Source organism: Eumetopias jubatus, unplaced genomic scaffold (assembly GCF_037043125.1).
Source record: "Eumetopias jubatus isolate StellerSeaLion01/CBP00866 unplaced genomic scaffold, mEumJub1_p1.0 scaffold_10, whole genome shotgun sequence".
NCBI classification, from domain to species: Eukaryota; Metazoa; Chordata; class Mammalia; order Carnivora; family Otariidae; genus Eumetopias; species Eumetopias jubatus.
In genome coordinates, this window is record NW_028274816.1 from 71,218,883 (window position 1) to 71,290,971 (window position 72,089).

General features: G+C 41.0%; 1 protein-coding gene and 1 non-coding gene across 2 annotated transcripts; both read left to right on the forward strand.

Moving 5' to 3' along the window:
- The first annotated feature begins 9,101 nt into the window (after window positions 1-9,101).
- TEKT3 (tektin 3) lies at window positions 9,102-45,068 on the forward strand. The gene is made up of 7 exons (XM_028089069.2): window positions 9,102-9,686; window positions 12,217-12,300; window positions 26,831-26,901; window positions 30,944-31,087; window positions 33,592-33,814; window positions 37,122-37,276; window positions 44,852-45,068. The coding sequence occupies exons 1-7, from the start codon at window positions 9,108-9,110 to the stop codon at window positions 45,066-45,068; spliced, it is 1,473 nt and encodes a 490-aa protein (XP_027944870.1). The 5' UTR covers window positions 9,102-9,107.
- LOC114197881 (U6 spliceosomal RNA) lies at window positions 32,666-32,769 on the forward strand. The gene has a single exon (XR_003606977.1). It is a non-coding gene; the product is annotated as a U6 spliceosomal RNA (small nuclear RNA).
- Window positions 45,069-72,089: the final 27,021 nt, after the last annotated feature.

The window sequence follows — 72,089 nt, forward strand, 5'->3', positions numbered from 1 at the left end:
GGTCAGGGTCCCAGCCGTCAAGGGCGGTAGGTGGGGGGGCTGCCACCCTTCCCGCTCACCGCCCCTTCCCCGCCCCTCGCCCGTAGCCGCTGCAGGTGAGTGGTCTGGTCGGCTCCTGCCTGCCGCTGGGACGACCCCTACCGCGTCCCCTTCCCCAGTAAGGCCCCAACGTCTGACCTCAGAATTCGGGGTGAAGTCGTGGAAACCCTGGAATTCCTCTCCCCAATCTGCCCTTCCCTGCTCCCACCCTTCAGAATAGAAACCCTACAGACCCACTGGTACCCGCTACCCGACCCCCCACCCCATGCCTTTGTAACTGACATTTCTGATGCTTTTCAAGGATTGAGAGGTTATTTCCAAATGCGGAATCAGCAAAGGGGAGTCCGACCCCCCGACCCTGTGCTCCCTGGTGTAATTTCTTATACCAGTTAGCAGTGCTGTGCTCTTCCCCGGTAGCGCTGTGTCCGGCTTCGTCCGCCGGGTTTTCAAGTGCCGTCAAGGGGAGGGCAGTCCAACCACCTGGCTGCTCAGAGAGTTTCCGAGACTCTGAGCAGGGCCGGTGTTCTCTCAAGGCCTGTGGCCATTTCTGTTCCGCTCTGACTCTGAAGCTCTTAACTTGTGTTTTGACCTTTTAGACCAAGCCCCTTTATGTTTTCTCCCTGGTTGCTTATGATGGTGTAGATAAATATTTTAGGAATGGGTAATATTAGTTGTTTGGCCACCGTGAAAAAAGCAAGCAAATTGTTTCACTAATGGGCAAAGTGTTTCGAGGTTTCTGATAAAATATTCTACTCTTTTCTTTTTGAAGTGAAATATTTTACTCAATAAGTAGAGGGTTCAAGCATCCATGCACTCATGCCTCCCTTCAAACAAACAAGCTTGGATGAGACCTCCCTCCTATGTACCCCTTGGGAATCCCATTCCCCTTCTGGTTTCCCAGCTGTACCTATCTACCAGAATTTAGTGTTTACTTACATTCCGTATATTTGTGTACCTTTTCTACTTGTGTATTTGTCGAAAAACGAACATATAGTGTTATTTTTAAAGTTTATATAATGTTATCGTGCTCTAGGTCACTCATTTTAACTGCTGTGTGATAATGCTTGTATGAACTTACCACAAATGATGTATGCCTACTCTTGTTGATAGACTTTTAGACTGTTTCCTTTTAAAAATTGCTAGAAACATTCTTGTACATTCTTGGGTACATACTTGACTTTCTCTAGGTCTATCAAAAAGTTGAATTGCTGAGTCATGGGGAATGTGCTTTTTCAACTTTGCTAGATACTGCCACATAGCTCTCCAAGGTATATTAATTTATATTTCCACTCTCAGAGAAGAGAGTTCCGTATTGAACATTTTTTTAAAGAAAGAGATTAACTTTTCCTGCATTCGCATTTAATATATGCATAAAGAGAAATTGCTTGTGTTGAAATCTGATATAATTTTTAAAAAATCTGCTGCCCATTAATGTAGTGGGAGCAGGGTTTTATTTTTGCCCCAGTTTGAAACTGTGAGTAGTTAGATGGATATGACTAAAGGAGCTAAGGGGCATTGTATGTGATCATTTCAAGCCTGTCCTTGGCACCGTGTGAAGCAAGTCATGGAAATCTGTACTTGTCATGTCTTCTGCAGAAAATGATCCACAGGTTTTTATACCTTAAAATATTTATGATTTTAGAGCCTTGCCTAAATATGCTAATAAAATATGTTTATCCAACTTGAGGTCATCTTTGGGATTGTAAGTGGAGCTTCCCAGTACCTACAGTCTTTGTGTTATTGATTATATTTTTAGCATGTTAATATTTATAGAAGACAATTATAGCATTTTCTTCCCAGTAGGTAAATAACTATTGACTTCACATTAAATAAATACAGTCAAACACTGTATTTGACTTCAATTCTTAAAATGTTTTTTGGTCATGCCTAAAAGTATAATAAAAAAACGATTGCATAATTTAGGGTATGAATTTTTCCACAGCTATTTTCAGTCATTTTTCCAAAGAATTTGTTGCAAACAGGAGACATTTATAGCATCAGTTAATGATCTTAGTATGTGCTGCACGAGCCCTGTTAAGATGTGACTGAGTTAGAATTTAGAGAATGATTTAAATGTTGTAAAAGGCACTTCATCAAATAAACCATAGGCTTTAAAAAAAAACTCCTCCTTAAAATTTGAACAAACCCATTTAGGCATGAAGTTTTCTTTGAGGAAAGATTTTAAACTATAGATTCAATTCTTTTAACTACCATAGGGCTATTCATATGATCAATTTCTTCTTTAGTCAGTTTTGGGTATTTGTGTTTTTAAAGTATTTTGTACATTTCACCTCTGTTGTCAAATTTCTTGGCATAAAGTTGTTAGTAACATTGCTTTATTAACTGTCTAATGTTTGCGGGGTCTGTGTCAATATCTCTTTTTCATTACAGATATTAGTAATTTGTCTCCTCTCTTTTTATCTTGATCAGTTTGGTGAGAGATCTACCAATTTTATTGTTAGAGTTTCACTGCCTTTTTCCCCCCCGTTTGTCCATTTTCTATTTCATTGACTTTTCTCTTTTTATTATTTCTTTCCTTCTACTTTGGCCTTACTTTGCTTCCCTTACTTTATTAAGAATGAAGTGGAGATCATTGATTTTATTTTATCTTTAATTTTTTAAAAGATTTTATTTATTTATTTGAGAGAGAGCAGAGAGAGAGCACGAGTGGGGGTGGTGGGGCAGAGGGAGAGGGAGAAGCAGACTCCCCCCAGAGCAGGGAGCCCAATGTGGGGCTCAATCCCAGGACCCCGGGATCATGACCTGAGCTGAAGGCAGACGCTTCACAGACTGAGCCACCCAGGTGCCCTGAGATAATTGATTTTAGCTAATTTTTATTTTCTGTATAAGCATTGAAAGCTATATACTTCTGCCTAAACACTATTTTAGCTGCATCTCACAATTTTGATATGCTCTGTTTTTATTCTCCTTCAGTTCCAAATATTTTCTAATTTCCCATGTGACTTCTTCATTGACCTAGAGGATATTTAGAAGTGTGTTGTTTAGGGGTGCCTGGGTGGCTCAGTCAGTTGAGCATTCTACTCTTGATGTCCACTCAGGTCTTGATCTCAGGGTCATGAGTTAAAGCCTCTCATTGGACTCCATGCTGGGCGTGGAGCCTGCTTAGAAAAAAAAAAGTGTGTTGTTTAATTTCCTACTATTTGAGAATTTCCCAAATATCTTTCTATTATTGATTTCTAATTTAGTTCAATGTGGTCAGGGAACATATTCTGTATCATTTAAGTATTTTATGTTTATTGAGAACTTGTTTAAGGGTCAGTATATGGTCTACCTTGGTGAATATTCTCTGTGTAGTTGGAAATTGTATGTAATTGCTGTTTAAAAATATTTTTCTTTCAGTTTTATTGAGATAAATTGACACATAACACTGTGTAAGTTTAAGGTATACAGCATAATGTCTTTACATATATTGTGAAATGGGTACCGCAATAAGTTTAGTTAACATCTGTCATCTCATATAGATACAAAAGAATCTGCTATTTTGAGTGGTGTGTTCTATAGATGTAAATTAGGTCCTATATTGTTCAAATAGCCTATTTATTAACCAATTTTCTATTTGTTCTAACAATTACTGACAGGGGAATGTTGAAATATCTGCTATAGCTGTGGATCTATTTCTCATTTTAGTTCTGCCAGTTTTTGCTTTATGTGTTTAAAATTCTACTGGTGGTTACATAGACCTTGAAGATTATTATGTCTCCTTGATTAATCCTTTTATCCTTATTTCTCTCTTTATTTGTGATAGTATTTATTGTCCTGAAGTCTGCTTGGTTTGTTATTAATATAGCCACTTCAATATTCTTTTGATTTGTATTTACATGGTGTACCATTTTCCATACTTTTATTTTTAACTTATCTATGTTTTATATTTAAAATGGGTTTTTTTGAGACAGCATGTAGTTCAATATTGCTTTATAAAAACCAGCTTAAGAACCTGTGCTTTCTAATTTGACTGTTTAAACCATTTATTATAAATATAATTAACAATGTGTTTGGTTTGTGTCTACCATCTTGCTACTTGCTTCCTCTGTCTTACTTTTGTCTCTTTTCTCTTGGATTAAATATGTGTCTTTGTCAGTCTTCTATTCCCCCTTAGCTGATTAGCTTTAATTCTGTTTTATTTCTTTTTTAGAAGATGTTCCGGGTCAGTGGTTCAAAATAATTTTGGTCTCAGGACCCCTTTGTACTCAAACAACCTCATGTTGAGGATCTCAAAGAGCTTTAGTTTATGTGGATTGCATCCATTAATATTTATTATATTAGAAATTAAAATTGAACAGTTAAAAATATCAATTCTTTTAAAAATAAGCATTACAATCCATTATATAGTAACATAAATAAAATGTTTTATTAAAAAGCTATGTTCTTAAAACAAAAAATATCTAGTGAGAAGAGTAGCTTCATTTTACATATGTGGTAAAGTTCTTTGATTTCTGTCTTAGCAGCTGGGTTCTCCTATCTGCTGTATTTAGTCTATTGTGATATCACATATCATGTCACCTCTGGAAAACTCCATTGTAAATCTGTGAGAGAATTAGAGTGAAAAAGGAAAATAGCACCTGAGCATTTACTGTGAAAATAATTTTGACCTTGTCACCCCTGAGAAAGTTTAGTACAAGTCTGTGGGTTCTGGGTCATATCTTGAGAACTGATGCTCTGAAGTTTACAATATGCATTTTTAAACTTGTTGCAGTATATGTTTAAACAGTATTATTCCATTTTAGTTATGACCCTTAGAATAATACATTTCCGTTTCAGCTCTCCAACATTTGTGCTATTATGACCACATAATTTACTTCTATTTTTACTATAAACTCCACAATAATTTTTTATTATTTCACTTTACACAACCGTCTTTTAAAGAAATCTAAAAATTAGAAAAGAGTATTTTTTATATTAGCACACATACCCTTTCTGGCACTTTATTTCTTTGTGTAGGTCCAAGTCTCCATCTGGTACAATTTCTTTTTGCCTGAAGAATTTCTTTTAACAATTCTTTTAGCGCAGTTCTGCTGCTGCTGAATAATCTTGGTTTTTATTTTTATGAAAAAATTTTATTCCACCTTCGTCTTTGAAGGATACTTTCACTGGATATACAATTCTGGGCTTACATTTTTCCCCCCAGCCATTTAAAGATGTTGTTTGATTGTCTTCTGGCATGCATAGATTTTTGACAAGAATTCTGCACTAATTCTTACCATTGTTCCTTTCTATGTAATATGTCTTTTTTCTCTTTATTGCTGATTTTCAGCAATTTGATTATGATGATCCTTGAGGTGATATTGGTGGTAGTGTGTGGGTATGGGTGTGTGCTTATCCTCTTGGAGTGTTTGGAGCTTCTTAGACCCAAGGATTTATAGTTTTCATCAAATTTGGAAAATATGCAGACATTATTCAAATATTTTATCTCCCTCTCCTTTCTATATGACACTCCAAATATGTGATGTTTGTTACTTGATATTGTGCCTATATTACTGAGGATTTTCTCCTTTTTTTTTTTTTTTTCAGTTAGAGAAAGTCTGTGCTTTGGTTTGTTTAGATTTTCACTCACTAATCGTTATTTCTCCAGTGTCTACTCTGCTGTTAATCCCATCTAGTGAAATTGTTCAAGTATATACTGTATAAGTATATGTTGTATGTTTTATTCCTATTTGGTTCTTTTTTAAAGATTCTGTTCTTGTTTTATGTTCATTATGTTCTTGTTTTCCTTTAAATACTTGTATATCGTTTGTTTGTTCTATCAAATCTTTCCTGTTGACTGATTTTTTTCCTAATTGTGTGTCACATTTTTTTCTGCCGCTTGGCATGTCTGGTAATTTTCACTGGATGCTGGATATTGTGATAGTACATATTTGAATGTCTTGATGTTGTCAGGCAATTAAATTACTTGTGGATTAATTGTATCTCTTTGTGCCTCTTTTTAAGCTTTGCTGGAATGAATCTTTAGTACTTTCACTCCAGAGATAGGTCAGCCTCATCTCTAATGTGTGACTTCTCTGGGGTCTCCACAGAATGCTCTAGGGGATCACCAACAACTCTCCACTCTGGGCTGAGTTCAAAATGTCTCCCCATCTTCTGTGAGCTCTAGAAATTGTTCAGCTGACAACCCTGCCATCATTCTTTGCCAAAGTTCATGCAGTGTCCCTTGATGTATGTGCATCCTGTTGCTTAGCAAAGACACAAGTGGACCCCTATATAGACTTCGGGAGCTCTTTTTCTACATAGCTTGCATTATTCTGGAATCCTACCTCACAACTTCCAGCTGTCTCAGCTTCCCAAAATTCTAATCTCCTCCTCAACTCACAAAGTTGCCAGGATCTGTTCAGTTTTCATCTGTTTTTCCCGTAATCTGGAAATTGCCTCCAGGCAGAATGCCAGGACAATCAGGGGGCTTGCCTTACTTGTTTCTCTTTTCTCAGAGATCAGAGTCTTGTGCTCCCTATTGTCCAAAACAGGTGTTTCATATATTTTGTCTAGTGGTGTTGTTTTTGTTTTTGTTTTTTTAAAGATTTTATTTATATATTTGACAGAGAGAGAGAGACAGCCAGAGAGGGAACACAAGCAGGCGGAGTGGGAGAGGGAGAAGCAGTCCTCCCACAGAGCAGGGAGCCTGATGCGGGGCTCGATCCCAGGGCCCTGGGATCATGGTCTGAGCCGAAGGCAGACGCTTAACGACGGAGCCACCCAGGCGCCCCTTGTCTAGTGTTTTAGATGTAAGAATCTAAGTCTAGTTTTTATTACTCTATCAGGGTTGGAATCAGAAGTCTATTTTGAAATTTTAAGTGTTTCTTAGGCCATGACACTCTCAGTTTCCTTGACCAATAATGACCCAGAATATAAGATGTTGCCATGCTACTGTCTTTTAATGAGTTTTCCTGAATGACTTATAAGATGGCTGGCTGGAGCTAGAACTTCCATTGTGTAATTGCATAGAATAGTGTGTCTTGTGTAGAATATTGTGTTTCCATGTGAAACTTACTGCCACACATGAGGACCTCTACATCTGTCAACTTTAAACAATGGAGCTTTATGCTTCAGATTCCAGATTTTAAATTATATCCCATCCCTCATTAAAAAACATATCATTGGAAAGTTTTGTAAACTATATTGAATTTCTCAATCCGTATGTCTCCTCTGGCTTATGAACCTCTGCATTTCACAAATCACCACTCATAGTAGATGACTCATGGTTTGAAAAACATGGGTTTAGATGCCTCAAGACTTCAACATAATAGGTGTTGGGTAAACATATGTGGTAATTCTACACTTGGAATTCCTTGGTTGAAGGACCAAGTAAGTCGCTAGCTTTTATTGTCAAGAATTAAGAAAATCCAAGTAAGAGTGGCCCAAAGCCCACTTGAGGTTTCTTGCTGAAAGAAAACTGACAAGATTATTTCTAGATTTGACCAGAGAAGACGTTAGAACTGAGAGTAGCCATGAGGACCCTAAGGCCTCAAGTTGCTTTGAATTTTCTTTTTTGAAAAACATTGTTTAACTTCCAAACTGAGGGGAAGAACTGCAAGTGATTATTAAGGTTTCTTTTTCACCACCATACTCATAAGCTTGGCCAGTACAAGGTATCTGGGCACTGAGGGAGGGAAGAATTAGGAAAAGGTCAGGGAGCTAGGGTTGTGTGGGCCACCACCATGGCATGGGCAGCTGTTTCATCACATGTGGAATGAGTGTGTTTCAATTTGACCACAATTCTACAAATAGATTATTTTGTGGTTTGGGGACCAAAGGCCTCAAGACATAGCTATTTAAATAATCATCGAATGGTTTCCTTTTTCCTGAGATGGTTATAGAATTGGATCTGATTTATTTTTCCTTTTCAGTAAATGGGTCCATAGCCATTAACCCCCAAACAGAATGATGTTTACATGCTGAAAAGTATGTCACTGGTTGTGGCATCTTGACTTTCTGGGCTAATAATAACCAAAAATTCTAGACAATAGAATACTTTTCAACCGGTAAAAAGAATGAAGTGAATCTATATGTTCTAACAGGGGGAGAGTCAGAAATAGTTTTAAAAATGTGTGTTCTAAATAATACATATAATGATTAAGATAATTCAATATTTGTATTTAAAAAGCTCTGTTCATATGTATAAATTGTATATAAGTATTTTTAAGGTAGCTTTAAAAATGATACATTTGTTGGTATATAATAGGAAAATCTGGAAAGAAACAACTATTAATGAACTATTCAATGTTCAAAGTGTTCCCTTTTGGGGGAGGGATGGATATTTATCTTTTATTTTATATACTCTTTTGAATAGTAGTTTAAAAAGCTCACATTTATTGAACATTTATTTTGAGCCCAGAACTGTGATAAGCATTCCAAATGCTTAGCATTGTCTTGCTTATCTTCATAACGCTCTAGAGTGTCTATATTGGAGGTACCTAGAGGTGGCAAGTTGCCAAGAGAAGGGAGCCAGGTATGTGCCTTGAGCTATGTTTGCATACCAAGCACACTGTTGTTATCCAGGTTTTGTGCTCATTTAGGATGACTTGGTAGGGGAAATGCTGCCAAGTAACATCTTGCTGTTAATACCTCTCATAATAATCCAGAGAAGTAAGTACTATTATTATTCCCAATTTGGAGATGAGGAAATTGAGGCACGGATAGCTTAAGTAATTTGCCCAGTGCCTCACAGCTAGTAAATAGCAGAGTGAAGATTTGAGTCCCTGTTGAAATGCATACTTTAGGCTCTTAATTTGGATTTGTTACAAGATAATAATAACTTAAATTTAAATCATAATTTAAAAAAATTTCAGAAATTCAAGGGGCCAATCCAAAAAAAGAGTAGTTTTTAGTATATTCTAGAAACAGAGATGGGAAAAAAATATTTTTGGAACATATTATCACTGGTAAGGGTGGATGTCAAATTAGAACAAATACCTGATATGTTAGGGAGTACTGCTACTAAAAGTCAAATGTGGCTTTTATTTGTAAATTTTCACCAAAGATTAATTTATGTGACTGTCTGTTTTTACATCCTCCCCCCCTTTTAAACAGGAGAGATTTACAAATAGTGTTTGAGCATCATGGAGCCTTTAGGTTCTACGTTAACGGCAACTTATGCCCACCCTAGACCAACACCAACCAACTTTCTACCAGCCATCAGTACTATGGCATCAAGCTATAGGGACCGCTTCCCCCACTACAATTTAACCCATACCTTGAGCCTTCCTTGGAGACCAAGTACATACTACAAAGTAGCCTCCAACTTGCCGACCTTGGGTCCGTACTGCACCAGATCTCAGAAGGTGTGCGAGAGTACCATGCTTCCCTTTGTTTCCAATAGAACCACTCTCTTCACAAGGTATACTCCTGATGATTGGTACAGGTCCAATTTAACCAACTATCGAGAATCCAACACTTCCCGACATAATTCAGAGAGACTAAGGGTAGATACATCTCGCCTGATTCAAGACAAATATCAGCAAACAAGAAAAACTCAAGCAGACTCCACCCAAAATTTGGGAGAACGAGTCAATGACATAGGATTTTGGAAATCTGAAATCACTCATGAGTTGGATGCAGTGATTGGAGAGACAAATGAACACACTGATGTTAAGAAAAAATTGGAGAGGGCTTTGATGGAGACAGAAGCCCCTCTTCAGGTAAATATAAGCCCTTATAATAAAAGACACTACATATATGTATGTTTATAATCCACTAGTTGAATTACTGTGGTCATTCTCTGTCAAATTACGCTTCACTTCACCTATAGAGGCCAACCTCCTATCAATCCGTCTATATCTACTTTTAGTAGTTGCTAAAACCATGACCAGTTTTACACATCCTACAGAACAACCTTTTAAGTAGAATGAATTCTGAATGCAAAGCAAAGGAGGTTAAGTAGAGAGACACCCTTAGGGTCCACGGTGTTTTATGGTAAGAATGCCATCTTCCCATTTATTAAAAAGGCTGCCTGGGCGTTGCTGTCCTTGGATTATTGTATATAATATTTGAAGGGAAAAAGTCCTATTCTTTTAATCTGTGTCATGAAATGCCTCCTGTGCATATGTTATGATTCCTTTTTAGGGCACAGTGAAATGATCAATGAGACCATCTTAGGAGATGGGGTGAGTTTGATTGAATAGAGAAATGGGCCTGAGGTTAAGCCAGTTGTTATGGTCATGGAGGCAGCATTTTAGTTTGTTGCTGGCCTCTGGCTACTGCTCACCCCACCCCCCCAACCCCGCCAAGTGTGTGATTGAGGGAGGGGGCTCCAACCCCATTCTACCCACCACCATTGAAAGAAGACATTCCGTAATTTGAAGATGCACAAATTACGGAAATCAGAAGGTGTATATATATTGATGAAGCAAACACCATTTTTTTCTTCATGTTTGTATGACTTACTTCCCATGTGATAAACATTTGCAGTAGGTCTTTATTATGACATCTATAGCAGAAGAGTTTAGAAAATTAAGGAGCTAGAAGTCTAGTGGGTTGAAGAGTTTGTTGGAGACCCCTGAACGTTGTTATTTCTTATTGCACACTCCCACCCTGTCCCCTCACCAAACACAAGCACACAAAAATACACACAACCTCCAGAAATCCTAAGAAAGGATTTCTCAAATGATGTCCTTTAAATTAACTTATCATTAGATGTTTTTTAGGATCGGAAGCCCTTCCATACTTTCTTTGTGCTCTGGCTCATTTTGAGGTTTCCTGGTCTATTCTGCACCCCACCTTACCCGCTCCACTTTAGAGTATCCTTAAAATGATAGCCACTTGCCCTCTGAATTTGCAGAGGACATGCAGTTTCTTCCTTTCAGTGAGATGGGTCTAATTTGTATTTTTTTCTGCAATTCTTGTCCAGATGTTCCTCTGTGTTCGAACATTTACTATCAGCACAGTGTAGGAAGGTCCTGATTAAAATTAGAATTAGTCACATAAACAGAAACATCTCAAAAGGGAAAATCCAGATGATCAACTAATATAAGAAAAAAAGTTAAAATTCCCTAATAAAAATGCAAATTAAATCAATGAAGTATCCATCTTTGGCCTATCATATTTGCAACAGTGGAAACTGATGACATCTAGAATTGGCCAAAGTGAAGAAGATGGATACCTTTCTATGTTGCAGGTAAGATGAATAGAATCCTACTAGACTTGGGTTAGTAGAAACTTACAAAAAGCAGATTAGTAATATACATGAAAATAATCAGAGTTCCCCTCAACCCATTAATTCATTTTCCCCTCAACCCATTAATTCATTTTCTAGTAAATGAATTTTACTAGAAATTTTACTAAAAAAATATACATTCATTCAAAGATTTTGTTCAACAATATGATGTCCACATTACACTGCACGTACTATTATATTTTATGCTGAAAACATTCACATTATACAGTCATTCCATGTCATGAAATAATCTTTGAAAAAAGTGTTTTAACATTTGCATAATGTTCTTTCATACATAATTTATTGTTAGCAATCCAAGCTGTTTTCCACCCGAGTCATTAGCATACTTTGTCTCAAAGAATATTTTATGAGCGGGGCTTACCATTTAATGTCAATCCTAAAAAGCATCATGTAAAATTGTAAGGACATTATAACCTCTGTTTTGTTATAAACAACAAAACTGTGATAGGAATATGGCCAAATCATTTTCTACTTTTCTATGTTTTTTCTCTTTAATGGATAAGGCACATTATTTTTGTAATTAGGAAAACAATAAATGGTACTTAAAATAATCACTTGGATTTTTGGCTACACAAATATTTTGGATTCTTTAAGGATAATAATTTGCTTCTTCCTCACTCATCTCAGTAGAAAATATTTGGAAATAATGTTTCAGGATATTATTTCTGTAGCAGAAATTAATGCTGAGTAATTTTCTCTGATGTTAATTTGTAGGAATCAAGTAGATGCCATATGCTTGATTTTGTCACCTTTCCAAATTAGAATTTTTTTCCAAATCGCTTTGAAGAGTGAGATCTACCTTTTAACTAGCAATAAGGATTTACTTAGTTGTTATGGTGGGTCTCATGCTAGATTTCCCGCAAAATGGCTTGAAAAGTTGGTAAGTTGGTATTGGGAGTATCTATTGACTTGTTTTAGAACCAAATCCTTAGAGCTGCTCATAGCTGATTTTAGTTACTTTGTATTAGTGCTTCCCATTGTTTGTGTATCTGTAGGTAGCCAGAGAATGTCTGTTTCATCGAGAGAAGAGAATGGGGATTGATCTAGTTCACGATGAAGTGGAAGCCGAACTGTTGACGGTAAGTATGGTCAATAGCAAGAAATGTAGTTGCAAACATGTGCTTAATGTGTAGAAACAAACAAAAATTATGTTATATGAAGCCATTTATAAATAAGTTATAGTATCAAATGTTATAGCATTTAGAAAAGATTTTTTTTTGGTTATAAAAGTAATGCATGTTTATTGAGGGAATTCAAAAGACACAGACTAGGATAAAGAAAGATAAAAATCATCTGAAGCTCAGTTGGACAGAAATCATGTTAATTTTGGAGAATTTCAGTTTATTCAGAGAATTTCAGAGAATTTCTTTTTATTGATCATACTTACACACCATCCAACTTAAAGACACACAAACATGTCTTCAAGATTAGAATTATACTGTATACATAATTTGAATAGTGCTTTTTTTGATGGATAAATGCTCAGTGATGTTTATTCTTAAATATGGTTGTAGGGAAGGCAGCACCATTCTTTTTAAAGACTTAATCTTTTTTAGAGCAGTTTTAGGTTCACAGCAAAACTGAGGGTAAGGCATAGAGATTTCCCATATAGCCCCTGCGAGGGTACCGCTTCCCCCATTACCAACAGCCCCCACCAGAGTGGTACATTTGTCACCATTGATGAACCTACATTGATACATCATTGTCATCCAAAGTCTGGAATACGGAATACCCTCAGGGTTCACTCTTGGTGGTGCGGATTTTATGGGTTTGGACAAAGGTATAATGACATATCCATCATTGTAGTATACAGAGTATTTTCACTTCCGTAAGAATCCTGTGTGTGCTGCCTATTCATCCTTCCCCTCTGAAAGTGCTTTATTCATTTAAGAATTGTGTTGGGGTAATCTTCCTATAGTATTAGATACACTTCTATGTGTGTATGTATGATATGCATGATTTTAATGGTTACACTGTGTTCCACAATGTGAAGGCGCTACCATTTAAAAAAAAAATCAGTTCTTTCTTTTTGTTTCTTTTTGAATAGTTAAGTTGTTTCCCTATCTCAGTCCCCCTTTGGTTTTCTTGCTATTATAATAACACAGCTGTGTACAAAAATATTATTATTGACAACTGTATGTGTTTCTGATTATTTCCTTAGAATACTTACCAAGAAATGTAATGGATGGGTCAAAAGGCAGACGCTTTTGGGAAGTTTTGCTATATAGCCAAATTGTCATCCAGAAGCTGATAGCCATATGTGCACTACTATGCTGATTCTCCTGCTAGGCTCCCTTCCATGTCCACCAATTAAATGTGACTTAGGTCTAAGTTCTGTGGCCTTCACTTGCCAGACTTACTCCCACAAGATCTGTGCCATTCCTTAGGATATCATCCACTACATGCTTTGGCCCTTCCTAATCTCTTTTTCAGGCCAGACACTCTATTGTGCATTAGTTCTGTGTCCCTAAGTCCCTGTCAAATGAACTTATGTTGGTAAGCCTGCTACCCTCCCCGCTTTTTTGGTTCATATTCACGAAGCCTGAAAGTGTACTTTCCTTCTACCCCGATGCTTTCCACCTTCCCCTTCCTACTGATGGTACCAAGGTTCTCCTGTTTGTCACTTGTGGCATGGCTTGCTGACTATCTTCACCCTTTGTAATCAGTTTCCGGCTTCTGTAAAATTGTTCCTCTCCTTTCCATTCTGTTCTCTCTTACCATTGTTCAAAACCATCCTTTCCTCCTTCAGAGCTGGTTAATGCGAAATCCCCCAATATCTTCCCTTTACTTGGATCTGTACTACCATTATCACCAGTGGTTCGAGCCGCTAAAAACTCTTCCTTGACTTCCTAATTTCTATGACGTTCCATTGTCTGGCTCTCACTCCTTCTCAGTCCCATTTCCTACTCTGACTTGCTGAATTTCTGCAGCAGGAAATCAATTCACTATCCTTGAACCAGCATGGCTGGGTCCCTCCTGTTTGCCTTTCTCTGATTGGTCCTTGGTAAAAAAAAAAAAAAAAAAAAAAATCCTTGGTAAGAAAGTAAATGTGATGAGCTAGCAACTTGGTCATCAGTAATATTATCCTCATAAATCATCAGGGTCCCTTTTAACATTGCATTAAATTATTTTTAGTGACCTATTGCATTATGGATGATAAGCAGAAGTTTTTTTTTTTTTAATTTGCTCTTTGCTTTCCTCTACTGTGTGATCCTCCGAAAGAAATATGCGTGGAAATAACAAATTCAGGAAAGTTTTGGCCACTACAAAGAGGCTATGCAACCTATTTTATAAAAGCCACAGTACCTATTGCTGCCACATGAGTGATTAGGAACAAGATCCTGAATCAAGTAGCTTTATGTGGATGGGTCGATGCTCTGCTCTTCTTCCTTCCCTACCTCTGATGAATCTCCCATCTTGAAATAATCTGTAATCTACTTTGTCATTCTAAAGGGGGAAGAATTTACCAGCAAATATCCTTTGGCCTCTTCTCACTGATCCTGAGATGTTTTGTATCAAGTAAATTATACATTGGTTCTAACAATTCTTAACTTCCTCAGAATATCTCTTGGTATTTACAAGAGTTTTTCTTTTTTTTAAACTTTACTACTTTTAGTGTATTATTCTAGCTCTCAAACCTGGCTGCACCTTAGAATCACTTGAAGAAGGTTTTCAAAACATCAACGACTGGGTCCCACACCCAGAAATTCTGATTCAAATCTGGAGTGGGGACTAGGCATTGGTATTAAAAATATTCCCCAGGTAATTTTAATGAACAGCCAGAGTTCAGAACCACTATAAAATATTGTTGATAGAATTAAAAATAGAGTTTCGGGCCAGGAGCAAGATGGCGGAGGAGTAGGAGACCTAGATTTCGTCTGGTCTCAGGAATTCAGCGGAATAGGGATCAAACCATTCTGAACACCTACGAACTCAACAGGAGATCGAAGAGGAGAGTAGCAACAACTCTCTGAACAGAGAAGCGACCACTTACTGGAAGGTAGGACGTGCGGAGAAGTGAATCCGAGGCGATATTCGGGAGGATAGACGGCGGGGGAGGGGGCCTCCGTCGGCCGCTTCTGGCAAGTGCTAGAGCCGCGGAGCACAAAATCGGACCTTTTAAAAGTTGGCTCGGCTGAGGGACGTCGCTGCAGTGGCTAAGCAGGGGGTGGAACCCTCGCGGGACAGTGTGGTCTCAGGACCCTAGGGGTCACAGAAAGACCGGGGGTGCCTGAGTGCGCCAGAGCTCCCAGGTATCGGAGCGGGGAAGCCGGCTGCAGAGACGGAGCCAAGGCGCGGGCTCTCAGCTCGGGGTGGCCATAAACTGTGATCAGTGACAGCCGGGCCACTGCTCCCCCAGCAGGGACCCAACAAGCGGCAGAGCCGGGGAGACTCCCCTTCCTCCCCCGGGAGGAGCGGCGCGGGAGCGCACCGCAGGGATCTGCTGGGTTTGGAGACTCCACACGGGGTCGGGTGCCAGACATAGAAACGCTCGGTCACAGGCCGGGTGAGCACGGAGTGCGGCCGGAGACCGGGGACATGGGAGTGAATGCTTTTCTCTGGGGGCGCACTGAGGAGCGGGGCCCCGAGTTCTCAGCTCCTCCGGGTGGAGATTGGGAGGCCACCATTTTTGCCCTGGTCCTCCAAGGCTGTGCCGAGAGCTGGCAGGGAACAAAAGCTCCTGAGGTCAAACCCGAGCAGCTTGCTTAGCCCGGACCGACAAGGGCGGGGCAATTCCGCCTCCGGCAAAGACATTTGGAAACCACAGCAACAGGCCCCTCCCCCAGAAGATCAGCACGAACAGCCAGCAAGCCAAGACCAAGTTTACTGATCAAGGAGAACGGGAGAACTCCAGCGCTAGGGGAATACTGCACATAGAATTCATGGCCTTTTTTTACCATGATTCATTAGTTCATCAAAGTTAATTTTTGTTAACTGGTTTTTTTTAATTTTTCTTTTTCCCTTTTTCAACCAACATCTTATCAATCCTTTTAAAAAAAAACATTTTTTATTTTTCATTTTTAGAATCATATTTTATCCCTCCATAGTAGTTACCCTTATTTTTGGCATATATATATATAAGTTGTTCTCTCTTTAAAATTTTGAGATACAGTTTCTTCTAACAGATCAAAATATACCCTAAATCACTAGTGTATGGCTTTGTTCTAGTCTCCTGCCTGATCACATTCTCTCCCTTTTTCCTTTTTTTTTTTTCTTAAATTTTCTTTCTTTTTTCAAACAACTTCTTATCAAGTCCTTTTATAAAATCTTTTATAATTTTCATCTTTACAGTCATCTTCCATCCCTTCATTGTATCAACCCTTATTTTGTACATATATGTCTTTCTTCCTTTAAAATTTTAGGAGGCACTTTTTTCTAACAGACCAAAATATGCCCAAAATCTAGTGTGTGGCACTGATCTATGCACTAGCCTGATCATATTTGATCATATTCTGCTTTTTTTGTATTGTTCTGTTTTTGTTTTTATCTTTTTTTCTTTTTTTTTTCTCTCTCTTTTTTCTTTCTTTCCCTTTCTTTTCCACTGGTTTCAGGTCTTTTCTGATTTGTATACAGTATATTTGCTGGGGACGTTGTAAACCTGTTAGCATTTGGTTCTCTCATTCATCTATTCTCCTCTGGACGAAATGACAAGACGAAAAAAATCACCTCAGCAAAAAGAACAAGAGGTAGTACCGTCAGCCAGGGACCTACTCAATATGGACATTAGTACGATGTCGACCTAGAGTTCAGACTCATGACTTTAAAGATAGTAGCTGGGCTTGAAAAAAGCATGGAAGTTATTAGAGAAACCCTTTCTGGAGAAATAAAAGAACTAAAATCTAACCAAGTCAAAATCAAAAAGGCTATTGATGAAGTGCAATAAAAAATGGGGGCACTAAATGCTAGGATAAATGAGGCAGAAGAGAGAATCAGCGATATAGAAGACCAAATGATGGAAAATAAAGAGGCTGAGAAAAAGAGAGAGAAACAACTACAGGATCACGAGGGCAGAATTCGAGAGATAAGCGATACAATAAGACGAAACAACATTAGAATAATTGGGATCCCAGAAGAAGAAGAAAGAGAGAGAGGGGGGCAGAAGGTATATTGGAGCAAATAATAGCAGAGAACTTCCCTAATGTGAGGAAGGAAACAGGCATCAAAATCCAGGAGGCACAGAGAACCCCTCTCAAAATCAATAATAATAGGTCAACACCCCGACATCTAATAGTAAAACTTACGAGTCTCAGAGACAAAGAGAAAATCCTGAAAGCAGCTCGGGAGAAGAGATATGTAACCTACAATGGTAGAAACATTAGATTGGCAACAGACCTATCCACAGAGACCTGGCAGGCCAGAAAGGACTGGCAAGATATCTTCAGAGCACTAAACGAGAAAAATATGCAGCCAAGAATACTATATCCAGCTAGGCTGTCATTGAAAATAGAAGGAGAGATTAAAAGCTTCCAGAACAAACAAAAACTAAAGGAATTTGCAAACACGAAAGCAGCCCTCCAAGAAATATTGAAAGGGGTCCTCTAAGCAAAGAGAGAGCCTAAAAGCAGCATAGATCAGAAAGGAACACAGACAATATACAGTAACAGTCACCTTACAGGCAATACAATGGCACTAAATTCATACCTTTCAATCGTTACCCTGAATGTAAATGGGCTAAATGCCCCAATCAAAAGATACAGCCTATCAGATCAGATAAAAAAACAAGACCCGTTGACATGCTATCTGCAAGAGACTCATTTTAGACCCAAAGACACCCCCACATTGAAAGTGAGGGGGTGGAAAACCATTTACCATGCTAATGGACACCAAAAGAAAGCTGGGGTGGCAATCCTTAGATCAGACAAATTAGATTTTAAAACAAAGACTGTAATAAGAGATGAGGAAGGACACTATATCCTACTTAAAGGGTCTATCCAACAAGAAGATCTAACAATAGTAAATATCTATGCCCCGAACATGGGAGCAGCCAATTATATAAGGCAATTAATAACAAAAGCAAAGAAACACATTGACAACAATACAATAATAGTGGGGGACTTTAACACCCCCCTGACTGAAATGGACAGATCATCTAAGCAAAAGATCAACAAGGAAATAAAGACTTTAAATGAAACACTGGACTAAATGGACTTCACAGACATATTCAGAACATTCCATCCCAAAGCAACGGAATACACATTCTTCTCTAGTGCCCATGGAACATTCTCCAGAATTGATCCCATCCTAGGTCACAAATCAGGTCTCAACCGGTACCAAAAGACTGGGATCATTCCCTGCATATTTTCAGACCACAATGCTTTGAAACTAGAACTCAATCACAAGAGGAAAGTCGGAAAGAACTCAAATACATGGAGGCTAAAGAGCATCCTACTAAAGAATGAATGGGTCAACCAGGAAATTAAAGAAGAATGAAAAAAATTCATGGAAACCAATGAAAATGAAAACACAACTGTTCAAAATCTTTGGGATACAGCAAAGGCAGTCCTGAGAGGAAAGTATATAGCAATACAAGCCTTTCTCAAGAAACAAGAAAGGTCTCCAATACACAACCTAACCCTACACCTAAAGGAGCTGGAGAAAGAACAGCAAATAAAGCCTAAACCCAGCAGGAGAAGAGAAATACTAGAGATCAGAGCAGATATCAATGAACTAGAAGCCAAAGGAACAGTAGAACAGATCAACGAAACTAGGAGCTGGTTCTTTGAAAGAATTAACAAGATTGATAAACCCCTGGCCAGACTGATCAAAAAGAAAAGAGAAATGACCCAAATCAACAAAATCATGAATGAAAGAGGAGAGATCACAACCAACACCAAAGTAATACAAACAATTATAAGAACATATTATGAGCACTCTATGCCAGCAAATTAGATAACCTGGAAGAAATGGGTGCATTCCTAGATGTGTATCAACTACCAAAATTGAACCAGGAAGAAATAGAAAAGCTGAATAGACCTATAACCACTAAGGAAATTGAAGCAGTCATCAAAAATCTCCCAACAAACAAAAGCCCAGGGCCAGATGGCTTCCTAGGGGAATTCTATCAGACATTTAAAGAAGAATTAATACCTATTCTCCTGAAACTGTTCCAAAAAATAGAAATGGAAGGAAAACTTCCGAACTCATTTTATGAGGCCAGCATTACCTTGATCCCAAAACCAGACAAAGACCCCATCAAAAAGGAGAATTACAGACCAATATCCTTGATGAACATGGATGCAAAAATTCTCACCAAAATACTAGCCAATAGGATCCAACAGTACATTAAAAGGATTCTTCACCACGACCAAGTGGGATTTATCCCTGGGCTGCAAGGCTGGTTCAACATCCGCAAATCAATCAACGTGATACAATACATTAACAAAAGAAAGAACAAGAATCATATGATCCTCTCAATAGATGCAGAAAAAGCATTTGACAAAGTACAGCATCCTTTCTTGATCAAAACTCTTCAGAGTATAGGGATAGAGGGTACATACCTCAATATCATAAAAGCCATCTATGAAGAACCTACAGCGAATATCATTCTCAATGGGGAAAGGCTGAGAGCTTTTCCCCTAAGGTCAGGAACGCGGCAGGGATGTCCACTCTCACCGCTGCTATTCAACATAGTCTTAGAAGTCCTAGCCACAGCAATCAGACAACAAAAAGAGATCAAAGGCATCCAAATCGGCAAAGAGGAAGTCAAACTCTCACTCTTTGCAGATGATATGATACTGTATGTGGAAAACCCAAAAGAGTCCACCCCAAAACTGCTAGAACTCATACAGGAATTCAGTCAAGTAGCAGGCTATAAAATCAATGCACAGAAATCAGTGGCATTCCTATACACCAACAACAAGACAGAAGAGAGACAAATCAAGGAGTCTATCCCATTCACAATTGCACCCCAAACCATAAGATACCTAGGAATAAATTTAACCAAAGAGGCAAAGGATCTGTACTCAGAAAACTATAAAATACTCAAGAAAGAAATTGAAGAAGACACAAAGAAATGGAAAAACGTTCCATGCTCATGGATTGGGAGAACCAACATTGTGAAGATGTCAATGCTGCCTAGAGCAATCTACACATTCAATGCAATCCCCATCAAAATACCATCCACTTTTTTCAAAGAAATGGAACAAATAATCCTACAATTTGTATGGAACCAGAAGAGACCCCGAATAGCCAGAGGAATCTTGAAAAAGACAAGCAAAGCTGGCGGCATCACAATTCCGGACTTCCAGCTCTATTACAAAGCTGTCATCATCAAGACAGTATGGTACTGGCACAAACACAGACACATAGATCAATGGAACAGAAGAGAGAGCCCAGAAATGGACCCTCAACTCTATGGTCAACTTATCTTTGACAAAGCAGGAAAGAATGTCCAATGGCAAAAAGACAGTCTCTTCAACAAATGGTGTTGGGAAAATTGGACAGCCACATGCAGAAGAATGAAACTGGACCATTTCCTTACACCACACACAAAAATAGACTCCAAATGGTTGAAAGACCTAAACGTGAGACAGGAGTCCATCCAAATCCTAAAGGAGAACACAGGTAGCAACCTCTTCGACCTCAGCCACAGCAACTTCTTCCTAGACACATCGCCAAAGGCACGGGAAGCCAGGGCAAAAATGAACTATTGGGATTTCATCAAGATAAAAAGCTTTTGCACAGCAAAAAAACAGTCCACAAAACCAAAAGACAACCGACAGAATGGGAGCAAATATTTGCAAATGACTTATCAGATAAAGGGCTAGTATCCAAAATCTATAAAGAACTTATCAAACTCAACACCCAAAGAACAAATAATCCCATCAAGAAATGGGCAGAAGATATGAACAGACATTTTTCCAAAGAAGACATCCAAATGGCCAACAGGCACATGAAAAAGTGCTCAACATCGCTCGGCATCAGGGAAATCCAAATCAAAACCTCCATGAGATACCACCTCACACCCGTCAGAATGGCTAAAATTACCAAGTCAGGGAACGACAGATGTTCGCAGGGATGTGGAGAAAGGGGAACCCTCCTACACTGTTGGTGGGAATGCAAGCTGGTGCAACCCCTCTGGAAAACAGTATGGAGGTTCCTCAAACAGTTGAAGTTAGAGCTACCGTTCGATCCAGCAATTGCACTACTGGGTATTTACCCCAAAGATACAAATGTAGGGATCCGAAGGGGTACGTGCACCCCAATGTTTATAGCAGCAATGTGCACAATAGCCAAACTGTGGAAAGAGCCAAGATGCCCATCGACAGATGAATGGATAAAGAAGAGGTGGTATATATACACAATGGAATATTATGCAGCCATCAAAAGGAATAAGATCTTGCCATTTGCAACGACGTGGATGGAACTGGAGGGTGTTATGCTAAGTGAAATAAGTCAATCAGAGAAAGACATGTATCATATGACCTCACTGATATGAGGAATCCTTAATCAGGAAACAAACTGAGGGTTGCTGGAGTGGTCGGGGGTCGAAGGGATGGGGTGGCTTGGTGATAGACATTGGGGAGGGTATGTGCTACGGTGAGCGCTGTGAGTTGTGTAAGACTGTTGAATCACAGATCTGTACTTCTGAAACAACGCAACATATTTTAAGAAAAAAGAAAAAGAAGAAGATAACAGGAGAGGAAGAATGAAGGGGAGTAAGTCAGAGGGGGAGAGGAACCATGAGAGAGGATGGACTCTGAAAAACAAACTGAGGGTTCTAGAGGGGAGGAGGGGTGGGGGATGGGTTAGCCTGGTGATGGGTATTAAAGAGGGCACATTCTGCATGGAGCACTGGGTTTTATGAACAAACAATGAATCATGGAACACTACATCAAAAACTAATGATGTAATATATGGTGATATACATAACAATAAAAAAATTAAAAAAAATATTGTTGATAGGAATTAGTGAAGACCTAAATGAGTGGACATATCATGTACATGTATTGGAAGACTTAAATAGTGTTAAGGTGGCTGTACTTCTCAACATGGACCATAGATTCAACAGAATCCTTGTCAAAATCCCAGTTGACTTCTTTGTAAAAACTGACAAGCTGATCCTGAAATTCACATGGAGATTCAAGGGATTCAGAATAGCCAAAATAATATTGAAAAAGGAGAAATTCAGAGGACCCACACTTCTTGACTTAAAAACTTACTACAAAGTTACAATACATGAGACAATAAAGATAAACATATAGATCAATGGAATAGAATTTGAGAATCCAGAAATAAACCCTCCCTTTTACAATCAATTCATCTTCAACAAGGGTGCCGAGATGATCACTGGGAAAGGAATACTCTCATGAACAAATGGTGATAGGACAGTTGGATATCTGTGTGCAAAAGACTGAAGTTGGACTTTGACATCACACCATATATAAAAAATTGAATAAAAGTGGATCAAAGACTTAAATGTAAGAGCCACAATTGTAAAACTCTTAGAAGAAAACATAGGTATAAATATTTGTGACATTGGAGTAGGCAACCCTTTCTTAAATCTGACACCAAAAGCACAAAGTACAGACAGCATAAGAAAAAAGGAATAAACTGATCATTACCAAATGACAAACTTGGATGCTTCAAAGAACATCATCAACAAAGTGAAAAGAAAATCCATAGAATGGAAGAAAATCTTCTCAAATCATATATCTGATAAGGGACTTGTGTCTATAATATATAAAAAACTCTTGAAATCAAAGCTAAAAAAACCCCAAATAACCCAACTCAAAAAGGCAAAGGATTTGGACAGAGAGTTCTCCAAAGTGAACATACACCTGGCTGATAAGGGCAGTAAAAAATGCTCATCAGTAGTTCTTCAGGGAAATGCAAATAAAACCACAATGAAGTACCACCTCACACCCCTTAGGATGGCTATGTTTAGAAACACAGATAATAGCAAGTGTTGGTGAGAATGTGCTGGTTGGGATGTAAATGATGCACCTGCTTTGGAAAATGGTTAAACATAGAGTAGCCATATGATTCAGTAGTTCCACTCCTATGCATCTGCCCAAGAGAAAAAAAAGTACATGCCTACACAAGAACTTGTACATGAATGTTCATAGCAGCATTATTCATAACAGCCATTTAGAAACAACACAAATGTCCTTCAGCTGATCGGTGATATGTAAAATGTGGTGTAGCCATACAATAGAATGTTATTTAGCCATAAAAAGTGCTAAAACATTCTACTACATGGATGATCCTTGAAAATTTATGCAAAGTGAAGAAGTCAGGCACAAAGGACGGCACATGGCAGGATTCCATTTCTGTGAAATGTCCAGATTAGGGAAATCTATAGAGACTGAGTAGATTAGTGGTAGCCTCAGAGAAACAGGCTGAGGGGATTGGAAACGGGGTGACAGTGAAAGGGTATGTTGTTTTTTGGGAGGTAATGAGGATGTTCTATAATTGGTTCTGGTGATGGTTACATAACTCTGAATATACTGAAAACCATTGAATTGTACAGTCAAATACATGAGCTCTATTGTACATGAATTATATCTCAATAAATCTATTTTTTAAACAACCACCACCACTGCTTTAGGGGTTTAGTATTTTCTAGACCAGTAGCAGAGGTTACTTTATCTCAAAATAACTAAATCTGCAGTTAAAGTAATGGTTTGTCAACTGAGGGGTGTCTTGATCATTGCCAATTAATTCAAGTAATGAGTCTATCCTTAGCTTACTCAAAGTAGTGATATTAGCATATCTTTTAACCAACACTGGTCTAATTTTTTTGAATAACTAAATAAACATTGGCAAAGAAAAGAAGTAGCCTTAAAAGGCCTGCTTTTGAAGAAGGTGGCCACATTGAAATATTTTCTCATGAACTCTGTTGACTTTTACATTCAATCAGTGATATTCACCAAATTCTTATAGAATGGCTTCTCTTGGGGGATTGATCAGGGTACCATCTTTTTGTCCTCCTAGACCAGGCTAACTCCTTGAACTTTTTAAAGCCATATGAACCTTGAGTACAGATTAATAGATAAATTAACAGTGGGAGACAATTCCAAAGGTAGGCATTCCCTATTTCCATGAACCCTTCTGCCCCCAACCATCTGACATCAGAGGACATTATTTAAATTCAAATATAGAAATTATTGTTGAAGAATATTTTTTATAATAAGGGTCTCATTAAATGCATTTTTTCCCCCATTAAAGTCCCAGACATTCCCACTACATGCATTGTGTATACATAGTGTAAAAGCTCACTAGGATTTTGGGTGTTAAGTAGTATTTTCTAAGCAGCATTCCATGCATCCTTTGGCAACACTTTAGCGAAATAGCTATACACACATCAAGCCACAGAGAAAGATGAAGACTGAACAACACTAAAAACAAAGACTGATACACAACCCACTGTGAGAATGTGTGAGAAACCTTTGCTACCTGTAAGGGCAGGGGGAACCTTGATGACAACATGAGGTGGGAAGTAATTTTCACTTATTCCATTAATTCAGAGGACCAAAGAAGGAGTCGGTAGGGTTATCACTGAAATGAATTCCAGGCATATTTAATATTTTTATGTGAAGCAATAAAAGAATAAGAAGACTATATAGTTGAGTAGTAATTGATATTGGAGTGGAGAAGGCCTTTAAAATCAAATGAACAAAGTGGAGATATTTAATAAATTTGACATCATAGAAATCATGTATGTCTAAATATCGAACTCACTATGCAAAAATAAAAGACAAGGGACAAACTGGTTAAAAATATGCATATATTATTATATTATATATCTATGCTTACATTTATGGCATTTATGATGGGAAAAGATCGAATTTTAAATAGAAGAATCCTTATAAATTAATAAGAAAAAAACAACAGAAAAAGCGCAGAAGCAGGTAATTCGTAAAAGAAGAAAATTGAATGATGAACAAATACATAGTTAAAATATCAACCTGCAGTTAACCCAGTAATGGGTATTAAAGAGGGCACGTATTGCATGGAGCCCTGGGTGTTATATGCAAACAATGAATCATGGAACACTACATCAAAAACTGATGATGTACGGTATGGTGACTCACATAACATAATAAAATAAAATTAAAAAACAAAAGAAAAAAATCAACCTGCAAATTTCACCAGGTTTGTTGTTTGGGGGAGGGGTCCTATCACGCTGACAGAAATGGAGAGGATTTGGTAGTGACCGCTTAGTAGGTGAGGAGAGGAAGCGTACTCTCATTTATTGTTGTAAATGGGTACAGCTTCTCGGAAGGGCAATTTGGCTGTATTTGTCAAAACCTTGAAAAAAGGCATACCCCTTTGGTGGTGTCTCAACATTTACTGAGGTTGTTCATCATGGTATAGTTCAATGTCGTGGGAAAATGTTCAAGTTTAGAATGAAAAGGTGGGGGGCACCTGGGTGGCTCAGTCGGTTTTAAACGTCCCACTCTTGATCTCAGTTCAGGTCATGATCTCAGGGTCATGAGATCGAGCCGACACGGGCTTGCACTCAGTAGGGAGTCTGCTTGAGATTCTCTTTCTTCCTTTCCCTCTGCCCCTGCCCCTGCTCTCTCTAAATACAGAAATAAAATCTTAAAAAAAAATAAAATGAAAAGGCAGGCCACAAAACAATACACATAGGGTGATCCCTCTGTGCTTGAAAAAGTGAAAACAGTGACCATGTGCACTTCTTAAATGTCTTCTCGGTGCTATTTTGAATTTCTAGACTTTCTAATGTGAATATGAATTTCAGAGGGCAGCGAGAAATGTTTATTTTTTTTTTAAGATTTTATTTATTCATTTGAGACACAGAGATCCAGAGCGAGAGAGCATGAGCAGGGAGAGAGGCAGAGGGAGGAGAAGCAGGCTTCCCGCTGAGCCAGGAGCCCGATGTGGGGCTCGATCCCAGGACCCTGGGATCATGACCTGAGCCGAAGGCAGACGCTTAACCATCTGAGCCACCCAGGCGTCCTGAGAAATGTTTACTTAATACGTCTCTGATATAACACATGCTGCGTAATAGCATATATATCCTCGAGGCATCAGAATGCCATGTGTGTGGTCAAGTAGGGCAGTGTACAGAGGTGTTTGTCTGAGTGTAGGAGCTGAGCTGCGGGGTACAGGCAATGGAGGGAGGGCTGGCCTCCCGGTGTGGAAGTCAAATTTCTATTTGGACCAAAGAGCTGGGTCTGTTGCGGTTATATGCACTGCCAGAGGGAGATCCCTTTTTGGCTGCCCCTTTCCCTCCCCAGTTTACTTTGTCTTGGAAGAATAGTTATTATAAAAGAAGCCTGCACTGAGTTCAACCTTGCACATCACCAGAATTTATTTACTAACTTATTGTTATATTGTTTTAGTTAAGGGCCAGAGATAAAAACAAAGACAAATCCTACAGTTTTACTCCTGTCCCAAATTGTTCCATAATATAATTTTCCTGTAGCCCTATAAAGGGGTGAACCTCAGTTTAATGTTTAGATTGCAGGACCATGAGGGCATAAAGGTAAATAAGTGGGTGTAAAAATTGTTTTCTTGTTTTAGTTGACAATTTTTTTTCCAGGAAGAGTTTTCCTTTGTTGATGTTTTGTTACATTGTTGACTTTGGATGTTATACCCAATGATGAAAACATTAATGTGTTTTTTTTTTCAATTGAGTAGGAAGTTGATATTATTCTGTGTTGTCAAGAAAGGATGAAGCTGCATTTGGATAAGGCCATTGCTCAACTTGCGTAAGATCTTTCACTCTATATACAATTTAAAATCTATCTCAAAACTATGCTTTCATGCCTCCCATTCAAATTTCTCTTAGCTTCTCATGTAAGGATTTCTTATATATGGATACACATGCACACACACACACACACACACGTGCACATATACATTTTTATTTGGAGGTTGAGATGAGTTCTTGGAGTGCTTGCTTTAAATTTGTAGCTAAAGAAATAATTTTGAGGGGCGCCTGGGTGGCTCAGTCAGTTAAGCATCAGGCTCTTGGTTTCAGCTCAGGTCATGATCTCAGGGTTATGAGATTGAGCCCTGTGTGGGGCTTTGTGCTCAGCATGGCGTCTGCTTGAGATTCCCTCCCCCTCTGCCTCTCCCCAAACTTACACATGCAGGCACGTGTACTCTCTCTCTCAAATATATAAATAAAATCTTAAAAAACTAATTTTGAGATGCTAAAGAAAGGATTTCTGCCCTACCTTGGAGTATGGCTAAGAGTTCTTTTAACTCAAAAGACTTTCATTCTTTGAGGAGAGATTGACTTGTATATATTCAGCCCAACAGCTGGATAAGTGATGAATTGTGGCTCACTTTCATGATTATTTCCATAGCTCCTTAAAGACTCAGCCTTCTCTGATTTCCCAGGGACCCTTGGTACCTGCTCCCCGGTGCTCTGGTTATACCATTGCAGCGCTGTAATCGTTCACCCATCCTACTCTCTCCCAGAATACAAATCCCTCTTTTGTTGGCAATAGTAGATAGTAGGTACTTAATATTTACGGTGGGGACTGCGGCGGGGGAGAATAATAATCAAAAGAAGGTCTTAAGCCATGATAACAGCCGTCAGCATAGAAAACACATTGGTTGAGCCTCTTTCCTAACATGACTAGAAAGATGAATGTTCATCTGATTATGGCCATGGAAAACAGCATCGAATATGTCACCCAAAGGAAAGGATGCTTCTGCTTATACTGACCTTGTCAGGGATAAGGTGTGAGACCCTGAAAAGAATACGTGTTATAGAGGTATCAGTTCTGCTTGTTTGTTTGCCCACTGTGCCCATCAGGATTGATGCGCCACAGGTTGGTGAAGTTTAGATGGCTGGCATCTCTTCCTTGCTGTGATTGGAAGTGTTCTTTAGTCTAGAAATGTTGAGGATGGATAGAAGATGAGTTAAGGATGACTTACTGCACATGGTTTGGTTAACTATACTGTTTACCTGAGCTATAAATACAAAGCAGTGCAGTTCTGATATTACTTTTTGGCTTCTGCTGCCTAGAAATCAGAGAACCACAGTTTAGCGTCGTTCACAGAACGGTGTCTGTTCTGTTTTCTTCGGGTCCAGTTCCCAATCCTATTTTCTTTTATAACCTAAAATCTGCAGCTCATCCTCCACGTTCTTCACTCTTCTTGCCCAGATTGTTCCACGGCTACATCTTCATATCAGTCTCTGCTACAAACCGCCTCATCTTCCCAGCCCTGTTCAGGTCTTTGCAGAAAGTTCTGGCTCCATGTATGACTTGTGTGGAACCTTTGTTGGTGATCCTTTAAAGACCTTGGTTTTCGTTTAATACGCAGTGGATAAAACGTCTACCTCATTTCCTGGGATGGTTTCTCCAGGGTTTATGGAATTCTTAACGTGGTCATTGGGCTTGGTGCAGTGGAGGCAATGGAAGGAGGGTTTCTCAACTCTATTTGCTTTGGAACACCCAACAAAGGCCTCAGTTTGGATCTCAGTTGAAAATGGAATGCACCAACATGGCAGCCAAGATTTTTCCCATCTTGGGCTATAAGACAGGTGGATGGGGTGCTGCCTCAAGCACCTTCCTTAAGGAGGTTCTGAGGTTAGGTCAGAGGTGGTCAAGGGTGTATCAGCCCAAGAGAGGAAGGGTGTGGGGCATCTTGGTCCCAGGCCTCAAATGAGAAAGGCCTTTAATCCCGGAGTTTCAACACAATAACCTGAGATGGGAGATTGAACACAGAAATATCAAGGGGAGGCAGCTCTCTCACTTTCATCTCTTGCACGTGTTTTAGAATTCACAAAAGTGTTTCAGGATCAAAATGCAGGTTACTGGCATGTTGCTACCCTCATTTCTGTTTCACACAAAAAGAAGAGCTCTGATAAGTCAAGTGACTTACCTAAAGGTACGAGATAAGCTAAGGGGAAGCTGCAGCTGGAATTAATCTATTCCATTCAAAGGAGGCTTTACCAAGTGGCTCCTGTACGCCAAGACCATTTTTTGATGCCAGGAACACCAAAATGATGATCATCTGGTTGTCTTGCTTTTTCAAATACTATCTCTATGCTAATGATCCCTCAATTTTTAGTTCCATCCCAGACCTCTCTCCCAAATTCCAACAACCTCCTTGGTATCTGCACTTGGATGTTGAATGGATGCTCAAGCTCAGTGTGTTGGCTGAACTTCTGCCTTCTTCCCAGCCTACTCTCCCACCTTTGTTGATGGAATTCTGCTATTCCAATTACTCAGCTTCACCTCTCCCCTACCCCTTCATGTTTAATATCCTAGGGGAGTCTCTTGGCTCTCTTTAAAACATACTGAGAATCTGAACACTAGTCACCTCCTTCACGGCTACCCCCTTGGTCCAAGCCACTACGGTCTCTCACCTGGGTAACTGTACCAATCTGTTAATGGGTCTCCCTGCCCCCTACAATCTGTTCTAAACCCAGCACCAAATGATCCTTCAAACTTGTAAGTCAGTGGTCTCTCATTTCACTTGGAGGAAAACTTGACTCCTTCCAATGTCCTCCAGTGAGGCCCTGAGTGATCTGCTTCTTCCTTCTGCAAGTCTTTGCTCAAACATTGCCTCCTCAAGGAGTCCTACTCTGACCATCTTATTTAAATCATCATTCGCATTCTTGTTTCCTTTTTTCTGCTTTGTTTTCTGCATTGTTCTAACAAACTACATGATTTGCTTATTCATTGGGGGTATTGCCTCTCTCCTCCCTCTAGAGTGTACGCTTGTTGGGTGCCTGGGTGGCTCAGTTGGTTAAGCGACTGCCTTCGGCTCAGGTCATGATCCTGGATCCTGGATCCATCCAGTCCCGCATCGGGCTCCCTGCTCAGCAGGGAGTCTGCTTCTCCCTCTGACACCCCCCCCTCTCATGTGCTCTCTCTCTCTCAAATAAATAAATAAAATCTTTAAAAAAAAATAGAATGTACGCTTCTTTAGAGAAGAGATGTTTGCTTTGTCCATTGATGCATTCAGGCTTGAACAGTGCCTGACAGGTAGTAGACACTCAGTAATTATTTGTTGAATCAACCACTACATGAGTAAAGACATGGCTCACCTGTCTCCCATGCCCACCCCATGGGTCTATCTCTTTGGTAGTGAGCTGCCAGGTCTCCTCTCTGTTTGGCAGGGCAGGGAGCACCATGTATCTCAGAGCCTCTTCCTTCCCAGGAGGGTGGCTACTGGAGCAGGTGAGCCTGGGGGCCCCCAATTCCTGATCTCCTTTCAATCACTCTGTCTCTGGCCCCAGAGCTCAATACTGATGCTTGGTTTCTACCTCCTGGCAAACTTCTTAGGCCTTATGTGACCGCAAACTGAGGTCACTTATGGAAGGAGGGAGTCTGTCTATAAATGTCTATACCCTATAGAACTTCTTGGGGAATTGCACTCAGGGAGTGGAGGAATTAGGGTATGGAAGAGGAAAAAGAAGAAGGAAATAGAGGCACAGATGTGGGCAGATTACTTTAAACCAGGGTCCTGTCTGGAGCAATGTTTGTGTTAGGAAGACAGATCCCAGCCCTGGGGCTCCAGATACCTGCCTTCTGTTTATCTATACCTTTTCTCCCCCAAGCCCCACCACACACCATGGGAGGGGAAGTGTGGACAGGGTTCTAATTACTCACTTGTATGAACATCTCCAGGGAAGGCTCCTTTTAATTGGGAAGCTGGACATTGTGTGAAAGAGGAGAGACCCAGATAGCAGTAGTGGCTGGGTCCCAGCACAGAAGAGCCAGTTACTCTTCCTCATATCAAATTGTTTCCTAAACCTGAAGCTCTATTTCCCCACTTGTGTTACAGAGCTAACAGAGCTTCCCAGCACGAGCTGGAGAAGGACCTGAGTGATAAACAGATGGCTTACCGAATTGACGATAAATGCCACCATCTGCGAAACACATCGGGTGGCGTCAGCTACTTTCGCGGCGTGGAGAGGGTTGATGCGACGTAAGTCAGGCATGAACCACTTCTATGATTTCGATGTCATTTAATTCATTCTTTCTCCCTTCAAAATGACGCAGCTTACAGGTTAAAATGGAAAACATGGGAAGATGTGGGGAAGATAAAACACACAACCTGCTTTGGACGAGTCTTCAGTAAGCATGCGTATTCCCGTCAGGCCTTGGCACTTGCCTCTTCTATTATTTTGTAAAAGAATATTTGTTGTTTACACTTATTGTCGTGAGCACTGAGTAGTGTATAGAATTGTCGAATCACTGTGTTGTACACCTGAAAGTAACAGGACATTGTAAGTCAACCATACCTCAAAAAGCTCAAAAAGAGCGATTTGTTGTTTGTATTTCTAACTATGAAAATAACAGCTACTTGAAGCAGAGAAACCTAGACAACACAGATGAGCATAAAGAAAATAAAGTGTTGCCAATGCGTTGGATGCCCTGGATTCTGCGGGGCACAAGCTGAAAAAGAACTTCACATTTTATTACCACTGCTTATTAAACTGGCTTCATCAATGGTTTCTTTGCCAGGTCCCTGGATGCAGTCTTGGGTTCATGGTGTTTTTCTAGCCATTCCCTTAAAAAAAAATCAGCCTGATAGATTGAGGTGAAATTCACCTACACCAAAATGCATTTGGTCTAAGCGTACATTTTGGTGAGTTTTGACAAATTTCTATGCCTATGTAACCATGACCACGGTTGAGATGAAGACTATTTTTGTCACCTCAAAGAGTTCCCTTGTTCTCCTTCCCATGCTTACGCCCCCTCCCCCTTTTAAAGTAACCCCCACATGGATTCTCTTTTGTGGGGCTGGTCACCCCCAAAGCAGCCCCATCTCTTAGCATTCCTGTAATAGAGCAGCATGTGCCAACTTTGATTTTTAGATTCTTCAGGTGTGAATCAGATTCAGACTCTATGTCCTATGTGGTCTGCTTGAAATGCCTCTTACTTGGTTTGAGGTGAGCAGGAATCATCTTCCTCTTTTCCTTCTGGGCCGGGGAGTGTGCTGTGATCAAGCCACACACACTGAGCACCTTGCCGTCCATCAAGGGCCTTCTCTATTTCCAGCATGAATTTTTAGCCAGCCTTCATGGAATGTCAGGGTATGGAGCATGTAGGGTGTTATTTTGGGTCGCTGTGGCCCGAGCTAACACCTCTAGTCAACAGTAAGAGTCTTATTTGATATCCCATTATATCAACAAGCAAAGAAATGCCACCTGTAAATCCACCATGCCCAATGTTAACTGTTAGCCCTTCTAATATTGTTCCACACATGTACATAGAGATTTATATTTTTAAAGAATGGCATTACACACATACTGTTTATATAGTCTGTCTGACTTTTCATTTCATGATGTATCAAAAACATTGTGAAAAAATTCTGCAACATAAGTTTGCATGCTATATGGATTACTTATTTAAATGTACCATAATTTACTCAGCTTTTTCTTTACTTTTGGACACTTAGACTGTTTTCAGTTTTTTAAGGGTAGTCATAAATATTGATGAAAATTAATATCCTCACGTATACACTTTTGGGTGCATTATTTCCTTACGTTGAATTTCTATATTGCTTGCTTTAGCACATACACTAACATTGGAATGATGCAGAGAAGATGAGCATGGGTCTTGGGCAAGGATGTCACACAAATTCACGAAGCACTCCTTATTTTTAGTCCTAGAGATGTAAAGTAGAGCTTCGTGACTATAGTTAATGATACTGAGTTGTATATTTTGAAAGTTATTAAGAGAGTAGAACGTAACAGTTTTGATTGAAGAAAAAATAACTATGTATGGTGATGGATGTTAACGAAATTTATTGTGACAATCAATTCGCAATGTAGACATGTATCAAATTATTATGTTGTTTACCTATCTGAAAATAATGCATGTTATATGCCAATTATATCTCAGTAAAAATTTCCATAAATGGAATTTCTGGGTTATACACATTTGATAGGGTCTTGGTGTATGTTGTCCTCTATCATGGTTCTACCAATTCAACATTCCTGCCTGCAGGATATGAGAGTAACCTTTAAAAACATGAAAATTCATGTTTCATTCACCAGAAAATTATCATTCTCTTCAGTCTTTGCTATTCTGATGAAGGGTTATTAGTAGGTTGCTGTTTTCCTTAGTACTCCTTTGATTACTCCTGAGGTTGGATATTTTCTCATATGCTTATCGGGCCAGTGAGACACATTTCTTATGAGCCCAAAATACCCATATCCTTCACCCATCCCCTGCTCCTGCCTCCCCTCCCTGCTGATTGGCAGAGGACTTAGTGTATGCTCTGGATTTACAGAAACTAAGCAGAAAAATAAGGAACAATTAAGAAAAGTTTTAAATAAGCTTTCCTCTGATGTTTATACTTTATGCAATAAACCAGGATTCAGTGATGGGGGTTTCCCCCTTTCACAAAACGAATGATCGCTTACAGTCTGTCTAGGCTGATTCATCATTGTCACCATTGTATGGTTCTACTTTTTTTTCCAGGGTCTCAGTGCCTGAGTCCTGGGCCAAATTTACAGATGACAATATCCTCCGTTCCCAAAGTGAACGAGCAGCCTCTGCCAAGCTAAGAGACGACATTCAAAACCTCTTGGTTGTGACTGCCAATGAGATGTGGAATCAGTTCAACAAAGTGAACTTGTCTTTCACCAATCGCATTGCTGAGACTGCAGATGCTAAAAATAAGATTCAGATTCACTTAGCAAAGGTAAATCAAGTGCCAGTGGTACCCCTTAGCCGACCTGGATAGATAGAGCAGGGGGCTCTGGGATCACAAATCTCTCACCACTCCTGGAGAGACGCCATAAGACGCATGAACTCCTGGCTATATAGACTAAGAAAACTTAAAAACAGTACAAAGCACACCATTTATTTTAGCCAGGTAGGCAGGTGTCAAAATGAAATTGGAATCCACTGGGGGGGGGGGGGGCGGTGGTTTGGAATACAAAGAATGCACTATGCACTGAAAGGTTCCTAGTATTTAATAGAAACAAAAATATTATGATTAAAGTTTCATGAATCACTGTATGTAACTAGGAAGTGAATTTATTATTAGAACATATGGTAGGAATGTTTTCTGTTAAATTATTTCAGGACCTTTCTCTGGAATACAAAACCAAATACAGGAAACTATTAGGTAGTTCAAAGTGTTTCTGATATTGAACTTTTTAAAGTGCTCTAGGCATAAGCATTTTACAATGACAATAAAATGAAGGATTTAAGCAGAATTTGAGTGTTTCAAGATAAACAAGGAGCTCTTTATTTAGCATTGGTCTTGGAGCTCGTATTATTTCTGTGGATTATGCTGCCTATAGGTTTTCATTTCTTATTTTAAGAACCTGACACAGTTGGCCATGTGTGCTGGAAGGCGGTATTATCCAATTGAGGGCGCCATGTTTTCTCAGACTGCAGCAATTTAACTCCCTTTCTCATGGTGTCTTCTTTGAGCAACAAATACTTATTGGACGACAGAGAGAAGGGCAGAGAGAAGTATAATATGCAGTTTTGGTCCCAGGAAGCTTATATTTGTGAAGATGTGCATACGTAGGACAAGCTCATGAACAATTAGTAACTACAATAGAAAATCACAGATCGCGGTTGCCAGATAACAGATGCAGAAAGTGTTGTTGGGGTTTGGAGAAAGAGGTGAACCTTCGGGGCGGGGGGACGACATCTCGAAAAAAGCCTCAGGAGGTAGCCAGTCAGAGGTTGAGTTCGGATCTATAAATGGAGGGCGTGTGTCCTGGGAGAGAAGCTTGCAAAGGCAGCCTGGAGCCAAGCTGTAGAGACATTGATGGGAAGGTATCCACTGGGCAGTACGAAGCTATTCTAAAGGCTTCTAGAAGGCTGACCTGATGGAGTCCCTTTGTTCAACAAATTTTTATTTACTTCTGCATTAGTTCCCTGGGGAACAACAAAAAAAACAACAAAAGTCATTTTTTTCCCCCCCACAATTCTGGAACCTAGAAGTCCAAGATCAAGGTGTCAGCAGGGTTGGTCTCCTCTGAGGTCTATCTCCTTGGCTTGAGACGGCCATCTCCCTTTGTCTTCACTTGCTCTTCCCTCCATGCGTGCCTGCGTCCTAATCTCCCCTTCTTCTTCTTCTTTTTTTTATAATATATACTTATATTTTACTAAATCTTTATGACAAGTATAACAATATATGAAACATAGGTATGTACCTGAATACCAGAAAATTTATACACATAAACCATTTAATAAATGTGCAAAATAGAGTCCACCCACAGCACATTAAAAACTAAAGCTATCAAAAGTTTAGTTGGTTTCCCAATAATTTATGTGGCGAAGCTAAACTTTTCTATAATCCTTATTATTTTACTTGCATTTCTAATCTCCCCTTCTTATAAGGACAGCAGTCCTATTGCACTAGGATGTACCCTAATGATCTCATTTTAGCATAATTACTTCTTTCAAAGGATCCATCTCCAAATACAGTCATATTCCAAGATACTGTGGGGGTGGTGTTTAGGACTTCAGCACAGAAACTTTCCTGGGGGTGGGCAGGAGGATAGCATTCAGGTTAGCACAGCTACATTGGAGGTACCGTGCTGGGCGCTTTGGGGTATGCACACATGAACAACACGCTGGCCCTGACATCTTGTATCTTAGAGTGAGACAAGACATGAAAGTAGAAAGGACCAGAAAGGTGCAGAAAGCACTCCTTGCAGCTGCAGATAAAACGTTAAGTAGTTTAGCAGAAGGAAGAGTTATTTCCACTGGGGAGAGACAGGGATGGCTTCAGGGGGCAGGGAACCCCTGAGGGTGGCTTCGGCGATAGGAACAGTGCAATGATCTTCAACAGATTGTTGAAGGCTTGGGAGGGAGGTCAAAGCTTAAGTGACAGATTTCAGGGCTCCTGGATTATGCAAGTGCTGAATCCATGAGGTTACAAATGACCATAGAATCCATGAGAGCTCTGCAGGGGAGAAAGGACGGAGCAGAGAAGTGGCTCAAGACAGAGCCTTGCACTGGGAAGTGGTGAGGAGCAGCTACAGAGAGAGGCAAGGAATTAGGAGAGCAGCTGGCCAGAGGAGACAAAACAGGGCAAGGGTTTCAAAGAGAGGGAGACATTGGGGAGGGTTATTGTTGACTTTGAGAGTACAGTTTCACGAGAGCCACTGGGTCCAGGAATATAGGGGCCTCCAGATGAGCTGGTCGGAGTGCAGGGCGTGAGCAGGACCGTTGTGGAATGCATGGAGCAGGGACCGCGGCGGGGTGGGGGGTGGGGGTTGGAGGGTACCAGCTGGAGAATGCCCAGGTGGGACTGGGTGAGAGCGTGGGGGTCAAGACACGAGGTTTTACAAGAATTTGGGTGACACTGGGGTGTGTCTCTAGGACACAGGAAGGTGGCTGAGGAAGGGGGGAGTGGTGGACCGATGTGGAGAATTGCAAGTGCAGAAGTCAAAGTCGTAGAAGAAAGAAGAATTGTCGGAGCATAGGAAAGGAGGCCAGGGAGGGATCTGGGTTTATGCAGGTTTTTTTCCTTTAGGAAAAAAAGAATATAAAATCAGGACTCCAAAACTGCCCAGTGCTTCTCCCTCGTAAGGGAGACACTCAGAGACTTGAACTTGGTTTGCTTCTTACGAGCAGGAAAACATCTCTATGACACTAGTAAGAAGGTAAAGAGGCAGGACATACTGATGTGAGGAGGGATGTAAGGGCCATTCAAACCTCATGGCCTCACTTTTTTTCAGAGTTACACACACATATGTGCTGGTAATTATTTAACAATTGGTGATCTGGGGGCTGTGTGTGGGAAGGAGGCTCCGATTTGTTGTATTTGCTCATTTCTGTGTGTAAATACTCTCCGCCTGGCAGATTTCACCTGGAGTTGGGAAGAGACACACACAGTCGGCTCTCCACAGATTCCCGGGGACAGGGCTGGGGTGGAGGGAGAAAGGCCCTCAGAGAAACCACCTCCCCACGGGAGAGGGCAAGGTGGGCCTCAGGCCTTAAATGCAAGAGGCCTCAAACATTTGCTTCTCTTCACACAGACCCTGCAGGAGATCTTCCAGACTGAAATGACCATAGAATCCATCAAGAAGGCCATCAAGGACAAGTCTGCCTTCCTGAAGGTGGCTCAGACCAGACTGGATGAGCGCACCAGGAGACCCAACATAGAGCTTTGTCGGGACATGGCTCAGCTACGGTGAGACGGAAGTGGGCCCTGGGCAGGAAGGACAAGCTCAGGGGCTCCTTGGGGCAACCCACCAGCCCCATGGCGGCTCCATGCTCTTTACCAAGGCGCTTCCTTCTGCTTTCACACCGGTCATATGGAAGAGCACAGTAAGAGTCATTGTGTAGGAGCCTTCTTCGGAAGTGTTAATAATTATTAATAATGGGCATAGAGTTTCGGTTGGGGAGGATGCATAAGTTCTGGAGATGGATGGTGGTGATAGACACACGACAGTTTGAAAGACCTTAATGCCACCAAAGTGTACACTGAAAAACAGTTGAGATGGTAAATTTTTTGTGTTATGTACATTTTACCACAATTTAAAAAAAAGGGAAATGATAACACCATATACGAAAAAAAAAGTGATATAAACGTGAAGCCTCATTCAGTGGGGCCAGTGCGGCCTCTGGGTTCCTCTGCGTTTCCCTGGGGTCTGGAGTTTCCAGAATTCCCTCTTAAAAGCAGCAGAGTGCATTGCTTGCTGTGTGGTTTTCAGCTCCTGGGACTCACCAGAATAGGGACTTGTGGTACCAGCTCCACTGACCCCTTTCTGTTTGTTCCCACCCATTTGTTCTCATTGGGCTTTCTGGGCACTTAATATCTACTCTCCCCATTAAGACCATCCTCATGGTTCCCTAGGACACCTTGAGGGTCACTTCAGTTTGTTCTGTTCTCAGTGGAAATCAAAAACAGCTGACCTTCATCAAGCACATCCCCACATAGACATGGCCATAAGACTCCCATGCTGCCATTCATCCACCCAACACTAGGCATCTTTTATTACGATGATGATTTTAACTTTGAACATTCCTTTTAGGATGGGCTCCTCAGGAATTGGGCAAAACTCCCCCCTCGGGCCCCCCCCCCCCCGCCCCCGACGTTCTGGCTTCATTTCCAATTTCCCAATACCTGTCAGCTTGTCTTTTCTTCCTGGATTTCTCCATGGCTTTTCTCAGGGCATGAAATGCTCTGTGCAGAAGCAAATCAAATTTATAGCAACTAGAGGAACAAGGGGGCTGCACTTGAACTCCAAATTCCTTTCTGGTGCCGTGGGGAAATGCCACTAGTCTCCGTCTCCTACCTGGTTCCATGATGGGATTCCCTCATCATCACAAAGGATTGATCCTAGGGATAAAGCAGCTTTGAGCCCTGCCAAGGAAGCAAGTGTGGATTTCTTGGAGCGTAAGGGAGATCCTTGTTGGGCCAACAACGATGAAGGCAAGAAAGATGGTGAAGTGGCAGGAGTAGAGTAGGCTGCCGTATATGGATCTCATTCTGTGCTGAGCCCCATCCTCAGCCCCTTACATGACCTCATTCATCATCTGCATTTCACAAATAAGGAAACTGAGGCAGAAGCGTGTTGCATGACGTGGTCGGTAGAGGCATGGTTTGGGTCCTTGCCTGCCTCACTGCAGAGCCCTATCCAACCAAACCAACCGTTTGCTTCTGCTTCCCCCATCTTTCACACGTATGGTGCTTTTATCATCCCCCTATCGTGCGCCCAGCCCCATCCAACCTCCTCAATGCCCTTATGGAGTGAGTCAGCCAAGCAGGTACTGTATCCCCATCTCCCTCTCACAGAGGATGAAACTGAGGGTCACAGAGGAGATCTTTACGGCAAAACGCCCTACCCATACAGCATGCATGTTGTCTGTGTTGGATTGCCAATGAACGAGCTGCACTTCTCCTTGTAGAGCTGTTGTCTGGGCCATAGCCATATGGGTGTGCACCCATGCTGGCTACACATTTCCCCAAGTGGGTTCCAGAGAACCCCTCTTCCTTCACAGCCCGTTCATTATTTAGGATTAGCTGTCCTCCACTCCAGAGGCCCGTCGGCGGTGTCCACGCGCTTCCGAAGAGCGTGCCAGTGAGTACGCGGCCATCTGGCCAGTTGGAATTAGATCACGAATTGTGGCTTTCTGCAAATCATATTAGGGGAAATTGAGCGAAGTTTTATTCTCTGCGTTTCTGCAGAGTCACCAGAAGTAGAGACGGGGATCCATCAATTGTTCAGACTGGCATTGGACAAGCCCGGGGCTGTTTTTTAAAATGGTTTTGAGCAGGGGTGGCTGGGTGGCTCGGTCGTTAAGTGTCTGCCTTCCGCTCGGGTCATGATCCCGGGGTCCTGGGATTGAGCCCAGCATCGGGCTCCCTGCTCGGCGGGAAGCCTGCTTCTCCCTCTCCCACTCCGCCTGCTTGTGTTCCTGCTCTCGCTGTGTCTCTCTCTGTCAAATAAATAAATAAAATCCTTAAAAAAAATAAAAGGGTTTTGAGTAATGGTCTAATTTGACATTGGAGTTATCAGACAATAGGCATTGAAGGCTGCTCCACAGAAGCCGACTTATTTTTACTTCTTTCCCCCCTTCGCAGCTACATGAATTTACTTTCCCTTTGCTTCCTATGGAATCCATACTATGTCCATTTCCTCTGCCCCCTTATTGACTTTAGGACAAAACCTACTTTTGTTTCCGTAAGGATTTCTTGTTCAAGTATTGTTGCCAAGAAGACCACGGGCTCAGGGGAGCGAGGACAGAGATAAACAGCAGTTTTCATTTCGAGACTTTTATTTTCATTTACAGTGTTCTGAACGGGTCCTTTCAAAAGCAATTCTAACCATTTTTGGCATTTTTGGTGGCAGGCCACACCAGGTTCTGCTTTGCTTCAATAATCTTGGCACATTTAGGGGGGAAAAAAACCCCAAACAACAACAACAACAACAAAAAAAAAAACCCAAAAATGACGGTAGCTTCATTTGTGTTTGAATGCAAAACGTTTTTTTTCCGTTCTGTAATTTCCCCCCAAAATGAGGGGTTTTAGCAGAACAGTTCTCTATGATCTGCCAAGAACAAGGAAGCCGAGGCAGAGATGTGGCCTTGATGGGTGAGAATGTGTTTCTAAGGGCACAAGGGGAGGGGAGCACAGGACCTCCCAGCCGTATTCACGCAGCAGCAGGAGGAAGGGTACTAGCAGTCTGCATTTTGTAGATCTTTTCCCTTTCCCCCAAAAACAGAAAAAAAAAAAAAAATCATTGATCTTTCAACATCTGTATTTTCAAAAGTTCTCTACCGGGATAAATTTTCCACTAGACTAGTGTTTGTCAGCTAGGAGTAAGGACTCATAGATCACTGTGCTCCGTTTCCTGCCTCTGGGCTCAGGGTTCCTTCTGAAGCCAGCGGAGTAGTGCAGGGGAAGGTGAGAGGCGGGTCCGGCGCGATTATACACAACCCTACTTCCATAAACCCCATCCCTGGTACCGTTGCGGCAACCACCCCAAGTACCTGTTTCTTTGCTAGTGATACTTTATACCCTGGGATCTTCCAAGAGACTTTCTTTTTAATCCACCTTGATCGAAGCAACAACAGAAATGGGCTTTTAGATCGGTTCTCCGATTTTGTGTTTACCAATCGGAGACCAAAGGAAACTTTAGGCACTTAGGTTTCAGTTCCTTCCCCTGCCCCATGGAAAGTCTTTCTGTTTTCTTAACAATGCAGCTTCTAAGATGAAGGGAAATGTATTGTGTGGATCTTCACAGCTTATTGTTGCTTCTGTGAGCCTTTTGTGAGCACCTTGCCCCTTTGGGGCTGCCTGCAGGTGTCTTGGGAGCAGGCCCCTCCGGGCTGGTATAGGTGGCCATGGCAGAGCAGATAAATTTGCCCTGTTGCCCTGTTGTGGTGTTGGTCTCTAAAGGCCAAAGAGAGTTTAAGTCCCTCAAAATTGTGTTTCCTTTTGGCAAAATATTTACCGCATTCTTTCTGGCTTTAAAAGTAGCATCTGTTCGTGATAGAAAAAAAATCAGAAAAAGGAAGTAAAAAATAAAACCCATCTTTATTCTTTGTGCCATCGAGGGATAACCGAGGTTAGCGTTTTTTTGTATTTGCCACCAGGCATGTTAACAAAATTGTGATCATGCTGCCTATGGGATTTTCTGTCCTGACTTTGTCTTTATTTTATTTTTTTAAAGATTATTTATTTGAGAAAGAGAGAGCGAGAGAGCATGGGCGCATGAGTGGGGGAGGGGAGGGGAGGGGAGGGCAGGGGCAGAGGGAGCCTGATGGGGGCTCCATCCCAGGACCCTGAGATCATGACCTGAGCTGAAGTCAGACGCTTAACTGACTGAGCCACCCAGGCGCCCCTGTCTTGACGTTTTCTTCTTTTAAAAAAGATTTTATTTATTTATTTGAGAGAGAGAGAGAGAATGAGAGACAGAGAGCCTGAGAGGGAGGAGGGTCAGAGGGAGAAGCAGACTCCCTGCTGAGCAGGGAGCCCGATGCCGGACTCGATCCTGGGACTCCAGGATCATCACTTGAGCCGAAGAAAGTCGCTTAACCGCTTAACCCCTATCTTGACTTTTCAAATCAACACCATATTGTGAGTTTCTTCCCCCACGGCAATTCTCTTTTTTTCTCAAGTGTTGCTTGCATTGCTTCCATCATGTGGCCAGAGCATAGGTTATCATTAGGTATGAATGCTGTTTCCTCTTGTTTTCTCAGACTACTACTCAACACAAGATAACACTGCAAAGAAATTATTCCTTTATTCTTCTATGTCACACGTTTCACCGTATTTTTCCCTGCAAGTTTTCTTGTTCAATTTCACAAGTAAGATTGAGATGCTTTCTGATGTTAAAATGAATTCAACGAATACAGATCTCTATGGGAGTCTGAAATGAGAACCCCCTTCCCTGCTCTCTTGTCTCCCCTCCACTCAGCCTGAACAGGGCTTCTGATTTGGTGCATCTCCTTAAAAATGTGCCGTTTGTCCTCTAGGAAGAAGAGAGCATGGAGGGTTTGGGGTAGAAAAATTGTTGCTTTGGTACCATCTTAATATTCTGTGAGAGCCCACTTCGTGCCGGGCACTACATGGGCCCCTCTGGTGGGGTTGCCCGATTTTGCAAATCGAAACTCAGGATGGCCAGTAAAATTTGAGTTTCAGCTAAACCATGAAGGGTTTTCAGTATAAATATATTCCAGATATTCAGAAAGACAGAAAGTAGAATGGTGACTGCCAGGGGCTCAGGGGTATGGGGAGTCGGTGTGTCATGAGGACCGAGTTTTAGTTTTGCAAGGTAAGGAGTTCCGTGCATGGACGGTGGTGATGGTTGCACATCAGTGTGAATGCAGGGAATGCTGCTGGAACTGTTCACCCAAAAATGGTTAAGACGGTAAATTCTCTGTTGTGTGTCTTTGATCACAATTAAAAAAATACTTACACTAAAACAATTGCACATGTATCTGAAATTCAAATTTAACTGGGCATCCTGTGTATCAACCTGGCCACTCTACACGGTGGGAATTACAAATAGAAATGGTCTTACCCAAGGGGGTCCTGGATGCTGAAGCCAACATCCCAGGTCTCTGCTTCTGTCCTTTGCTTGCAGGGAGTTGAGACGGTAGGGGCAGGAAATGGGACCCAGTTCCTTATTATGGCCAGTGAGACTCCTTATTTCCTTTTTAGTTTCCTGGATAACTGTGCGAAGCTTATAAACACATGTGGGCCGCGTGCCTGTGGGGAGGGCAGCTCATCAGTCCCCCAGCTCAGTTTCCTTGTCTGTGAAACAAGGAAGCTGGGCTTGATGACCTCTCACATTTATTTTCCAGCTGCAGAGTTCTGTGAAGCTAGACTGTTGCCTTGGTTTAATAATAATTTTAACATGGCCTGGATATTCTTCTGTGCTGGTGAAAACCCTTTCTATCCCTAAGGACACACATATCTTTATGTGGCCGCTGTTCTCTTTACATTACTGTATGTTTTATGTTTATTTATTTATTTTTTTAAGTAGGCTCTACACCCAACGTGGGGTTTGAACTCATGAGCCTGAGGTTGAGAGTCGCATGCTCTACTGAATGAGCAAGCCAGGCACCCCTGTATTACTATGTATTTTAATTAATTCCATGCACCTCCAGTCTGCTGATAAATGGATTCCCAAATAAAGAAGACCTTAATATTGAATCACTAGTTACAATTTGATAAATTTGAGTTGTGTTTTTAGCTGATCAGAGTTAGGCAGGGGAGCAGCATGGTCATTAAAAGCAGCTGATGGGTAGTTCCATGCAAAACTGTAAGGAGAGTTACCTACATTTCCTATACCTCAGTTTTGTCATCTGTAAAATGGGGATGATCACAGTATCTACTTCACGGTCTTGTTATGAGGATCAAATCGTCTGATCGTGTAAAGTACTTAGAATAATATATACATATACCTGATAGTATGCATGTAGTATATATGTAATAAAGTAGTTAATAAATGTGTTGCTATTATTATTATTGTCTTTTTATAAACTGTTCCCTAATTTTTTTCTTAAGTGACCACATAGTCATCTCTCCTCAATATAATTGGCCAAATCAGTGGGTAAAGGAGCCCCTGCTTAATTGCTCCCCAGGAAGAGAAAGACTTTCTAAATATAAACACAATGGAAGAAATCACAAAGAAAGAGAAAGATTTGGCTTACTGTAAAAAAACCTGAAATCTTACATATAATAAAAACATCATAACCAAAATTAAAAAGGCAAAAACGAATTAGGGAAAACATTTGCCAGAAGCAAAGCAGACCCAAAAAAAAAAAAAAAAATCAGTATGCCTAATATGGAAAGAGCTCTTTGCAAATGAGTCAGATAAACAATAATACCTCAGTAGAAAGGGAGCAAAGGAGAGAAGCAGTTCACAGAAGAAATGCAACAAGCAACAAGGCCAATAGACACCTAGGGGAAGTTTGCTAATAATCAGGGAAATGAAAATTCAGACAGTATTGACTAATATAATTTGAGGAGATGTTATAGGTTTTTCCAATGAAATGAATTTTTTTTGTCTTAATGAAAAAAATGTGTCTTTTTTTTTTTTAAATCATCACAGGGTAATTAGAACTATTAGAACTACAACCTGTTTCACCATTTATATAGCTGATTTCAAGCCTTATCCTGTTCTATTACGTTTTCGACAATTACAAATATATTTAGTCTGGAAGCTTGAGGCATTGCCTTGGGATGTTGCTGGGAGGCAGGGGCATTATAATTTCAGGAGTGTCCCATTAACTAACCCCTCCCACCGCTATTGTGCTGAATTCTAGCCACTGAGTAAACTTGGGTGTCCCCCTCTTCCTAACAATGAAAATAATTCCGCCGATAAAAATGTAAGAAAGTCCAGCTAAGCTTTGATTTTTCCCATTTTTACTATTTAAAAAAATGTCACATGTTTACAAGTTTTCCCTCTTTAAAAAATATCATAACTTAATGTGTGTGTGTGTATGAAAACTTGATGGTAAATTTGATGGTGTCCCTAAAGTGTGCTTAGTTTGCATTTTGGATTCTGGGTGTTGCAAATGGGAGTGGCGCTGGCCTGATTCTAGAACCACAAGGAAGCCCAGGAGTGCTTCCTCTGCATGTTTGTTCTGACATTGGGATGACCCGTGTGCCTCTGGGGGCTCCGTGTGCACTCAGCCCGGCAGCTTCCAGTAGGACTTCAATAACCCTGCAGGCCCTTAATTCAGCGCATAACCAGCCTGCAGAGTGTGACTTCTGCTAACCTAACCTGATGCTTCTTTCCTCATGCAGCCTTGTCAACGAGGTGGACGAGGTGGACAGCACCATCCAGACCTTGCAGCAGCGCCTGAGGGACGCGGAGGACACCCTGCAGTCGCTGGTCCACACCAAGGCCACCCTGGAGCATGACCTGGCTGTCAAAGCCAACTCCCTGTACATTGACCAAGAAAAATGCATGAGCATGCGCAAGACCTTCCCCAACACCCTCCGGCTGGAAGGCTTCTGTTAGGGGACCCCGCCAGGAGCCAGCGAAGTGGAACCACAGCCCTGTGGCAGCTAATTTAAACGGAGTGCTAATATCTCCACTTATTAAAGGATTGTGTTGATAGAAATGTAAACAGCGTCCTGTCTTGGAGAGTGTTTTGTTTACGTCCAAACCTTCATTTTCTACTATTTACTAGGCTTCTGAGCTATGGGAAGGATATAAAGAAATATAATCAATCTAATAGAGAAGGTAAAAAGATTATTTGTATTATTCTTGTTGTTCTCTGTGTAACATGAAATGACTGGAAAGGAGAAATGTATTTCCTCTAGGTGGTGGGGGCAGGAATCACAAATAGGGTGGATTTTCAGCTCTGCCTCAGAGGAAACCCAGAGGAAAGGAGAAAGGCCCTTGGGTATGTAGTGGTTGGGGGTAGTCTGAGCAAAAACAAGGGTGAAACAAATACACAGTGTACTTGGAACAATAATGAGGAGACTGGTTTGATTGTGATTCATAATGCAGGGTCTATAACATGGGGAGGCTTTCAACTCCAGGTCAAGGAGTTGGGGAGAGCTGACAGACATCTCCGAGCAGGAAAATGGTCTTATGAAATTGCGATCGAGCAATGATATTAGAGTGATGGCAGTAGAAACAAAGAAAGGAGAGATGCAAAACATATTCTAACCAATCAACAGGACTTGGTAACTCTTTCCGTGGGAACTGAGTGCAAAGGGGTCCAGGATGACAGAGGGGTTGACCCTAGATGGGTTGCAAAATGGGGCATTGCTTAAATTCCAGGAGGTCCTGTGGTTTCCCAGGGGTTATTGTTTAAAATAACTTTTTCTTCATTATAAATGAAAAACATTTGCATGACGTATTTTGGAAATGGAGAACACACACACATACCAACTCCTAAAAAGCACACGTTATCATAACACCCAGAAATGGTCACTGAGGTTTGTCAACATTTTATTTTCTGTGCTCTCAATCCCTTTGCTTTGACCTCTATGTGCATATAATATTTATCTACACATGTGGGTAATATGTAATGTTTATGGTTATTTACATATATAAATATGTCACTGGCTGTTTATCCACAGCATCATTTTTGAAAATCTTTCCTTCCTACTTCCAAAAACCAATTCATATTGCTTGTGGGAACTTGAGAAAATACAGACAACAAAAGAAGAAAATAAATGTCTTCTATATTTCTAAACTAACTAGGTATTTTGATATGCATAGATTTTTATTTCTGTATTTATACACTGGTGCTCCTCTCAAAATCGGAATCATTCCAAATAAAGCACCTATTATGTGTCCGATACCATTGTCAGTGCCTCATTCACCTCAACCCATTTATTCTTCTCCGCTTAATCATATGTACATTTTCCATGTCATTAAACATCTTTTCACGACTTCATTTTAATGGCTTTTTGACATACCATTGCATGGAGGTTCTACAATGTTCTATAACCAATTTTTTTAAAAAAAGCGTTTTTACAGTGTGTGGTCATACTGCCCTCCTGAAAATTGTGTTATTTTGTACTCCTGCCAGCAGTCTATGAGAGGGTGTGTCTTTCTGCATCTTTGATAACTCTTTCTGATTTTTTTTTGTTTTTTACCATTCAATACTACAAAAATGATCTTAATTGCTTTAACATCTTGTTCTTTGGACCCTAATGATGTAGAGCATTGTTCCCTGGGCCTTTGAATTTTTTCTGTTAATTGCTTGTTTTTGTTATTTGCCTATTTCCCCTGAGTATTTATCTTTTTTTTTTTTCCATTTATTGGTGAGAATTCCCTGTATATCAACCACAGGACACTTTCGCCATAGGTACCAAACATGAATTCTTTATACAGCACTCGCCCTTACATTTTGTTTATGGTTTTTAAAGTACAGAGGGTGAAGTGTACAAATGTTTCCATTATGGTTTATTTATGCCTTCGGAGTTACACCGGGAAAGCTCTTCCCCATCTCAAGATTATTTACTTGTAATTTCTTCTAATTCCTCTAGTGTTTTCTGAACTTACATTTAACCATCTGGAATTCAACCTGATAGGATGTCGACAGCATTCTGGGCTTTGATTCCTTTGACACAGAAGTCCTGAGAATGGGGGTTACAGGAGGGAAAGGCTTTCTGCCTGTTATCCTGCTTGTCACTTAGGTGTAGCCCCCTCTCTCCCATTAGCTAGCTAGCAGCTCTCTGTCTAACCTCTCTGCTCCCATCTAAGCACTGTTGATTAACCCCAAACCCCATCTCTTTCTCTCCTTCTGTTCCTTAAAAGTTTCCCAGACCTTGGTTGGTCAACGTCATGAAACATCTCAAAATGCTGGTAGAGTTGACATAAACGTCGTAAGCTTGGACCAGGGGTATTTTTGTGGTCTCAGTATATCATTTTAGAGATCAAATTGTAGGTTTTTGTCCTTCTCCCTTCACTTCTAATGGAAACAAAGATCTATAAGTTCCACTCGAACACTTAGGCAATGAGAGTAATCAAGCGTTGATAGTCATAGCTTTTAGACGACAGTAAGAATAAACAGAAATCCCACATGTCTCTAAGTTGTTACATGTTTCGGGGAAAATCTTACCGACTTTTTCCATGAATTGTTACCTTTTTTAAGGACTATATGCCTGTGGAGTTTTTTCCCTTAAACATACGTTGTTGGCACTGCAAGAACGTGCTGGGAAGAAAACGTAGTTCAGACACAGAAAAAGGCCAGTTTTCCTGTTATTTCGGTAAACCGTGGGCAAGGCTAAGTTCCACAAATAAACATTCGGTTACTAGTCTTAAATGTTGTGGCCACTTCACGAGGATAAATATTCTAATGCTGAAATCCACGAACAGCTAAGAATCACAAAGTGCGATCCTGTTTAAGAATCACAGGCCTGCAAATATCAACACAGGATGTGGCTTTATATATTCAGGCCCCAAGTATCTTTAATAGTATGTGGCTTTAAGAAGGGCTGCTGGAATGTCAAAGGCTTCCACCTTCCCCAAGCATCATTCAGATTTAGAAATGCGCGTAACTGCCCTTAAATAGCCAAGTCACCTATAATTTTAGTAATTTCCATTTATGCCTCCGGGGAAGTGTTGTCATAAACACCTCACCTGGCACTTTTGAGTCCTGAGTTCATGCTGTAAATAGCTGAGCTGGGGTCTGGTTTTAGGTTATAATTTTTGTTTTGCTCTGGAAACAGAGATGGAGCCCTTCCCTTAGGGCGCAGGGCTGACCCAAGGCATACAGGAGGAGGCAGAGTGGCTGCTCATTGTCATGTCCCCAGGTTCCCCTGTCGGTGTCCACTCTGCTAGACCTGACCCTTCCTTCAACTGTTCCCAGTAGCGCTGCGTTCACCCTTGGCATGATTGCCAAGACCAGCCTTCTGTGCAGAGTGGTCTGATGGTCTTTTTGGAACCCCATATACTCATGAATTCATAGGGAAAAGAGACAATATTTAATCTCTTCACCAGAGATGGACAATCAATTTCACCTTGCAGACCAGCTCCAGACCTTGGTAGTGTGTATTTATGGAGTGTCGAGTTGAGAAGGATTCTGAGGCCCCGGGTGAGCTTGGACGGGTAAGAATCTAGAGGTGCCCTAGGATGGCGTTGTCTGCAAGGGATCCAGGGCAGAGAAGAGGCAGCACAAATACAATGAGCCCTGCTCTAAGTTGTTCTGAATCCTCCTCAGCTCAAATCTTTCTCTGTCAACATCAAAAAGGTTCTGTTTTGTGAACTATGGCTCTCTCCCTCTGGACCTTGCTATTTGCTCATATTGCTGGGAGCTAATAGGAGACCTTTCTGCTGCCAACTTTTTCCTTTGAGCGAAATGACCTTCTAAAGAGCTCACCAGGACCAAAATGCAACTCTGGTGGCATCATGGCACAGTGAGGAGGGAGCTTGTTGGGGAACAGGTAGCATTTTTCTGTTGCTCTACATGGTACCTCATTGTGTATGGTTGGATAAGGCTGTGGGAACCACGCAAATTCCTTGTTTTTCTCAATTACTTTTTCCTCCTCCCTGTAAGGTGAAGTGATAGCTTTGGACTAAGTTTCAAGGTTCTTGTCTTGGGCATTTTAGCTCTTCAGTCACTCAGACATAAGGATGCTTTTCCTACTCCCCTGCCCCCCACCAAATGGTGCTCTGCTCGCCTGAGAACCTGCTCTTTATGGAAACTTATGCATTTACTGATAACAAAAATCATGATATGTATTGGGGGATATTCTTTTATTTGCAACAAGCTAGTCAGTTTCAACTTTCAACCCCAGGTCACTTGATGTGTGTAGCAAAGATGGGGCTTTTTAAGAGAGATGAGGCCAGGCAACCTGAGAGGAAAATAATAAGCTAGGGCCACAGACAAGACTTAAGAGCACCACCCATACCATCGAATGAAAGATTAAAGCATTGACATTTTATTTATTTAGATTTATTCATTTGAGAAAGAGAGAGAGAGCGCGCACATGCCCATGAGTAGGGGGAGGGGCAGAGAGAGAAGGAGAGCGAGAAATCCTCAAGCACACTCCCCACTGAGTGCAGAGCCCGACTCGGGACTTGATCCCAGGACCCTGAGATCATGGATCATGATCTGAGCCAAAACCAAGAGTCAGATGCTCATCTGACTGCGCCACCCAGGAAGCTCAAAGCATTGACACTTTAAAATAATGCTGGAAGGGCTATCCAACTTTCTCAGTTCCCTAAAAGGTAGATGTAGTAGATATTTCTCAGGGTCTTGTGGGAAAATAACCATACCTCCAAGTATTCACATCTTTGCAAAATCCTCTCCTCTCCTTGAATATAGGCTGACTTTCCGATCACTTGACCCAACACAATGCAGTGTAACATTGTGCCAATTCCAGGCCAAGGCCTTGAGAAGGCCTGGAAACTTCTGCTTTTATGCTCTTGAGACCTAGCTGCCACGTAAGAAGTGTGACTGCCCTGAGATCACCATACTGTGAAGGGGCCCAAACAGCCACATGGAGGAGCTCATGTGGAACAGAACTTCAGCCCATAGCTGCAGATGGGCTCATAGGGAGGCCAGCACCAGCTGCCAGTCATGTGAATGAGACCATCTGGAATCTTCCTGCCTTCCCAGTGCCTCTGCTGACACCATGGGAGGCAGAACTGCCCAACCAACCTACAGAATCATAAAAAATAATAAACTGTTGTCTTAAACTACTAAGGTCTTGGATATTTTTAATGACTCAAGTTTCTTGAGGTGCTCATTACTATGTTCTCACATAACCACAACAATCTCATGAGAGAGTTATTATTGTCACTTTGCAAATGGGGAAACTGAAGCTCAGAGAGGATGCATAACTCCACAGTTGTTAAACAACTAGTCTGAGGTTACTCAGATAGAAATGCTGGATTGAGTGTTCAATCCCCTTAGCTGACACTGGAATATGAGCTCTTAACCACTATTTTATACTGTTAGAAGGTCTCTAGATAGTTCCTCTTAGCAATAACGACAACAAAAAAAGGTGTAAAATGATGGCACTGTTGGATTTAGAATTGAGGACAGAGGCATTGAATAAGCTTTAATTTTGGAAAATTATTTTGGAAATTTAATTTTGGAAAATTTGCATAAAATTAAAGCATGAGTGGCATCCAGCCTCTGGGTCGATGATCATCTCTTGATATTGACACATGTAATGAAACGGTGATAGTCAACTTGTGCTGAGTAGAGGTACTTTATAAATATTATTTCACAATCACAGCTGTTCTCTAAGGTGCACACATTTAACTATTCACATTTAAAAAATGAGGGAATTGAGACTGAGGGAAGTAGAATAATCCAGAGTCAAGCCACTAGTAAGTTTCAGAGTCAGGAGCTGAACTCAGATAGGTTCTCTTCCAAACATCACTAGGCATCAGGGCAATAAAAATCAAAACCACAATAAGATACCACTTCACATCGGTCAGAATGGCTAAAATAAACAACTCGGGAAACAACAGATATTGGTGAGGATGGGGAGAAAGGGGAACCCTCTTACACTGTTGGTGGGAAGGCAGACTGGTATAGCCACTCTGGAAAACAGTATGGAGTTTCCTCAAAAAGTTAAAAATAGAGCTACTCTATGACCCAGCAATTGCACTAGTAGGCATTTATCCAAAGGATACAAACATACTGATTCGAAGGTCACCTGTACCCCAATGTTTATAGCAGCAATGTCCACAATAGCCAAACTATGGAAAGAGCCCAGATGTCCATCAACAGATAAATGGATAAAGATGTGGCTGTGTGTGTGTGTGTGTGTGTGTGTGTGTGTGTGTGTGTGTGTAATGGAGTATTACTCAGCCATCAAAAGAATGAAATCTTGCCATTTGCAATGACATGGATGGAATTAGAGGGTATTATGCTAAGTGAAATCAGTCAGTCAGAGAAAGACAAATATCATATGATTTCACTCATATGTGGAATTTAAGAAACAAAACAGATGAACATAGGGGAAGGGAAGGAAAAGTAAAATAAGATGAAAACAGAGAGGGAGACAAACCATAAAATACTCTTAACTATAGGAAAGAAACTGAGGGTTATTGGAGGGGATGTGGGGGTGGATGGGGTAACTGGGTGGTGGGCATTAAGGAGGGCACCTGATGCAATGAGCACTGGGTGTTATATGCAACTGATGAATTACTAAATTCTACCCCTGAAACTAATAATACAGTATATGTTAACTAAATTGAATTTAAATAAAAAATTGAAAAAAATTTTCACTGATACATTACTACATTGCCTCTTTCTAAACCCTTTAGAATGAATTAGACATTCTCAAAGTTGTGGGTTTTTAAAAAAATATTTTACAACCAATGTGTTAGTTTTCCCAAAAGATGTTCATGAGGATATAATATTTTGAGCAGTCTCATAAACACAGTAAATTAATTTTACCATAGTATTTCAAAGTCTTAGCTCTAAACTTCCTTGATTCTATCTTTAAGTGTATACCCTGTTTTTTCAGATGGAAGAAAAAAAATCTCTGACAGTTTAATAGAAGGTACTCAGTTCTAGAAATCAAATTCTCCTTCATTCAACCTCTCCTGGAATTCTGTCGGCAATAACCATAGACACTGATGGATTGCAGGATTGCCTTCCATGTGCTGGGTCTTGCCAGCATATTTTTCTTAAAGAACGTTCAGTCCCAGATGGGAAGTGACTGTGTTTAGTGACCACATGCATCAGCATTTTGGTGCTAGTTAACTAAAATAAGTTCTTTCCCATATGTGTGCATTGTATGTTAGAGCTATGAAATATCTCCCTAACTTCCTCTAGAGAGAAAAGAGATTTCAGAACTAGATCTCTCCCATTGTTGTGTTGGTTTGGACTCCCTTCATCTCACCTTAGTTCTCAGCATATTTCTTTGCTCATACGGAGCTCAGGAGACACAGGAGCATATTAATAAAATGAGTACTAAGTATTGTGGTGTGATAGTGTTAGAGACTGTAGAAAGGAGTCTAGCTATGAAATATGAAGAGTAATCGATGAAAAGTCTAAATCTACAAGCACAGAGCTATCTAGTGAGATTTCCAGAATCATCCTTGTTCTGGTTAATTGGTACTCAGGATGAGTAACTACCTACAGAGAGGGTAGAAGTTTTGAGATGTTTATTGTTCATCCTTCAAGAAGAGAAGGATAATGTTTATCTCTTGAGGAGGAGAAAGCTCAAAAGCTCAGGGATGAGAGAGACCCATCAATGGTGAAATAATGACTATCCCTATTGGGCAGTTTCATGATAGGATGGTCTCCTCCAGCTACATTAGACAGAAAGAGACAAAGATCCTTCTCAACTTGTGATGGGGTCACATTCTGATAACCCATCGTAAGTTGAAAATATTGTCAGAAAATGCATTTAATACTCCTAATCTACCAAGCATCATAGCTTAGCCTAGCTTACCTTAAATGTGTTTAGAACATTTACATTAACTTACAGTTGGGCAAAATCATCTAATGCAAAGCTTATTTTGTAATAAAGTGTTGAATATCTCATGTAATTAATTGAATACTCTACTGAAAGTGAAATGCAGAATAGATACATAGGTGCAGAATGGTTGGAAGTGTATCGGTCGTTCACCCTCATGATCCCTGCCTGAATGGGAGCTGCAGTTTGCCTCTGCTCAGCATCACGCGAGAGGATGGTACCACATATCGCTAGCTTGGGAAAAGATTCAATTCAAAATTTGAATTATGATTTCTACCAAATGCTTATTGCTTTTACACCACCATGAAGTTGAAAAATCATAAGTTAAACCATTTTAAGTAGGGGACCATCTGTAGAGTGTATTGAATATTTTCTAGGGTCACTGGTAAAGCTAAAGAAACAGACTCTTGGCTGATTTCCTGAGTTCCTCCCAAACCCCGTCGCTAAACTAGGCCACCAAAGAAGATGCCTTTTATGGGGTGGGAAAACTCCCATTGAGATGAGAAGCCACCACTAACAGCTATCACATCCAGCACTATTTCTGTTGGGATCAGAAAGTCACCTCTGCTAAATCAGGAAGTGGTAAACACAGTTACCAACTCCAGCAACATGACCTCTGTCATCCACAGGAGCAAAACTCCTGCCTCGCATCCGTCCTCTCTTCCCATGGAGCTGAATTCCAAAGGCAAGCCTCACACACGGACAGCCCGATCAGTGCAACCCCAATCATATCCAGAGCTTGAGCTGCAAGACAGTCTGGGAAATGGAGTGTTTTTTTGTTTTTTTGTTTTAAAGGCTTTAGCCTCTACGGTATAGTAGGGTATATTTTCAGAAAGTTTGAGTAGGTACCGAGGAAGCCAGCCCCACCATCCCAACTAAAATTGTGCAAGGATGGCAAGAGATTGTTTGACTTGAACCAACTGACTCTGATTAGGAATTTGGACTTGGTTTTGAAGAGAGCTCATATTCAAATATTAAAATTACAAATTCATTCAAATGTATAGTGGTTTTGAATGAATGCAATTATTAAAGAAAAAGAGAAAGGAAGCCACTTGCTGAAAGTATGGTTAGACGTATAGGAGAGTCCCCTTTGATTTGCTTTTCACTTAAAACTGGCATATTACACTCATCTGAGAGTCTTCACATTATAAAGTGATTATTGGTAGGAGTTTTGTCCCTGCTTTACAGAAGAAAATACTGAGGACCAGTCACCCACCAGAGGCATGCTTCTGAGCTATATGTCAAATAGCTATCTGACTTGTTTTATAGTCTACCTATGTGAAGAGTGTTTTGAAGACAGACAAATGATTAGTTACCATCAGAAAGAATTCTAGCAAGAATCAGGCTAAGATAGAGCTTCTGTGTTGGGGAAACAACAGAGAACTAGCCTGAAACTGAAGAGTTAGCTTAGCCTGGAGTAAACTGTAGAGTGCATGTTCAGTCTAAAAGAGGGAACCACTGTTCTGCTCTGCCTCATTATTGCCATGCAGGAAGGTGGCCTCGTGGAGCTGGATTCTGCACCTTTCTGTTGCAGTGATTCAAACCTTAGCAAGAGTCCGGAGGATTTTGCTTGGAGAGATGAGAGAGGGCAAGCCTATAATAATATTATACCTTCAGATGTTTATTTTACAAAGCAACTTAACAATAAGTAGTGGGCTGGGGTGGGAACTCTGATTTAGAGCTGGAGCTTAGGTTTATTATATTCACACTGTAAAGTATAGTGCCGATGACCGCAGTAAGATGAACCAAAGCCTTGAAATGCAAGAATGCACCAGTGGGGACAGGCAGCATTATTTTTTAGTTTTAGTTTATCGTACCAGTCAGTATACGGTCCAGCAGAAAAATAGGAGATGGCATTGAAGACCATTTAGGAGAACTAAGACCTAGAAAGTAACTTTAAACGTACATAGCTATAATAAATCAAGAGACATGACCTAACGCAGAGTACACTATGCAAATACACATCCTTCCGCGTCTGCACAAGCAGTATGATAATATATAAGCTTAATTCCATTTATGAAAACAAAAGGAGCTTGACACACTCTAGTGTTAAGTTTGAGGTGGCAAAAGGGCAACCAGAGGGAGAGGCACATATGGGCTACACATAGTTGAAGGACTTTGTACAAGTTCCAACCTGATCATTTTGAAGGATCTGGTGGCAAATAGTCTTGCATGACCATAGAAATTAAACCAGTCAATAAAATCAATCCAATGATGAAAAGCTAGATAAAGTCAGTTGTTGCTGGTATAATGAAGGTGGCTGTTTATTTTTAAAATTTAAACTATATATATAACAATATATATTTATACAACCATATATATGTTTATATATAGTTTTATAGATAAACTTATATTACATATATGTGTTTATTTATTTATTTTTGGCTAGGACATTCTAGTCTTTAAGGATTTAAGTTCTAAATTTTGTACGGCCAGGGCAATGCAGCATAAGATTTGTATTTTATATTTTAATGTTATTCACAATTATATGATAACATAGAAATATGTTATCCTTTTAAAATAATGAAATGTTACAGATGAGGCTAAATTCTCCTTTAACTACCACCTCTAGTCCCAGCCTCTCTCTCCTTAGAGGCAAGTACTGTGATTGGTTTGGTGAGATAGTCTCATGTTTTTAATTGTAAAGACTACTTCATTTGGCTCTTTGGAAACCATTACTATGTTTCTTCAGTGCAGGGTTAAAACCCATTAGGACTCTTTTTTTAAACCCTCACAGGACCTTAAGAAATATGCTAATTAACTCTCCCTCTGAAACTAATAATACACTATATATTAATTGAATTTAAATTTTAAAAGAAATATGCTAATTATGTATTTTATGTAATCAATAAAAATCCCTAAACAAAGTATAAGTCCGATCCGGTGGCAAGTGAGAAGATGCTGAGACCCAAATGGAATGGCAAGATGGTTCAATAACAAGTAATTGGAGCCATGGCTTTACTCTGTGTTCCTGCTTGCTGGCTGGTTGATTCCTCAGCAGAGAGCAAAGCAAGGCATATGGAAGGAAACTAAGCTGGGAACTGGAATATAGACTGGGAACAGTGATATGCTCTCCTGCAGAGTCCTTTTCCTCTTCTCACTGACCACTTCTTTGAAGAAATAGTATGTGGAAAATTGCAATTCAGTCTATTCATTCCCTCAATATATGGATTTTTGCTGAGTACATTCCATGTGCTGTGGACTTACTTGACTCTGGAGATAATATGATGAGCGAGATAGACATGATCTCTGAGGTCATGGAGCTTACAGACCAGTGGATTAGACTGACAATCAGATAATCATACAAAGAACTAAGTTAGTTATGAGAATTTATGAGAGGAATTAGACCTTGGTAGGTTTTCTTGAAGTTACGACACTTAAGCAACTATCTGGAAGGTAAAAAATCAATACGCAATGTGGTAGGGGTGAGAGAGCCCCCCAGGGGTTTTCTAGGTAGAGAGAATCACCTTTTAAAAGACCCTGAAACTTAAGGGGGTTATATACAAGGGTTAGATACCAACAGGTCTGGATTCATGGGCATGAAACCTGTCAGCCTCTCAGGGCCCTGGGCTCAGGAAGGGCTCATGCTTGGTTTATGCTCTACTGTTATGATTTTGAAATTCTTAATAAGTTTTGAATGGGGAGCTCTGCATTTTCATTTTTCACCGGGACCCATAAAATATGTAGGTAGTCCTGGCGGTGGGAGTTTGATCTTGATTTCGTTTGTCATACGTAGCCATGGGAGGGTTTTAGGCAAGAAGAGACGTATCTTGATTTCTGAAAGACCACTCTGGTTGTGATATGAAGAATGGAAGGCTGTACACTATTATCGCCCTTTAGGAACTGATAGAATGGCTGGGTAAAACCAAATCTGGCCAAGGGTCATTATTAAAAGTAATATGTTATAAAAATATACTGAAAAGGATCCTGGGAAATTGGGGGAAAGGTCATCTAATAAAGTCTCTTGGTTGGCAAAAGCTATAATCTCCTACATGGCTCCTCCCAATCTTCTCTTCTCTGACCTAAATACCATCCAGTACGTTTTTGGCTCTTCAACTCAAGGTTCGATTTCTTAGTCAAGAAGCTTAGAGATCTGAAAAATCACCATTTCCCATTTGAAGTCTCTCAGTAGCTTTTGGAATTTCCCCATATCTTCAGCTTAATGCTAGGGACTCCCGTGTAAGGTGGGGCTACTTTCCCTTCTTCCTTCCTATCGTTCAGTGAGTCCAGATAACTCCCAGAGGATTATGAGGAAGTTTTTCAGTTGTTTATCTGAATCGCCACTAATCTAATTCCTCAGATACATGGGAGTCCATCCCAGAGACACTTGGCTATCTCTTCCACTTAATGCAGCTGTGTTTCTGTTGTCCGTGAAGCTTCTGTTCTAGGCATTTCCCATAAATACTATTTTATGACATTATTGGCAGCCACACCATCCCTCTTGTGGTGTTTTATCTGTCAGCCCTGTTCAACAGCAATTTCTGCAATGATGGAAATAGTCTATATCTTCTCTGTCCAAAATGGTAGCAACCAACCACATATGACTATTGAACACTGATTAGAGTTCCACATGAAAATTTAGGCCACCAAAGCTCAGGAATGCTGTTTAGTTGTTCCATATCATGGAACAAGCATAGTGCAACTCCAGACATAAACCTGGGTGTTCTGCTTCTTGGTGATCTCTTCTCTATACCACGATGGGTGATCTCAACAAGCATTTATTTTTAAAGTTTTATAGACCATCTTTTAAGTGTATTAAGTATTTGGGGGATGCGAAGAAATAAGGTGGCTCCATTGGTCAAAAGGGGGTTAGCAATAAGGAGACAGAATCACTTTGTTGACCTCTAAGAGCAAAGAAGAAGAGGGACAGTCCCTGTGTTCACCTTCAGGAGTCCAGAGGTGTTACTATGATGGTTTCACAAGATGGGGTTCTGCCTCTGTGCTCGATAGACAAGTCTCTTGATCACTGAAGGTTCTTTAGTGCTTGACACGCACACAAACTACAAGTGGTCAGTCTCATCCACTATGCCATTCCAAGGTCTTTGGGTTTGGTGACAGTGAGGCTAAGTCATTTACCCAAGCCCACACAGCTACTAAGAGATCGAGTCCGGATTGAAATCTAAATCCTTTTGACTCCAGTATTAATTAGGATAGCAGGTGGTACAGATGTTGCAAACATAGTTTGTGCACTGACTCTGGTGGTCTTGAGTGCCAGGCTAAGAAATTTGGATTTGATCCACTGGCAGCAGTCATCCAGAGAGTCTTTGAATGAACTTCTCAGTGGAAGCTACTGAAGAAGTAGGAAGTAAGAAGAATAACCCAGTAGTGGTGTTAGAGGGGAGAGATGGGGGGGGGGCTTTAAGAAAAACCATATATCAAGGTTTTGTGACTTAGGGGCTGCTTTCTCTCACACCCAGAAGATGTCTTAGAGGTGCCTAGGACAGTGGTAGTATCGGAACATCAAGGACCAGAACTGTTCTGGGAGTCCACCGGAAGGTCAGCAGCTCATTTTTAGGTCCAGAAGATATTAACTGATCAAGGACTGAGCTGCGGAAATGTGCCTGATGAACACAGAGCAAACCACCCCATGCTCTTTGGAATCGAGGGAAAGTAAAGTAACCTGAGCAAGGCCAGCCAGCCAGTCTTGGAAGAGAAGTGTATACAGAAAGTACAGGAAGAGCAAAGGGGTAGGGAAGTCACCTCCGAAGAGACAGAGGAGGTCCAGAATGGGGCAGGGGCGAGAGAGGAGAAAGGCAAGTCCAGGCTGTGTGTTGACTGGTGTAACAGTTGCAGGGGTTGCAGGCGGTTGAAGATTAGAAATAGACTCGAAGGACATGAGGGAGGTCACTGATAACTTTTAATAGTCCTCTTTGGGGAGCACAGCGTGGCCAGATAACACAGGAATTTAAGGGAAAGAGGATTATGTTCTATGGGTTGCAGGGGTTGATTGGCAGTGAAAGGAAGGACAGAAAAGCAACAACCAGAAAAACACAAGGAAGTCAATGCAAGTCTCTTCAAGATAGAAAAAAGTGTGTTCACATTTATAGGCAAAGGGAAAGAAGGCAGCGGAGAGAGTGAGAAATTAAACGTATTAGAAGAATCATACGGCACGTAGTTCTCTCTACATGGTTAAAAAAAAAAAACAGCCCTTCTTACTTGTTTATTATTCCTGAAGCAGTACCTTTTTCAAGACTTATTTATTTATTTTAGAGAGAGAGAGTGAGTGAGTGAGCGTGGGGAGGGGAGGGGAAGGGAGAGAATCTGAGAATCTCAAGCAAACTCCACCCTAAGTGCAGAGCCTGTTGTGGGGCTCTATCCCATGACCTTGTGATCATGATCTGAGCCCAAATCAAGAATCAGATGTTTAACCTACTGAGCCACCCAGGTGCCCCATCCTGAAACAGCATTTTTAAGCTATAGTAATTGGAAGTGGGATAGGCAGACAGATCAATGAAACAGAAAGTCCAAAATAGCCCCACATATATATGTGGATCTAACAAAATCAATACTTTATAATAGCGGGAGGAAAAAAAACGGATTATTCAAGAACTGGTTATTTACCAAAAAAAATTTTTAGTTTGTAATTTCATGTGATATACTGACATAAATTTTAGCTGGTTATGGAGTTTTAAAAAACCATGAAAATACAGGGGCACCTGGATGGCTCAATTTCTTACGTGTCTGACTCTTGATTTCGGCTCAGGTCATGCTCCCAGGGTCATGAGATTGAGTCCCTCATTGGGCTCTGTGCTCAGCGCAGAGTCTGCTTATCCGTCTCCCTCTGCTCCTCCACCCACCTGCTTGCACTCTCTCTCTCTCTCAAATAAATAAATAAAATCTTTAAAAAAATAAATAAAATCTTAAAAAAATTAAAGATCATGAAAATACTAAAAGAAAATGTACATAAATTTAATAGTAATCTAAGCACATCAAAAGCATAAAATTCTAACTCACAGCTACAGGCCAATGAAACGAAGCAAATTCTAGGTGGTTCTGTTGGAAAGCATCTGATGTAGAGTTAAGTAGCTGTGGTGAGAAACCCTTCCATCCTCTCTGAAACTATTCAAACATCCAGAAGTACGATAAGAGTATATTAAAGTCAGAAGCTGGGAGGTAGCAGTGAATAGTCCCTATTGCATTTTTTGGTGGACTTGGGCTTTGAAATTTTCCAAATTTTGTGGCATCATTTGATTACAGTTTTAAAATACCATCTACTCAATAACATCATCTATCTCTTCCTCTAGTAATTGGAGAAAATCATCAAATACCAGGAAGGAGTCAAATTCTTTGCAATTAAGTTATTTGCACCAAGTGTCCATCCTTTAAGAATCCTCAATATTGTCAAATATATAGGTAAGGTATGCCACATGCCACATGGGCAAATCACTTAAAATCACTGAAATGGCCTTAATTGACATTAGCAATGCCATGAAGTAATGCTTAAAACAAACAAACAAAAACCCAATAACTTTGTCCTAATTTCTTTTTTTTTAAGATTTTATTTATTTATTTGGGAGAGAGAGTGAGAGAGAGCACAAGAGGAGGGAGGGTTAGAGGGAGAAGCAGAATCCTCCCTGAGCAGGGAGCCAGATGTGAGACTTGATTCTGGGACTCCAGGATCATGACCTGAGCCAAAGGCAGACGCTTAATCCACTGAGCCATATTTCAAATACTCACTTGAGTTTCTTTAATCCATACAGTCTGTGTAGAAAGTAAAGTCTCATACTTCCTGCCAATACCTTCAAACCACGTGCTGAAAAGACATATTTCAAATGGGCACCACTTGATTTCGATTTCCAACATGAGTGTATTTCCTGTGTTATTGCGTGATGTTTAGTAAGCATAATACTGAGAAGACTGATATTTAGGAGCAACCTCTTTTATTTTGATGGCAACTCCCTTCCTCGATGCTTACTTAGCGAGTGTTCCATGTACCTGGCCCCGATGCACATTTTCCAATCCTCACCATGACTCACAAAATAATTGTTAACTAAAATAAACACCTCTTCTCCTGTACCATAGTTTCCAACAGAAAAACGTCACCAGCCTCTGTTTCCTTGAATACGTCACTCATATTTCAAGAGTGAGTTCAAATGTTGGTACATCGGTGGTTTAATCCAACCACAAACCAAAAACAAACACAAGCTTTACTACCACCCCTCATGACGTTGTTCTTCCATACTACATGCTGTTAATACTCTGCTTCACTCAACTTGTGTCCACTGATTAAAGAATTCCAGCACTGTGTATCACTCGAGATGGGCTAAGTTATGCTGCAGTGACAAATGACCCCCAAATCTCACCCAGTGAAGCTCATGTCTAGCACATGTCAGTTGAAGGCGGTGCTGCATGTCTTCCTCACTCTGGGATCCAGGCTGGTGGGACAGGCACTCCTGGAACATGGACAAGGTGTCATGGCGGGAGGGGGAGAGACAACATGGTGAATTGCACACTGGCTTTTAAAGTTGTTTTTCCACTCTAATTTCTTTGACTAAAGCAGGTCACATGGCCATGCCTGGCTTCAAAGGCAGCAGGGAGATAGGGGGCTGTCATGCACACAGAAGGGGAAGAACTGGAAATAGGTAGTGAAGAGTACTAATGACTTCCACATGCTCATTTGACTTCCTTGCCAAGCATAAATATGTCAAAAGCTATGAAATTTGTTTCCCAAACTTTGGGAAAATATTTTGACTCAAACCTGTTTTATGCTTCGGAGAAGGCTTTGAAAGTTGGGTTTGAAGTTTTAAACTCCTTAGATAAAAAATATCCAATTTACAACTGGAAAGCCATATCTTGTGCTTATCCTAGAAAAAAAAAAATTTCCCAACAGGTTTGTGAAAAAGGTCACTGTTGGAAAATGATGCAAAATCTTCGTCCCCTATTTAACAGAATTTCTAAGCAGACAAATCATTGCAGATTAGAAACAAGTAAGTTCCTTGGTCCAGTGAAATCCAATTTTAATTTATTGTTTTATATTTCTAAGTAATCTCTACACCCAACATGGGGCTCGAACTCATGACCCAAAGATAGAGGGTCATATGCTCCCGGACTGAGTCAGCCAGGTGCCCCCAGTGAAATTCGATTTTAAAATTCATTTTCAGGTTTCCCCTTCAAGTCTTTAGTTGGGGCTTGTTCGTGAGAGATTTACTAGCCTGTTACTTTCTCTAGCACATGCGACTTCACAGTCTATATTTAAGTTAGGCTGGAATTCTTTTTCCTTTATGATTTTATTTTGAACTGTAGTATTTATATTACTATTTTCATTACACTCTTATTTAACAAACCACTTTTGAGTCATTGATTTTTTTTTTTAAGATTTTATTTATTTATTTGACAGAGAAAGACACAGCGAGAGAGGGAACACAGGCAGGGGGAGTGGGAGAGGGAGAAGCAGTCTTCCTGCGGAGCAAGGAGCCCGATGCGGGGCTCGATCCCAGGACCTTGGGATCACGACCGGAGCCAAAGGCAGACGCTTAACGACTGAGCCACCCAGGCGCCCCGGAGTCATTGATTCTTTTTTGTGAACTGGGGATTTAAAACAGAAGATGGGCAATAACAACAACAAGAAAAAGATAAAAAAAACAAAGGGTAATGTACAAAGAAAATAAAAAGAAGTGCTTACATGAATTAGGTAGACCTCATTGTACGGGATGGACATGTTTAGTAGAAGTTGACTTTAAAGTATATCTCATTTTCTACAGTCTTCAGCAGGAAATGTTTTCCCATTGGGTGTGTGGGTCGGGAAGATAATTTTCCAGCAAATTAAGTTTAGAGTATTTCTGAGTAAGGTATTTAGATGAGGGGTAACTCATGTGCCCTGGAGAACCTACACTTGGATAACTTGTGAAACAATATAAGCAGAACTCTGTATCCCCAGAGACAGATAGAAGTAGAAAATCCTACCTCTTTGATTTTCAGAAAATGGTAAACAATCCGAAAAGTTCAAAGCTTGTGATCTCAGAGAATGTGATTCCCCCTCTCCATTCTATCCAACAATGTTCTTCTAAATATCCCCAACTGGTTTTGGGGTGTTGTTCGGCCTTTATTGTAAGAGACACCCCAAATTTTTTAATTGATCCCCCTTTAAACTTCATAACCAATAACACGATGAATCACGATGAATCCATGATCGCCATTCCTCCCTGAGGAAGGACCTTGGAAGGGGGTAGAGAAAGGCCAGCCGTGTTCTCTTCAACACTCTTCCATAGGGAAGAGAAAGCAAGGTCCATCTTCTATGAACCAAAATAAGAAGAAGTAGAGAAAAATGTTCCCTCGTTAGTGTTTATCATCTGCTCTAGTTTGAGTGTTTGTATCCCCCCCCACAATTCATATGTTGGAACCTAACCTTCCAGGTGGTGGTATTAGGAGATGGGGCCTCTGGGAGATGGAACCCTCCTAAGTGGGATCAGTGTCTTTATAAAAATGGCCCTAGACAGCTCCCTTGTCCCTTCCAGCATGTGAGGACACAGCAAGAAGATCGCGGTCTACGAACCAGAAAGCAGGTTCTTACCAGACACCCAACCTGCTGGCACCTTGATCTTGGACTTCCAACCTCTAGAACTTGAGAAATTAGTTTCTGTTGTTCATTAACTGTGATATTTCATATAAGACATTGTCTCTGATAATAGCAGTAGCAGTCAAGAACTTGAATGTGTTCGTAGGGCTCACATAGGAGGGGCAGCAACTCTATGCAACTGAACTTGTATTGGATCCTTATGGGCCAGGTCCTATACTGGGCACTTCATAGAGATGTGAAGAGGAAACAGGGCTGACCTCATGCTCAAGGGGTCAGGGGAAGTAGTTCCTACAGAGGTATCGTATGAAGTAGGATAAGTGCCATTCAAGAGAGACAAAATAAGTGGTGTCAGGAGATAAGGATGGAAGTTGGGGAGCTCTTGCTTTTGGGATCAGGAAAAGCTTAATACAGGAGGTATTTATTTATGTATTTATGTATTTATTTATTTATTTTAAAGATTTTATTTATTCATTTGAAACACAGAGATACAGAGAGAGAGAGAGAGAGAGAATGAGCCGGGAGAGAGGCAGAGGGAGAGGGAGAAGCAGGCTCCCCGCCGAGCCAGGAGCCCGATGTGGGGCTCGATCCCAGGACCCTGGGATCACGACCTGAGCCGAAGGCAGACACCCAACCATCTGAGCCACGCAGGCGCCCCCAGGAGGTGGGATTTAAAGGTGGATATGGATTAATAGGATGAATTGTGACAGACAAAATGTCAAAGGGACTGTATGAATGAAGGTATAGAAAGAAGGTGTGCTTTTTAATTGGCTGAAACAAAGTGTTCTCTGGGGGGAGTAGTGGAGGACATCCCTGAGAGGATATATTGGGGCCCTTTGGGGGAGTGATTTTAACTTTACTGACTAGTCCATGAGGAGACATTAGGGTTTGAGCCGCGTTTTGGGAAGATGCATTGTCCATAGTCAAGGGGTCTGTGAAAGAAGGGAGGGTTGGGCAGTGGTAGAGTTAGTGGTTGGTGGGATAAGGTTTGGCCGGAAGTGAGTTTGGCTAAGAGAGGGACTGCAAAGAAATATATTTTCATGTTCAGAAAATATTTTCAATATTTTCATTGAAAGGAAGAAAAAACCCCAGAAACTCCAAGATTGCTCTGGAAGAAGAATCTCTTTTGGAGGACGGGGTGGCTGGACTTGAAGCTGTCATTCTCTCCTCTCAAATTTCTCTCCCCGTTGGAGATCCCTCATTAAATGCCAAGGCCCCAGCACACTGTTCTGTGTAGGGATGTGTAATGGGCTGAACCGTGTCCCCCTAAAATTCATATGTTCAAGTCCTAAACCCCAGTACCTCAGAATGTGACGTGTTTGGAGAAAGGGTCCCTAAAGAGACAATTAGGTTAACATGTGGTCTTGAGGGCAGGCCCTCATTCAATATGACTGGTGTCCTTATAAAAGGAGGAAATTTAGATGCAGACACGCACAGAGGGAAGACCACGTGAAGACAGAGGGAGAAGATGGCCACCCACAATCGAAGGAGAAGCCTCAGAAGAGGTACCTTGATTTCAGACTTCCAGCCTCCAGAACCATGAGAAAATTAATTTCTGTTGTTCAAGCCAACCAACCTGTGGTACTTTGGAATGGCAGCCCTCACAAACTCATCCAATGTGTACGGAAGGCGAATTCCCTTGATGTTTTATAGGACAGCTGAGAGAAGACATTTAAAATTAAAGTTTGGGAGGCAGCAAAGGGGACCCAAACCCACAAACTAAGATAAAACGAGGCAATCGAGCCTGTGCAAAATGGCTGGTTTTCTAAGACTCCAGCAACCCATCCCATTCATAAAAGGATGTGTCCAGGGATGGATGCTTTTGGATCCCATTGCTGCCTCTTGCATTCAGATGGGGAGCCCCCACAGTACAGCTCTGTCATCTTATCACAGATCCACGTGCTCACGTGTGCTGAAAGAAGGGGGTTAAGCCTCAGACCACAGGTGGCCTGTGGCTGGGGTGTGGCCAAGAAAAGAGCAATAGAATCCAGCATCGCAGCCTCCAGGTTTGTCCCACAAACCCGTCTGGACATCCTGGGGATCGGTAAGGCCATGGTGTCCCTAAGCACTCGCTGGGAAGGCTGCACCATGAACGAGGTGTTTATAAGCTTTGATGAAAACTGCATGTTCCTACAGCCCCGCGAGCCTGCCTGCGAGAGAGGCAGGATCGGCAGCTGCCGTCCCTGCACGTAGAGAGCAGGGGTGGTGATTCCCTCTGACTCGAGAGAAACATTATAGGAACATTCCCTGGCAAGGACTAAGCCCTCTAGAGTGCTCCAGGAAAATAGTTTTGAACACAGGAATTGCCAGGTCTGGATAAACATAGTTCAGTCCCTCAGATGTTTTGAGCATGACTGAATGTTCTCACTGAACAGCCTTTCATCAGAGGGCTTCAAATAGTTCACATAAAATCCTGATCCTGTTCCAAGCTGTGGCTTGGTCAAGAATTATCAGATCCACCATGAGAGACATGGACTCTGAAAAACAAACTGAGGGTTCTAGAGGGGAGGGGGGTGGGGGGATGGGTTAGCCCGGTGATGGGTATTAAAGAGGGCACGTTCTGCGTGGAGCACTGGGTGTTAGGCACAAACAATGAATCATGGAACACTACATCAAAAACTAATGATGTAATGTATGGTGATTAACGTAACAATAAAAAATTTGAAAAAGAAAAAAAAGAGTTATCAGATCCACTGTTCTGGGGACCCAACACTGTCAAGCGTTCATCTCTTTTGAGATAAAATGAACCCGTGAGAAAGCGAAAGCTTTAGACTGACCTAATGGCAGGGGTACCATGCTCACACAGGAGGGTCCAATTCTGATCTTCTGGCTAATGGACTTGGGAAGTGTCTTTATACTCTGAACATCATTATCCTCATGTGTAAAATAGGAATAATAATAATAATAGCATGTCATTTACATCGACGTGGATGGAACTGGAGGGTATTACGCTAAGTGAAATAAATCAATCAGAGAAAGACAATTATAGTATGGTTTCAGTCGTATGTGAAATATAAGAAACAGCACAGAGGATGATAGGGGAAGGGAGGTAAAAGTGAGTGGGAAGAAATCAGAGAGGGAGACAAACCATGAGCGACTCTTGACTCTGAGGAAACAAACTGAGGGTTGCTGGAGGGGAGGTGGGGGGGGATGGGGTAACTGGATGATGGGCATGAAGGATGGCACGTGATGTGATGAGCACTGGGTGTTATATGCAACTAATGAATCACTGAACACTACATCAAAAACTAATGGTATACTATATGTTGGCTAATTGAATTTAAATTAAACAAAATTAGATACCGGTTTAACATAATTCCTATCAAAATCCAGGTGAGTTTTTTCATAGATATGAACCTGACTATTCTAAAATTTATATGGAAAGGCAAATGGGTTAGAATAACCAAAACAATATTGAGAAAAAGAGAAATAACGTGGAAGAAATAAAAAAATAATAATAGCGTGTCTTCATACGCATGGCTCCTTTGTTTTTAATCCAATTGGAAAGCAAAAAGCATTTGACTTTGCCATAGGAAGGCTCGCAAAGTCTATGCATACAACAGGTGCTAAGGAAGCAGCCCAGAAGATGGTGGCGGGGGGGTAAAAAAAAGAAAGATGGTGGAAAGATAATGTCCTGCTGGCCCTTTTCACTGTGGCTGTCACTACACTAGGCATTCCTGAGACATCCTATGATTCTGCTATACTTTGCTCTTGTTTTTGTTTTTTTAAACCAGTCTTCAAGTCCAAGTGACAGAACGGATCCTAGGTGAACCCTTAGGTTGGAAATTTAAGATGTTTGAAGTAATATAAATAAGTGAATTGTAAAAGAGCTCAAAGCAATGTTTAGCAGCCAACAGGTGTGGTACATATAAACACGGGGTCACCACAGGGCAGGCATTCTAGAAATACATGGAGGTTTGGAGATTCACATGTTTTTCTAACTATACTCTCATTCATTCATTCAACAAATATTAGTAAAGTGCTTATTTTATGCCAGGGACTATAATTAGGCATAGGAATCAGAAAACAGTAAGTTAAGTCCCAGCCTTCCAAGGCTTATGGACTGAAGGAGGAATATGGTAAAGAAATAAATGGACAAATAATGCAGTAAATAAAATTAGATTTTAACAACTGGATGTGGTATTCATGGTGTCAACAGCCTATCCGTGGTCACACAGATCTGTGACATGATTTTTATAAGACCTAATTTTTTAAGAGAACTTTTAGTTTATAGAAAAATTGAGAAGGTACAGAAATTTCCCCACACATACACCATCTCTCCCACTATCAACATCTCCCACCAGGGGGGTGCATTTATTACAATTAATGAACCTACATTGACACGTCATTATCACCCAAAGCCTGGAGTTTACCCTTAGGGTTCAGTCAGCGTTGAACATTCTATGGGTTTGGACAAATGTGTCATGACATGGATCCAGTATTATAGTATCATACAGAGTAATTTCGATGCCCTAAAAATCTTTCTTTCCCCCTGCCTATTCATCCCTCACATCTTCCCAAAACCCCTGGATACCACAGATCCTTTTATTACCTCCATACTTTTGCTTTTTCCAGAATGTCCTATGGTTGGCATCATACAGTATGCAGCCTTTCCAGACGAGCTTCTTTCACTTAGTGATATGCAGGTAAGTTTCATCCATGTCATTTCATGGCTTGATAGCTCATTTTCTTCTTGTGTTGAATAATATTCCATTGTCTAGATGTATCACAGCATATTTAGACATGCAGCAATTTTAATTTTGCTGAGGGCACAGCGTGAAATGTATGGGCAGGAACAAGTCTCCAAACTAGTGAGGAGACCAGCTGATCGCCCATCACCCACGTTCCAGAAAGGCTTGGTTCTCTATGTGGGGGGGGCGGGGAAATCTTGGGACAAAAACCAGCTGCTGATGACAATGATGGAAACAAGAAGTAAAGATGTCTAAGGAAGCAGTTCTTAGCTAGTCTAAACATTTCTTTGGGTAGACATCTAAGATGTCTAAGTTGCTCTTATCAAGAATAAAAGCATCCAGAAAAAACAGGTAGACTGTATTGGTGGACCCCACCGCGGGAACTCACGAGGAACTCAGAGTGTATTCCTGTGAACAGAAACGCTCTATTCTCTACAAAGGGTGCAGTGGTAGGAGGGAAAAGTCAGGGGAAGACTCAGGAAGGTGATCTTGGGGCAGATTCTTGGTAGATAAGTCATGTCCTGACCAGGGATGAGAAGGACCCATGCCATTTTGGAAAATACTGATTAAAAAAAATCAAACAAAAGAACTTTAATTTCTGGCGAAGAAGGAGTGATAAGGACTGGATTTACCCTCTGACTAGAAATAACCAAAAAAAAAAAAAAAAAAAAACCCAGACAAAATATATAGAAACTGGACAATGGACATCAGGCAGCAAAGAACATTGATCCCAGAAACCCCCTGCAGATATAGAGACATAAATAGGAAGGAAAAGAAGGGGAAAAGATGTGATATACCGAGACTAATTCCTAAAAAGCTGAAGTGATTCAGTTAATATTGGATGGTTACTATCAGACTTCAGAGCAAAGAGATACATTTTACAATAATAACAGGATCAATCAAGAGGATATAACAATCTTAAATGCTTATGCATATAATAGAACTCCAAAATAAAGTAAGCAAAAACTTATGAAACTGCAAAAAGAAATAGCCACAGCCACCAGTAGAGTTAGATGTTACAACACCCTTTTTAAATATTTGATAGAAGAAAAAAATAGACAGAGGGGCGCCCGAGTGGCTCAGTCGGTTAAGTGTCTGCCTTCGGCTCAGGTCATGATCCCAGGGTTCTGGGATCGAGTCCCACATCAGGCTCCCTGCTCAGCGGGGAGACTGCTTCTCCCTCTCCCCCTCTCTCTCCCTCAAATAAATAAATAAAATCTTAAAAAAAAAAAAAAGACAGAAAATCAGGAAGGATACATACAGAACACTTGAAGCACACTATTAATGGAGGGATCTAATTAACATTTATAATGAACATTTCTCCAACCAGAAACAGCAAAATACATAAACTTTTCAAGTGCATAGGGCACATTAATCAAAATAAGCCATAGGAAGGCCATAAAAAATCTTAATGAATTTAAAATGATTAACGTCAGACAGAGCATGTACTCTTACTATAACTGAATTAAATAAAAAGATCAGTCATCAGGGCGCCTGGGTGGCTCAGTCGTTAAGCGTCTGCCTTCGGCTCAGGTCATGATCCCAGGGTCCTGGGATCGAGTCCCACATCAGGCTCCCTGCTCAGCAGGAGACCTGCTTCTCCCTCTCCCACTCCCCCTGCTTGTGTTCCTGCTCTCGCTGTGTCTCTCTCTGTCAAATAAATAAATAAAGTCTTAAAAAAAAAAAAAAGATCGGTCATCAGATCTGGGAAAAGTCCTCACATATCTGTCAAAGAAATGACATACCTCTAAACAACCCAGAGGTCCAGAAATCAATTAAAATGGAAATTAGAAAGTAAACCAAACATCAGTAGGGTGACTTCAAGCCTGTTGGTTGCTCATTTTCCAATCTCCAACGTCTCTTCTAGTCTATGTGAGTATTTGACAAACTTAATGTCGTATCATGTTTGTAATTTCAGGCAACAGTTATGTGGCACAATGGCATGGACATAGACGTCTCAGAAACTTCAAGCTAAAATGTGCAAGACCATGGCCAATGGAGGGTAATCCAAAATGAAAGTATTTCTCCTTCTCGCCCCTGCCGCCCCCGGTCTTTCCTTCCCTTTCCTTCCCTGCCAACTTTCAGGAAATGTGCCTTAGATCGGGTTCCCCAGAAGCTGATACTGAGATAGGGATTTGTGAGCAAGTGATTTACTAAGCAGATTCCCCCCCATGGTGGACTGGTAAAGGATGGAGATGCAGGGCAGTTGATAGAAGCCAAGCAAAGACACCACCGTCTTGGGAAACATCCCATGGAGGACAGCATTATCTTCACCCTATAGAATACTGGAGGGTAAGGTACACCTCAGAGTCGCCCCAACCCAAAGCAAGGGATCTGTGCTTTCATTCTCCTTAACCTGGCAGTTTGGTTAATGGTCAAGGTGGGTGTGGGAGGCAGGTATGTGAGCTCCCAGGTATCTCTGGCTCTCCATGCCTGCAGGTAGAGAATTCCAGAAGCCCAAGGACAGCCCTTCAAAAAGAGCTTGCAGGTACTGGCCACTGGAAACACAATGATGGAGGCAGGTTGAGGAGCAGGTGCACAGAAATGATAAGACAGGATTTGATGGTATTTTGGCAGAGCACCAACATTGTCCACTTTAGGCATAAAAAAGATTCAGGGGGAAAAATTCTAAAATTACACCATTGAGATGGTCACTGCATGACTCTGGGCATCTCATTTAATTTCTCCAGGCCTCAGTTAGCTTGGGGCTGTATGGATGCTGTGAAGAATACAGAAATCATATGTCAGCCACTTAAGGCCTGGTGCATTTTGGTGCTCACTAAGTGTCCTCAGCATCTTCCCTCTGCATGCTCCTGGTACCCCTATCCAATGCTGCAAGGCCCTCCCCCAGGAAGATGCTCCGAGGGACACTCCGTAATGCACTCTAGATTTTTTTCTGGGATTTACTTATGCTCCTGCTGTCTGCAGATTAAGAAAGTGGGGGCTCCTTCGAGGAGAATGACTGCCGAGAGTCGGGGTACATCATCTCCCTGGCCAGGAGTGCCTTTCCTGCAGCCCCTGGGGCAAACTCTGCCCAGCAGCTCCCACACTGGCATTCAGGGGAGGGCTGGTAACGCAGATTGGCATCGCTGTCAAGACCATGACTCACTGATGGTCACAGAACAATGTCCTTAGGACAACCGCATCTTCTGGCCAATGAGGTGCGAAAGGTTGAGAGTTATTATTTTATTATTCAGCGCCTCTCCCAAGTAAGAGTTCTGTTCTTTACAAAAGTTGTCCAGTTATTTGACTTTCCATAGGTCTTGCATCGGGGGTGGAAGAACCGCCATCTGGCTTCGTGTCCAAAGAAAAACTTTAATAGTTAAGCTCGTGCCACAAATGAGAGTTCATGGTTCTGAGCCAGGGGCTGTTCTGAGCCAGGGGCTGTGCATATTGTAGGGCCAGCCTCGGCCCTCTTTGCAGAAATTCGACTAAAGCGTGGTCCACATATGGGACCCGTGCCAGCTCACAAACTGTTACAGGGTGGTGGTGAGGTCAATACAGAAATTGAGAGTAAGAATTTAGAAACTTTCATAGCAATTTTGTGTTGCATGGCATCCAAGTACACAATCAGTGGGCGTGTCCATCTTGCACGTCGGGTAGAGTCATGCAGCTGACTGCAATGGATCAGAGAGAGAGGAAAAACGAGCATGGGGCTTTGCCACAGTTAGTTTGAGCAGTCTTGCTCGACTCTGCATCTCAGAGCACCCCACAAATCCACAGGGCTCTTTACAGACCCGTGGCATCCTCACAGAACAAGAAGACCCTCGGAAAATGCCAGCGAGTTTCCAGAGAGGCCAAGCAATCCTCACAGAGCCCCAGGAATCTGTTCAATCTCCCTGACCTTACCACTTTCCTCCCTCAGAGAATCAGTTGAGCCCAGTATGAAGGTCAGTTTTCCAGGCCCCAGAGCACCATGACGGAGTGC

Excerpts from the sequence above, each read along its gene's own strand:
- TEKT3 (XM_028089069.2), top strand. The coding sequence starts at position 9,108 with ATGGAGCCTTTAGGTTCTACGTTAACGGCAACTTATGCCCACCCTAGA. Across the intron at positions 12,301-26,830 it reads TGGAAGCCGAACTGTTGACG|GAAGTTGATATTATTCTGTG; the intron begins GTAAGTATGGTC and ends TCAATTGAGTAG. Across the intron at positions 31,088-33,591 it reads GTGGAGAGGGTTGATGCGAC|GGTCTCAGTGCCTGAGTCCT; the intron begins GTAAGTCAGGCA and ends TTTTTTTTCCAG.